The 70,819-nt window shown below is 45.8% G+C and overlaps 3 protein-coding genes, 1 long non-coding RNA gene and 1 other non-coding gene across 8 annotated transcripts in view; 4 read left to right on the top strand and 1 right to left on the bottom strand.

Moving 5' to 3' along the window:
* Positions 1-13,038, top strand: part of LOC113594730 (uncharacterized) — a 21,479-nt gene extending 8,441 nt beyond the window's left edge. Inside the window, exons 4-7 of one of the 4 annotated variants that reach the window (XR_008292619.1) lie at positions 62-100; positions 3,995-4,179; positions 4,455-4,565; positions 7,489-13,038. This is a non-coding gene — a long non-coding RNA (uncharacterized LOC113594730). Of the gene's footprint in view, positions 1-61; positions 101-3,994; positions 4,180-4,454; positions 4,566-6,092; positions 7,086-7,488 lie in introns of those variants that run through there. The other 3 variants (XR_008292618.1, XR_008292617.1, XR_003415151.2) reach the window with 3 other exon arrangements.
* Positions 13,039-40,633: 27,595 nt separating this feature from the next.
* LOC113594731 (translation initiation factor IF-2-like) lies at positions 40,634-60,494 on the bottom strand. Its single transcript, XM_027042872.2, has 4 exons — positions 60,377-60,494; positions 58,671-58,778; positions 57,112-58,597; positions 40,634-48,008 (listed from the first exon to the last, which is right to left on the bottom strand). The coding sequence occupies exons 1-3, from the start codon at positions 60,492-60,494 to the stop codon at positions 57,591-57,593; spliced, it is 1,233 nt and encodes a 410-aa protein (XP_026898673.2). The 3' UTR covers positions 40,634-48,008; positions 57,112-57,590.
* On the top strand, positions 43,856-43,940 carry TRNAR-UCG (transfer RNA arginine (anticodon UCG)). The gene has a single exon. It is a non-coding gene; the product is annotated as a tRNA-Arg (tRNA).
* Positions 60,495-61,643: 1,149 nt separating the features above from the next.
* On the top strand, positions 61,644-64,078 carry SOX17 (SRY-box transcription factor 17). Its single transcript, XM_027042871.2, has 2 exons — positions 61,644-62,156; positions 62,765-64,078. Exons 1-2 carry the CDS (start codon positions 61,850-61,852, stop codon positions 63,676-63,678), a joined length of 1,221 nt encoding a protein of 406 aa, XP_026898672.1. The 5' UTR covers positions 61,644-61,849; the 3' UTR covers positions 63,679-64,078.
* A 5,379-nt stretch (positions 64,079-69,457) lies between these two features.
* The window catches only part of LOC128312818 (collagen alpha-1(I) chain-like), a 5,070-nt gene continuing 3,708 nt past the window's right edge, over positions 69,458-70,819 (top strand). Inside the window, exon 1 of the mRNA XM_053208221.1 lies at positions 69,458-69,499. Coding sequence (XP_053064196.1) covers positions 69,458-69,499 — 42 coding nt within the window. The remainder of the gene's footprint in view (positions 69,500-70,819) is intronic.

Raw genomic sequence — 70,819 nt, 5'->3', positions numbered from 1 at the left:
GTGTGACCTATATTTGAACGCCATTCTCTGAGTTGTGGGGATTTACTATACATTCTTTTAGTCTAGGTTGCAAGAAAATCTTGAAACATGGAAGCCAACAGTAGGTGAAGTCCAGTTTCCCTTTGTTAATTCCCCAAATGTCTGCAAGTAAGTTACTCTCTGATGGTGTCCTTACATCCAAAAAGTGAGCATCTTTCCTCTTGTTGGTTTGTTTGTTTATTTATTTAATATAAAAAAATTTTTTTAAGTTTATTTATTTTGAGAGAGAGATAGAAAGTGAGTGGGATAGGGGCGGGGGGGTGGGGGGGGGGGGAGAATCCCGAGCAGGCTCTGCATTGTCAGTGAGAATCCCGAGTGCGGCTGGAACCCAAGAACCATGAGATCCTACCCTGAGCTGAGATCAAGAGTCAGATGCTCAACCAACTGAGCCACCCAGGTGCCCCCTTCCTCTTGTCATATAAGAAGCTATCCACAAAACCAAGGGAAGTCCCCCAAATCTACCTTTCCTTTAACTTTGGATCGTGAGTCAACAGAAAAGATATCAAGTCAGATGAACAGGCTAAAATATTGAACAGACTCCTCATAACTATTCTCACAAACACAATGAAACTTTGAAAAGCCACAATTTGAATATTATTAGAAAACTCATTGTGGCCTGATCACAAAACATTTAAAAAAATTAATTAGAATTATGGATGATTTTTGATTTTTGTTCCCTCCTTTCTATTTGTCAGATTTTTTAAAATGCTAAATTCAGATTCTTTTTATCACCACCTTATGCTATTTGAGAGTATGCTGTAAACAAATGAACTCACTTCATTTCGTTCCTGTGCAGGAAGCTAAAGTCAAGCCGGTGGAAACAGCAGTGAGCTGCGTGTACACGGTTTTATCGGCACCTACTCTACTGTTCACTTTGTAGCTGCCTTGGGGTGGGTAGGCGTAGCTCTTGTTTTCTCAGATACGAGAGCAATGAAATGACCCAGACTTACCCAGCTTCCAGGAAATGGGCAAGTGCTCTGGTGAGAGGCAGGTACGGGAGGTGAGAACAAAAATAGGAACCGAGCAGGTTGGGCATCAGATCCAATTTTCACCATAGTCGAATGGAGGAGAATGACAACCCAGGCCATTATCTGCAGTGTGATCGTAGTTATGACCTAGGTAAGCCCAGAGTGATGGGTTCCAGAAAGGCACCTCACCCAGGCTTGAGTTTGGGAAGTGGGGGTTACAGAAACTCTGCTGGAAGACGACATGCCCAACTGGAGTGGAGAAACATGTTCTGGGCCAAGGGAACAGCAGGCGAGAGTCTCCGAGGGAAGAGGGAGCAGAGCAAGTTGAGGGAATGCAGATTGTCCAGGAGGATGGGAGGTGAGGACAGGATGTGGCTAAGTGGAAACACCTAAGGCCAGGAGAAGGATGATCATGGAAATTATCTACTGGAGCCAGCAGCTGGACTTCGTCTAAGGCTATCCGAGGTCCTTGAAATGCATTAAGCAGACAGAACGTGATCAAGAGGACTCTTAGGAAGAGTATCCTGCAGTGACGAGGAGGGAAGATCGGGAGGTGCATGCAGCAGAAAGGAAGTGTGTCGAAAATCGGGTAGTCCTCAGGCGATCAATCCTGATGGCCTGTTGGGCAAAGCTGAACGCTTGGCCCTTGCGGGGCAGCCGCAGGGGCAATGCACGGCCCCTGGCCCCAGCTGCCCTTCCGAGGGGTGGGTGAGGTGCTATCCCCCAACCTGGGAAGAAGCAGGTCTGGCAGGGGGGATGTAAGCTCTGGTTTGGATGTGTCGGGTTTGCTGTGTCTGTAGTGTGTCTGGCTCTAGGACAGATGGTCAAGAGCCACTAGGAGGGCTCTGAGAGAGCAAACAAAACCGGTGATGCATGAGCTATGCGCAGGAAGGGAAACTCTGGTGGGGAATGAGATCGCTCAGAGAAAGGCCACCGCGTGGGGAACTGGCCCAGGACCGCACTCTCAGGAACAAGGAACGTTTGAGGAGTGAGCAGAGGTGAGGTCAGTGAAGAAGGCTGACACTGAACACTCGCGTCCAAGAGGCAGGAGAATGAGGACCCAGCGTGGTCAAGGTGAGCCGTGGGCAAGGAGCTTCCTGCCCTTCCCATCCCTCTTGGGCAGCTAGGGTTTGCACAAGCCCGAGCAAAGCCAGGGACTGTTGGGGAAAGGGCTGTGGTCCGGAGGCAGGCTGGGTGCTGGGTCCCACCTGGCTGGCTGCAGCACCCCTGCGTCTGGAGCCCGGTGTTGCCAACCCAGCGGGGGAGCAGTTCAGTGCTTGGTGCCCACCGGAAGCTGGCTGGGAGGTTGCCAGGCGTTGGCCCTGGGAGCGCTTAGACCGGGGCCTGGCTGGCTCGCCTGTTCAGGAAGCCTCCGCTGGTAATGTGAGTGGCACACGTGGATCTGTTTTAGGAGAATATTCTCTAACATTGGGCCTGTCCTGTAAACTCCTAATTCTGTTTGGCTCTAAAAGTAATTACCATACTTCATAGCCGTTTATGAAACTATATTAAGCAGGGAACTCACAATCTATTTCTTTTTCAAACACTAGAGTTTGGTTTTTAGAAGTAAGAAATATGTCCATTTCTTAAAGTACCGTAGACTTTCTTCACTCTCCTGTTCAGAAGTCCGAATCTAATCACCCCTTATCTGATGAACTGAAAGGGGAAAAATATCATAATAAGGCTTTATTAAAATCCAGGGATTCTGCACTGAATAACTAGAGTTTCTTCTTGCAGTGATTACGTAAATCTTCTTTTACAAGCAACATAACTACTGAACTTTATTTTTTTATTTTTATTTAAAAAAAAAATTTTTTTTAACGTTTATTTATTTTTGAGACAGAGAGCACAAACGGGGGAGGGTCAGAGAGAGGGAGACACAGAATCGGAAGCAGGCTCCAGGCTCTGAGCCGTCAGCACAGAGCCTGACCCGGGGCTCGAACTCACGGACCGCGAGATCGTGACCGGAGCCAAAGTCGGCCGCTTAACCGACTGCGCCACCCAGGCACCCCACTACTGAACTTTAAAATAAAGCACAGATACATTCCTATCTCTAAATAACACAGCATAAAATAAAAGAACTACATTTTATTTTATTTAAAAACATTTGTTTGTTAAAAAATTCTTTTCATGTTTGTTTATTTTTGAGAGAGAGAGACAGAGTGTAAGGGGGCAGGGAGGGCAGCAAGGTAGGGAGACACAGAATCCGAAGCAGGCTCCAGGCTCCAAGGTGTCAGCACAGAGCCCGGCATGGGGCTCAAACCGATGAAGCAGGAGATCATGACCTGAGCCGAAGTGTGAAGCTTAACCGACTGAGCCGCCCAGGTGCCCCAAAAGAACTACGTTTTAAAGAAATGGGCCATAGGTCACCAGAAGGGAGGTGGGTGAAGGGATGGGCAACACAGGTAAAGGGAATTAAGAGATACAGACTTCCAGTAATTAAATAAGTCACGGACATGAAAAGTACAGCCCGGGGAATATAGTTGTCATAATGATGTCTGGTGACTGATGGTCGCTACTTTATCACGATGAACACGGAGCAATAATGTATAGAATTGTCAACTCACTATATTGTACACCTGAAGCTACTACAACACGTCAATAGTAAATACTTAATGAATAATATTATTTATTTCAATAATAAATAAAAGGGGAAACGAGCCATAGAATGACTTGAGAAAGAGCTTTCTGACCGAAATGGAAATGTCTTAACGTGTTGCCACTGACACAGCATTGCTTGTGAGGCTCAGGCCTCCAGAGATGTGTGCGCCATTTTAACAGGCTTTAAAAAAAGAAATGAAAAGGCTCAGAGCCACTGCAAGACCGTCTGTGACATATTTAATCCTGGGCAACCTTTCCAGCAAGGTTCTGGCAGAGCTTGAGAAATTTGGCCCCCTCAAATCACGGGACTTTCCACATCACTCTGGTGATAAAAGGAGGTAGTTTTTTGTTTTTTGTTTTTTTTGTTTTTTTTCCTGAACGCATAGGCAGAGCTAGATTCCTACACCTATAGAGGGAAGGAGAAACACTCGGGTGTCTACACAAGCCAGAGCACCGGATACGGATACAGCACCAGCCCAGATGGATGGGGCATTCCATTTCTCCACAAAAGCTGAGCTAAGAAAAATGTCAGGTCGATAATGAAGAAAGACTGGGAGGAAACGTAATACAGGTGAGTCGGGTCTCCTTGAGGAGATTTCACAGCAGCGAGGCTGGTGGGCAGGGCAGCGGAAGATCGACATTTTTTATTGACCAGCTACCATATCCTGCGTGTGGTGCTCAGTGCTTTATGCCTATTATGACATCCTTACAAGAGAATGAGTAGAGCTTTCCCCCTGGGAAGAGTGCCACAGTCCTATGGCTGGTTAACAGACATCAACATTCAACAAAACTTGGCAGTGAAATTATTTGCAGAAGCTATCATAAGAGTGCTTTTCTTTGTCTCAGATTGTTTTGTAGGACCTTGGAGTTTAATAACAGAGACCCAGATACCTAATCCGTCCAGCTCGGTCTTGTGCCTGACTCACTGGATGGCCTTCGTGAAATCATTCTCCATCGGTGAGTGCATTTCCTTGCTGCTAAGACAAAACTAAAAATACGTATTGTCTTCAGGGGTTATGGTAAGCACTGGCTGAGTAATTTTTGCTAAGAAATTGCAACTTTTTCAAGTATAGAGGAGAGAAAAAGATGTATTTCATCATACAGGAAATCTTTTTGGGAGTTGCCCTATCCTAAAGTGATACAATATAACAGAAAAAACTTTCTACAACCTCTAAGCTTCATTAGACCACGGGACACAAAGTGCCGTAATTCTCGTGCTTTCTGATGCTGGCCAAGACACGGCCAAGACAGTTGCAAGAAGCAGTTCAGTCGTTCAAGACACGGTCAGTCGTTCAAGACACGGTGTGCGGGGGAGAGAGCAGTCTTTTTCTGTCCTGCTCTTCACACACGGGGCGGGTCCCCCATGGACCTCGTCCAGCAGGGCCAGACATCTCTCATGTGTCTGTGCTCCCAAAGTGTACTCTTTCCCAAGTGCTAAGCCCACCGGCAACTTTTCTTTGGAATTTATATGACTCCGTGTTTTGGCTGCTACAAATCTAGTTTTATAAAGTGCTGGGTTTTCTAATTTTTTAAAACAAATTTTTTTTTTTAAATTTTTTTTTCAACGTTTATTTATTTTTGGGACAGAGAGAGACAGAGCATGAACGGGGGAGGGGCAGAGAGAGAGGGAGACACAGAATCGGAAACAGGCTCCAGGCTCTGAGCCATCAGCCCAGAGCCCGTCGCGGGGCTCGAACTCCCGGACCGCGAGATCGTGACCTGGCTGAAGTCGGACACTTAACCGACTGCGCCACCCAGGCGCCCCTAAAACAAATTTTTAATGTTTATTTAGTTTTGAGAGACAGAGACAGAACACGAGCAGGGGAGGGGCACAGAGAGGAGACACAGAAGCTCAAGCAGGTTCCAGGCTCTGAGCCATCAGCACAGAGCCCAACGCGGGGCTTAAACCCACGAGCCGTGAGATCATGACCTGAGCCGAAGTCGGAGGCTTAACCGACTGAGCCACCCAGGCGCCCTTGAGTTTTCTAATTTTAAGCAGGAAAATTCTGCCCCACTCGCTTTGTATTTTTTATGATTTTATTCATCTCCCTTTAATTTGAGTGACCGAGTCTAGCGGCTAAGAAGGTTTTGAGAGACAACTCAGGATAGTAGAAAAAGCCTAAAATGTGGAAGCCAGGAGAGGAATTCCGACATTGCTACCGACTCTCTTATGGCCTTGGATGCATTCCTCAGATCTTTGAAATTCAGGGTTTTTTGACCATCCGATGGGGAGAATGATATTGACCTTGTAGAGTTGTTGTAAGGGTTAGAGGTCTTTGATATATTTGCTTTATGAAACAAGCATATATTGAGTACCAAGTTCCTTACGTGGAAATATGGCTGCAAACAAGACAAATAACCAGCTCTTATACAGCCAGAGTTTCACTTACGTGAGTTACTGGGTCTAGAACTCGGGCAAACAGTCCATAGACACGGTGGGCACCTCCATATTGGATGCCAGTGAGTTCTTCCTTTATCCTCCAGACACAGGACAAAGGGACATTTTGAGGGGTCATCTCGTCCTCCTGTTGCTTCCATTTTCACAACTTATTCGGACAGCAGTTACTGAGCAGCTGGATCCCACGTGCACAGGCTTCCTCCAGCACTAGGAACACGGAAGTGATCGGGCTGGGGCCTTGGTCTCAGGGCTGACAGTCGGGGAGACAGACAGGCAGTTACCCTTCAGTGTGCTGGGGACTGTGGGGTCCTTTGGAGGGGGAGTGCTTCCCAGAGGGGTCTGGGAACTAAGTCTTGAAAGATGAAGGGGATTTGGCACAACGAGGCGTGGTCGGGAAGGTGGAGAAGGTGCTCAAGATAGAGAGGACCGAGGCCAAGGCTTGGAGGGCACAGGGTCCTTGCTGTCTTGGGGGCAGTAGAAAATAATTCAGTATGAAGTACAGGGTGTAGGGAGGGGGTGGGGAGAGATAAGGGGTGCCGGATACGCGAAGAGAGCTCAGCCTCACACGTGTGCTGAGGAAGTTAAAACCTCTTACACGAGCCTGAGATTTTTGGAGAAGAGGTCAAACTGGAGACTCAGTGACACTGGCCAGAGGTTGAACCAGGGCACTGGTCATCAGGAGAGTCAGGCAGCAATGTTTGAGGAGGTGGACAGCCCAGTGGAGAGCGGCTGGGGTGAGGAGCAGTGGGAGGGTGGACCTGGGTCCCCCCAAGGAGGACGCCCAAGCCATGGACCTGGGGAGGGAGGGAGCGCAGTCTTTGATGACAAAGGCCGCCTCGAGCTCTTGCTAGCCCCGTGGCCCCGGGAAAGTTACTGAACTCTCTGTGCCTCAGACCCTTCCTCTAAAAGCGAGCATGATGAGGGGCACCTCGGTGGCTCAGTCGGTTAAGCGTCCGACTTCGCTCAGGTCATGATCTCACGGTCCGTCGGTTCGAGCCCCGCGTCGGGTTCTGGGCTGACGGCTCGGAGCCTGGAGCCTGCTTCGGATTCTGCGTCTCCCTCTTTCTCTGACCCTCCCCTATTCATGCTCTCTCTCTCTCTGTCTCAAAAATAAATAAATGTTAAAAAAAATTAAAAAAAATAAAAGCGAGCATGAGGATAGTAGAACCTCATAGGGTGTTGCGTTGTTATGTGGCTTAAAGAAAATAAGGCATGTAAGGCGCTCAGAAGGGTGTCTGCAGTGTCCCAAGTCCTCAGGAGGTGCCAGCTTTTCTTAGGGGACACAGCAAGATGGAGATTCTTGGAGGAAAAAGAGGGCTCAGGAGGACCAGGGGGTCTCATTCTGTTTCCCGTGACAAGAGGTTGCTTCAAGACTTCGAGAACACCATTTCGGTCCCCTTGTCAAAGGAGGTAAACTCCACAACGGAGGCTGCCTCGCCAGCTGCCAGCTGCACAAAACCCGGGGCAACTCTCTCTGAACAGATTTGTGGAGTCCGGGACACCTAGGACAGCGGACCCCACATCCGCTTCAGGGCTCGAGCAAGAGAAACGTAAGTGAAAACGTTCAGGCCGTAGATCCCTGTGGGGGGTTCGGTCTTCATACGAGGTCGGGGACCAAGCGGGGTCCTGGTGAGATGGTGAAGCACGTGCAGTTTGTTTTTACCCAAACTGCTACCAACTTCTCTGATGTCTTTCTAAAGACACCTTTTTTATTTTTTTAAATGTTTATTCATGTTTTAGAGAGAGAGACAGACAGAGTGGGAGCAGGGGAGGAGCAGAGACAGACAGGGACACAGAATCTGAAGCAGGCTCCGGGCTCCGAGGTGTCAGCACAGAGCCCAATACGGGGCTCAAACTCATGAACCGCGAGGTTGTGACCTGAGCCAAAGTCGGACGCTTCACCGACTGAGCCACCCAGGCGCCCCTCGAGATCTATTTCAAGTTTTTTCACGGCACCAATGAATACTAAATTCTTAGTGGCTCATTTAAAAAGTAAACATACCCTAGGAGCACTTGGGCGGCTCAGTCAGTTAAGCATCCGACTCTCGATTTCAGCTCAGGTCCTGATCTCAGGGTCGTGAGATCGAGCCCCGTGTTGGGCTCCGTGCCGGGTGTGGATCCTGCTTAAGATAATCTCTCTCTCAAGGGGAGGCTGTCTCCCCTTCTGCTGCACTCTCTCTCAAAGAAGTCGACAAGTTATTAATTAATTAAAATAAAAGTATACACACCCTAAACGGGCAATTGATGACCAAGGCATTTTGAAATCAGCCTGCCCCTCCTCTCACTCACCAAACAACTGGGTTTTCCACGCTAGCAAGTCAGAGAGCTCTGCTTGCCTCAGACGTGCACCGCTGTTCATGAAACACTTGAATCTGGTTCTTGCTCTCCATACTTATGTCCGCCTTCCTTCTGGACGCATCCAACCCTCTGACCTCCTTGACCCAATGACCTTATTCTCTGCTGGGCCACGGCTTCCCGTTCTCACGGTGCAGAATGTGGAGTCTGAACCTCGTTATCTTTTGAAACTGTTCCACCTCGAAAATCATGAATCAGACATCCTCCTTGCTGGTCACAAACTTGTCACTGCAGCTTCTTGCACAAAGGTCCCCGGCGCAAGTGTCCCTCTGGCTGTGGGTGGCGTGCACACCTCCCACTTTCTCTCCGTTAGCGGGCCTCTCTGCTCTATTAATGTTCCCGAGATCCAAGTTGGATTCTGGCCCCCATGACACAACCACGTTTCTGGTAAGCTCTCTTGCCCTCCCTTTGCTACATATGCCCGGCAAATTCAATTCCTTGTTTGTTTTTCGTTTTTCTAGTTTACTTATTTACTTTGAGAGAGAGAAAGAGAGAGCAAGCAGAGGAGGGGCAGAGAGAGAGAGAGAGAGAGAGAGGGAATCCCAAGCAGGCTCCACCCTCCCAGCGAGGAGCTGGATACAGGGCTCGAACCCATGAACCCGTGACATTATGACGTGAGCTGAAATCAAGAGCTGGACAGCTAATCAACTGAGCCACTCAGGCACCCCTAGCGGATTCAATTCTTTTTTTTCTTTTAACGTATTTTTAATGTTTTATTTATTTTTGAGAGAGAGAGACAGAGACAGAGTGCAAGCAGGGAAGAGGCAGAGAGAGAGGGAGACACAGCATCCGAAGCAGGCTCCAGGCTCCGAGCTGTCAGCACAGAGCCCGATGCGGGGCTCAGATCCACAAACCGTGAGATCATGACCTGAGCCAAAGTCTGACGCTTAACCGACTGAGCCACCCAGGCGCCCCATGGTGAATTCAGCTCTGAATGAACTCAACCATAGCCATTCTCCGGCCTTGACCAGGCTGCTGAGTGTCACCATTGGGAAGCTCCCCAGCTAGGCAGATGGTGAGCGCTATATGCCTTTGATCACCAACCACAGGGGTGCTCCCTTTTCCTGGCAATCTCTCTATGCTTCTCTCAAAACACATTTCACAAATGTTCCATCTCCTTCAATCTCAAATATGCCCCACCTCTCCCTAACTGACTTTGCTTCATATTTCACAAAGAAATAGAAATACCACACAAGACCTTTCTCGACTTCGTGCCACCAAATCGACACCACCACCTGCATTGGCCCTGGTTTTCCCCTCCTCTCGATAGAACTGAGTGGCCATTTCCCCTTTAACAGAGACTTATTTTCCATCCTGCCCTGGACCGAAGGTACTGAGAAGTGATTTATGGTTGCAGAGACGTGGTGCTTACTGGCGACCCCAATGGAAGCCATATTGAAGTGGAAAAAGAAGGAGCCAGAAGGTGGAGAAAGCAACAGAGCAGCTGTAAGCCAGTTCAGTCGAGAAATCTGATTATGAAGAGAGGCAGTCACTTAAGTGCTCTCTTCTGAACCTTAGGCTATCAGCTATTGCCCTCATCTTCCCCCTGGTCCCCTCTACCCATTCCTTTCTGCCCTCAGATATGCAACGTCCTCTGAACTTCAACACTAGTACAACAGCTAGACAAACCGGAAACAGAAACCACCCTTGTACCTTGTATACCTCAGCTATTGGCCTATTATTTGCTTCCCTTCGTAATCAAATTTCTACAACAGCTGTCCATAGCAGTCTTGTTACTTTTTCCACCTTCCGGTTCCTTCAAATCTCGCTTCCATATGGCTTTTGTTAGGGTCACCAGTGATGTCCAGATTAGTGAAACCGAAAATCACTTCTCTGTCTCCTGAGGTGTTTCCCTGAGGCAAGTCCTCAGGGAAAATCTTGTAGATTTGGGAAAGTAACGTCCAAAGGTGATGGAATCGGCTTAACAAATTAACTCCCCATTTACTGACTGCATAGTCTGTGTGAGGCACTGGCTTGAGTAATGGGACTTCACAGAGACACGCAGGATGTGGCCTCTTATCATGGGCCTACTGGCCGGCACCATAAAGAAATGGTGGTGATACACCGAGCTCCAAGCAGTAAGTAAGTGAAGCAGATGGGGCCCAGGGAGCACCAGGGAAGAAGGAGTCAACCTTCTCTACAGTGGGCAGGAAGGGCAGTGCCTGAACTGCGGACCTGAATGACGAGGGAGCACACTCCAGGCCGTGGAAGCTTGTGCAGTGCAGGGGGACTTGTTGCTGTGGTGACAGTCGGGGAACTTCCTGTCACGTGGGACACAAAAGTCTGCGGCGGAAGTGACGACGGAGGGAAGGACAGACATGACCAGTCGGACGGTGATCTCTGACCAGGACCGCACAGGTGCTCACAGCAAGGACACTGGCCGCCAGCCCTCTCTCCATCCCAGTGACGTCGGAACCCCTGTATTTGACCTAGGTATGGTCCTGGGTGTCAGCAGGTGCTGAATAAAGGACTGAATATTTTAGCTCATGAAACTTGCCACATTACTGGTGTTGTTTTCATTAAAAGTGTTACTGCATCTGACCTGCTTAGAACACTATTAGGCACAGCGTTTAAGAGACAGCAGGACATAGGGGCACCTGGGTGGCTCAGTCGGATAAGCATCTGACTTCGGCTCAGGTCACGATCTCACGGTCTGGGTTCGAGCCCTGCGTCGGGCTCTGTGCCGACAGCTCAGAGCCTGGTGCCTGCTTTGGATTCTGTGTCTCCCTCTCTCTCTGCCCCTACCCCACTCATACTTTCTCTCTCTCTCTCTCTCTCAAAATAAATAAATGAATATTAAAAAAAATTTAAAAAACAAACAAACAAGACAGCGGGGCGTAATGGTTGGACCCCAACCTACTAGACTAGACGCCCAGAGTTTATGCCCTGGCTTCGCTGTCTACCATGACTTTGGCCAAGTTACTTAGCCTCTTTGTACCTTCTGTGCCTTGGGAACTCTGACAGTACCTAACTCACAAGGTTACCACGAAGGTGAAATGAGTTTATATGTGTAAAACACTTAGTGCTTTGTAACAATTCACAATAATTGTCCACATTATCACTAATAGTAGGCATGACTAACAATTATTTTTAATAATTTATATTGTGACTAAATAATTATTGACCATTATGATGAAATTTTCCAAGCGCTCCGACTCCTAGAGCCCCAGCCCCGCCCTCACCGCTGCACTTTTTTCCTAGCATATCCATATCTCTTGCTGACTTGAGATACATGTCGGTCATCAAGCGTGTCCGTCAGCTGATGGAAGAGGCAGGGGAAACTGTAGCAACCATCCACAGGCCCAACCATCATGCTATTCCCAAGTCGGAATAGCTCTTCTTCCTCATTGAAAGTATGATTGAATACCTCATGGATAAACCAGCATGGAATTGGGTTCTGGAAGGCTAAAGAAAGAAATCACCACTCCAGGTGTGCTCTCTGGAAGCTTCACATGACACCCTCCCCATTTTGTTTATTGTCACGTCAGCTTTGGGATTTACTGTCCAACTAGTCCGAAGAGCATGTGTTTTTATATTTTGCAAGACTGTCTCAACCAGCAGTGTAAAACAACAGAAAACAGTTGCAAAGCTTTCACTTTTAAAGGGTTTCCAAGCACCCTGCCCTTTTCCTAAAGGACTCTTTTCCCTTTTATGGATGAGCACCAGGCTCCAAGACAGTGTAAATAGAGCTTCCTGTTCTAGGGAAGTGTTGGCTCCTGCAGGAGCCCAGGGGTCCTTTGGGAAAAGTTGATAGGAACTATGAGCTGTATGTGACCTGCGGCCCAGGAGTCAGCTGAGCCAGCAGGGAGGGAAACACATTTAACAGCCCCTTTGTGCAGACTGAGGTCCCAGAAGCACTTCTGGGAAAGTAAGTCTGGTGCCATACACACAGTCCTTGTAAAGAATGGCAGGGAAGCCGGCCGAGCTGAAGAAGGACATGCCCAGATTAGACGTCCAAATCTTGGACCTGGCTGCTTTGAAGAACCGAGAGATATCTGAAACTCCCTGTGTTCCATATGAGTGAAGGTTTAAAAATCAGGAAAAAACCCAGATTGATGTCGCACGACTTTAGTCCAACGGCAACTATTTTTTCAGGGTGCTTGGTGGTCGCACACTGCTGGCATGCGAGTTAAAATCCATTACCCGATGCTTTTAGTTGGTAATAAAAGCATTACTTGTATGTGGTTGAGTCGATGGGCCATCCATCTGAGAAGGGTGCTCTTTGACTTTTGTGTGCTTCCCAGTCTCATCGATGGTGGAAAGAAAGTAAACCGAGAAAGTATACTAGTCCTTTTAGATTCACTCATAATGATACCATGACAATTATGAGTATTATTTTGAGGATAGCTGACATTTACTGAGTACTCGCTATGTGCTAATCAATGAATTCAGCCAATAGTCTCCATCAATGAAAAAAAAAAATTGAGCATGAACTGACAAACCGGGTTTGCTAATCTAACGTAAAGTCCGCAAAGGGACACCCGGAAATCAAGAAACAGAAATGCAGGTGAAAGTAGTGACATGGAAATTCTTGTCTTTTTGTTCTGCACGACATTCTTTCGTAGTTTGTCTACTAAAGGGGTGTGGGCACCCAGTTTGGGGACAGCTCTGCAAACACTGAGCTGTTACTGTTTCCCTTTGAAGGGTGAGAGATCGGAAGACGAAGATCTGAAGAGGTGAAACATAACCAGTGCTCATGGATCGGAAGACTTTCTGTTGCTAAAATAGCAAATACTCCCCAAATTCCTCTACAGATTCCACTCAATTCTTATCAAGCATGAGCTGGCTTATCAGAAGAAGTTTACAAGCTCATCCTAAATTTAGTGGAAATTCAAGAGATCAAAAATAGCCCAAACAATCTCAGATAGGAAAAACAAAGTTGGAGGATTCACACTTCCCAATTGCAAAACTTACCATAAGACGGATGCCTGGGTGACTCGGCCAATTAAGCCTCGGACTTTGACTCAGGTCATGACCTTGCAGTTCGTGGGTTTGAGCCCCGAGTCAGACTGTGTACTGACAGCTGGATCCTGGAGCCTGCTTCAGATTCTGTGTCTCTCTCTCTCTCTGCCTCTCCCCTGCTCATGCTCTGTCTCTCTCTCCCTCTCAAAAATACATAAATGCTTAAAAAAAATATCTTACTATAGGACAATAGCAATCAAGACGGTGTAGTACTGACATAAGGATAGATGTATATCAATGGAATTGAATTGAGACTCCAGAAATAAACCCTCACGTTTATAGTCAATTGATTTTTGACAAGCGCACCGGGACAATTCAGTGGGGAAAGGAAAGTATTTTCAATAAATGGTCCTGGGACAACTGGATATCCACATGCCCAGAGTGAAATTGGACCCTTGCCTCATACCCTATAAAAAAATTAATGCAAGTTCGATCAAAGACTTAACATAAGAGCTAAAACTATAAACACCTAGAAAAAAACAGGTGTACATCCTTATGACCTTGGATTATGCAGTAGTTCTTATATGGCACAAGAAGCGCAAGCAAAGATTAAAAAAAAAAAAAGATAAAGTGGACTTCATCAAAATTTAAAACTTCTGTACCTTGAAGGATCAAGAGTGTAAAAAGGCAATCCAAAGAATGGAAGAAAATTTTTGCAAATCACATATCTGATAAGGGACTTGACTCTAGAATACTTAAAGAGTTCTCACACTTCATTAATAAAAAGGCAATTTCACAACAAAAACCTCAAACAGCCCAATTTTTAAAATGGGCAAAGGGTTTGAACAGATATTTCTGCAAAGAAGATACACAAATGGTCAATGAGCACCTGAAAAGATGCTCAACATCACTAATCATCAGGGAAACAAAAGTCAAAACTACAAGATACCAATTCATTCTCATCAGGTTGGGTATTATAGCAAACAGACAAAACAAAACAACAAGTGTTGGGTAAGGACGTGGAGAATTTGGAACCCTTGTGTTCTGTTGGTGGGAATATAAAATGGTGCAGCTGCTGTAGAAAATGGCACAGTGGCTCTTCAAAAACTTAAAGAATTGCAGTATGATCCAACAACTCCACTTCTGGGTGTATTCCCAGAAGAATTGAAAGTAGGGACTCAAACATGTATTTGCACAATGATGTCCACACCAGCCTTGTTTCTAATAGCCAAAAGGTGGAAGCTATCCAAGTGTTCATTGACTGATGAGTAGATGAATAAAATGTGGTATATTCATACAGTGGAATATTATTCAGCCTTAAAAAGAAAATTCTGACAGATGTTCCCACATGGATGAACCTTGAAGATATCATACGAAGTGAAATAAGCCTGCCACACTGTATTACTGTATTATACGCTTATACAGAGTGCCTACAGTACTTACACAAAGTACCCATGGGGGCGCCTGGGTGGCTCAGTCAGTTAAGCGTCTGACTTCAGCTGAGGTCACGGTCTCACAGTCCGTAAGTTTGAGCCCCGCGTCGGGCTCTGTGCTGACAGCTCAGAGCCTGGAGCCCACTTCAGATTCTGTGTCTCCCTCTCTCTACCCTTCCCCTACTCATGCTCTCTCTCTCTCTCTCTCTCAAAAATACGTAAACATTAAAAACGTTTTTTTAAAAAAGCAAAGTACCCCTGGTCCTCAAATTCTTAAAGACATGAAGTAGAATCGTGGTTTCCAGGAGCAGGAAGAAAGGGAGGATAGGAAGTTATTTTTTAATGGATACAGAGTTTCAGTTGGGGAAGATGAAAAAGTCCTGGAAATGGATAGTGGTAATAGTCCTACAACACTTTCAATGTACTTAATGCCATAGAACTGTACATTTAAAAATGGTTACAATGGTAAAATTTACATTCTGTGTATTATACCACAGTAAGAATATAAAGTAAGAAAAATAAAAAGACAACCCAGTTAAAATATGGGCAAAGAATCTGAATAGAAACTCCTTTAAAGAAGGTATACAAATGACCAACAAGTACATAAAAAAGATGCTCAGTATCATTAGTCACTAGGGAAGCACAAATCAAAACCACAAGGAGATACTGCTTCATAGCCAGTAGGGCGCCTCTAATCAAGAAGACAGATAATAAATGTTGACAAAACTGTGGAGAGACTGAAACCCTCATACACCAATGGCGGAAATGTAAGATGGCCCAGCTATTTTAGAAACAGTTTGGCAGTAGCTCAAATAGTTAGACATAGAGTTATCGTTGATCCAGCAATTCCACTCCTAGGTATATACCCACGAAACAAATGAACACATATATCCACACAAACCTGCACATGAATGTTCATAGTAGCGTTGTAGTAGCTAAGAAGTGTAAACAACCCAAATGGCCATCAACTGATGAGCGAATAAATAAAATGTGGTACACAAACGGAATATTATTCTATGATAAAAAGAAATAAAATACTAATGAATGTTAAAACATGGACGAACCTTTGAAAACATTAAGGTAAGGGAAAGAAGCCACTCATGAAGGACTACATATCGTAAGATCCCATTTACATGAAATATCTAGAACAAGCAAATCTATAGTGACGGATAAGCAATTAGTGGTTGCTTAGGGCTAGGGGGATGGGAGTAAGAGTGGATCGGTATGGGGGGGGGCACCTGGGTGGCTCAGTTGGTTGAACGTCTGACTCTTGATTTCGGCTCAGGTCATGATCCCAGGGTCATGGGACCAAGTCCCAATTGGGGCATGGAGCCTACTTAAAACTCGCTCTCTCCTTCTGCCCGCCCCCCCCCCCCCCGCCCACTCATGCTCATGTACACGCACACGCTCTCAAAAAAACCACCGAAAACCAAAAAACAATAGTTCACCCATTTAGGGTGTACAATTCAATGGTTGTGGATATATTTACAGAGTTGTGTTTGTCACCACAATCCATTTTAGAACATTTTCATTACCCCCAAAGAAGCACCCATGTTTGGGAAAATATATTTTGCCATGTTATTTATGTTACCTATAATAGATTTGTTAGTTTCCAGTGGATTCATTAACTATTTTGAAAAGTTCTCAGTTTTAAATTTTTTTTTTCAACGTTTATTTATTTTTGGGACAGAGAGAGACAGAGCATGAACGGGGGAGGGGCAGAGAGAGAGGGAGACACAGAATCGGAAACAGGCTCCAGGCTCTGAGCCATCAGCCCAGAGCTTGACACGGGGCTCGAACTCCCGGACCGCGAGATCGTGACCTGGCTGAAGTCGGACGCTTAACCGACTGTGCCACCCAGGCGCCCCAAAAGTTCTCAGTTTTAATTTTTACTATGGTCACTATCGGTAGCTACAAGCCACATAAAGAAAAACTTTTGGTGCTTCTCAATAACTACAGAGTGTAAAGAGTTCTGAAGTCCAAAGAGCTTGACAAATGCTGGTTTACATACCCATCATCTCGACTTCTTCAAATCACACACATCTCTCCGCTTCCCAACAATGTTTTCTTCTGCTACTGCTTTTCTGAAGCTCTTCTTGGTAAAATTACCCACAAATTCTGCCTTCCAAAATCCAATTCAGTGTTCGTTTCCTATCTTATTTGACCACACGTAAGCCTCTGACGTTGTTGGCTTGACGGTCTTGTTTCCGAAAGAGTGTGAATGTGCCACGAGCATCTCAGAGTGAACATATCCAGCTGAAACTCAAGGACTTCCTTTTCCCGAACTCAGTCTTTCGTTTGGGCTAGTAATATTATTTTCCACTTCTTTGAAACAAATTTAAAAATCTTCAAAACAATGATTAAAAACTTGTAAAGTTATCTCTGAGTCCTTCTCTTCCTCCATTGCCCCCCAACCCTGCGCAATCCACACATCCACAAATCCAATTCTAGCTCCAAAATGGCTCTCCTATTGATTCTTTGCTTTTCCTCCCCTTATTCGTGTCTGTCCCGTCCCTTTCCTGAACTACTGCCACTGTCCTGTTGACCTGCTGGCTTCACCTTTCAGAGTTATCTTTCCGACGGGCACGTGTCCATGATCACTTCCGGTTTTTAAAACATCTTCCGCACTTCCTCTTCACCTGCGGGATAATTTGATGCTTCTTAACCGGGCTACGGCACATGAAGTCCTTCTGTATTTGGCTCTCCTCAGATTTCTAGCCGTGTCCCCTGCTACTCCCAACTTCTTCCCTCTTTTCAGCCATGCTTCGTGGTGCCACTGCACCTTTACGCGGCCAGTTCGCTCTGTCTAGAGTGTCCATACCCGCTCCGTTGGCAGAACTCATCCTGTGTATCTTCTTCATTGTTTTTTCCAGGTCTCTTCTTAAAGGTCACGTCCTCTCTGGGTTCTTCCCTCTCGGTCAGCCCAGAGCACATTTGCGGACGTTATCTTGCACACTCAGAAATCCATTTGAATCAGCCCTTATCGCATCTTGCTGTGTTGTGGACATTTGTTTACATGTCTGTTTCCCCGCTAGACTGTGAGTGTGGGGCTGAGCAGCTGTCCAGGCTCACCCCCCAGGGGTGCAGCTGGTTTGGTTGGGTGGGAGGACGTCAGAACAGTGTTCCCTGGTTTCCTTACTGACCCAACAGCAGAGAAACTCATTCCTGTTCGTACTTCAGTCAAGACGGGAATATGGAAATGGCTCGGCATGGAGAAAGGGAAGCTCCAAGTGCCTAAAGCTGGTGAAGCAGGTGAAATGGAGTTTCCTTCTCAGTGAGGGATCTAGGATTCTTCCTGCGCCTTCATTGGCTTCCTCTCCTAGATTAGCAATGTGGACAAGGATTCTGAGAGAAAAAGGCACTGGGATGACAGAACTCACGGGGCAAGAAAAGGGAAACCAGTTGGCTAAGCGGCTCAGGCCATGATCTCGCGGTTCATGAGTTCGAGCCCCCACACCGGGCTCCTTTCGGACAGCACAGAACCCACTTCAGATCCTCTCTCTGCCCCTCCCCTGCTCATTCTCGCTCTCTGGCTCTCTCTTTCAAAATAAATAAATAAACTTAAAAAAAAAAACACACAGGGAAGGTACTTGGAGGAAACAGTACTGAGAGGGGCATGAGGGAGATAGAAAAATAAAAAGGGAAAAGCATTGTGGGAAAGAATGTACAGAAACGGCACCAGAGAATAGTCAACTCGCTGCCAATACGGAGCTGCGGGGAAAAAGAAATACAGGAATGAGAGGAAGCCCTGACAGGATGCGGCTTCGTGATTCTTTTTCAAGCCCACACTCATGCCGCCTCCTTTACATTGTCTCTCAAGTGTGTGTCCACCCCGACTCCAGACCCACGCAGCTTTTCTCTGAAAGGCACTTCTGGGTCAAAAGGCCAGAGCCCCCACATTACAATAGGAAACTGCCTTTCTGGATATAGGTGCCTTCACAGGAACAAAATCAGCTGACACCTCAATCATTTGATGACATACGTCCAATAGTTCCGAGTTTGACTTAAGATATTGATGAGGGTCTTTCTAAGACCCCAGTTGTTATATTCAGTTTCTCCCATCTGATGATGCATTTATACAGGATTTGATCAAATCCTATGCCATAGGTTCCCACTTTGATGTTGAAAATCGGGAAAAAAAAAACCCTTGTTAAAAAAACAAAAAAGAGATCAAGGCTACTGTTGGTAACCGCTTTGGTTAAAGAGCGAAGGAGCTTTAATTTCATCATAATTTTACAACTGTAGCAGAACATGAGGGCTGAGCTTACAAGTCCGCCATTTTTTTTTTAACGAAGGCTTTCTCCGGAATTGGAGGTGGTAGTTGTTTCGTAATACGCTACCTCCTGAATGAAATAGATCCCAAAGGTAAGAAAAATGGTATGTGATGTTTTAAGAGTAAGACAGACCTTCCTAGTGACCCCACTGGCAATACGTTCTTGGTCTTGAGAGACAACACCACATCAAATCATTGTAAAGTGAGCAGAAAATAGGGGCGCCTGGTGGCTCAGTCAGTCAAGCGACCAACTCTTGGTTTCGGTTCAGATCACGATCTCACGGTTCATGGGTTCGAGGCCCGAGTCTGTGTCTGCACTGACAAGTGCAGAGCCTGCTTGGGGTTCTCTCTCTCTCTCCCCCCTCCTTCTCCCCCCCCCCCCACCCCGGCTCTGTCTCTACCCCTCCCCAGCTCATACTCTCTCTCTCAAAATAAATAAATAAACTTTGTCAGCAGAAATTACAAGAAACGAAACGTTTTGCCAGCACATACTCATTTGCAAAGTACTCTCCCACCAATCATGCAGGTCTGGAGAGGAATCCGCATGTATATACCCTCCAGTCAGAACTATTAGTCTCCTATTTCAATACCAAACTATGAACTAAGCGTTTAGGAACAAATAATTTCATGGGTTCTTTCACTCCAATGAGGTTTTTTTTTTTTTAAGTTTATTTATTTTGAGAAACTGAGCAGGAGGGGCAGAGAGAGAGAGAGAGAGAGAGAGAAAATCCCAAGCAGGCCCTGCACTGTCACCATAGAGCCTGATGCGGGGCTCAAACTCACGAATGGTGCGATCACGACCTGAGCAGAAATCAAGAGTCAGATGCTTAACCGGCTGAGCCACCCATGTGCCCCTCTATGGTGCCAATAAGGTTTGATCAGTTCCCGCCAACGACTGTCCATTAGAGGGAGATGAATTTGTGGGCAAGAAATAGGACGCTTCTGTCAAATTTAGGGTTTAGGTTAATAGTCTACCTTAACTGCTACCTGCCTTCTTCCTGCCTTGACAAATCCCTCAACCCTTGTACCATGGGATTATAGAGTGTTTGAGCCTGAAGGGATTGGAGGATTCTGGGCCGGCTCTTCACTTGAGGCACCAGGAAATCGGAGGCCAGAAGGGGCAGCAGCTCACCGGCAATCACTCAGCTGGTCTGGAGAGGAGGCAAGGTCTGGTCTAGATAGAGCACAGGCTCCTAACTGAAGCACACGCTCTGTCACCTGCTTCTCTGCCCATCGGAAAGATCGTACCTTTGGTACTTCCCAAAGTCCTGGACGTTTTTTTCCAGATCCATGAGCCAATCCTGTTTAAGAGAACTTAGGTTGGCTCCCCGTGTTAGGACAGGCTATATTTTGTGTACGTTGACAAGTGGTGGGAGAAGGAAGCAGGTCGGTGCACAGAGAAGAGACACTACAACACGGGAGCAATTTAGCTTAGCAGTCAAGGGCAAAGACTGGCCTCACACTGCCCGTGTTCCTCCCCCAGCCATCCCAGACGCGAACAGCTGCATGGCCCACGGCCAGTTTCTCAGTTTCTGGGGGGACTGGAGGAACTAACGTCCTCACAACCACCTGGCCCACAGTGAGTGCTGCATGTGCTAGCACTTCTGGAAAGTGCTGGACGGAACCCCTTTTAATTAGAGGAGCCCCAAACAATTTGGTGACACCCGAAGGTGTCTCATCTGCAAAGACATGTGGGCTTTGACTAAGCTGTGCACAATTAAGATCCCAGCGAGGTCACTCACGGCTGCTAAGTTGCGTTTTTCATTGCGACCCTGACCAATCCACATTGGCAATAAAACCGGTGATATTTTTAGGGCTGTACATCAGCCAGCTCATCTAACCCACAGTCTCTCTCACATGTAAGACACCCACGGTTCTCTGAAAAGCTAGAGGTAATAATGACCTCATCCCAACCTGCATTCCACACACTCATTAGTTGAACTCGAGAAGGAGATTCCAATCTTCAAATCAGTTGGAGACAGAGGACCCCAAGGTCAAGAAGAAAAAGGATCCCAAATCACCCAAAGGTCTTCCCTTTCTCTCCATCCCCACAACAACATTTCAGGTTTATTAGACTGTCCGTTGACGTTATTCCTGTGAAACCCAACCCTGGGTGTGTGCCTTTTAGAGAACCATGAAGATCAACAAAGCTATACATAGAACAGAGTAATGCGCTTAACGGCCAAGAGCTCCCCACAGACAGCACTTACACAGATCTCACAGAAGAAAGGAAGTGTGGTGCTTCCTTATTTTCCTAGCACCCTTGGCCAGCAAATCAATACACATCCTCCATCCAGTTGGCCATCCAAATAAATATTGACAAACCATACCGATTATTACAAGAACTTTGACTTGTAGTATCACAATGTTAGGCCTGCTGGAGCTCTTTTCTTTGAAGTATCAGTATCAGGGGTGTTTATTATTTTAGTCTTAAATTTAGAGGTAAATTAGAAATGGCATATTTAAGGGGCACCTGGCGGGGACTCTTACTCTTGAGGTTGTGAGTTCGAGCCCCACGATGGGTGGAGAGATTGCTTAAAAATAGGTCTTAAAAAAAAAAAAAAGAGGAAGAAATGGCCCAGTTAAGAGTAGTGCCTATTTAAATTCATAGTGCATGAGCAAAAGTAAAATATCACTATGCATACCCCGAAAATTATGCATGCAACCGTGGCATGGTCCGTTTGAACTTAAAAACAGACGGATTAGTAGGCATTCATACGACACTAATGGCTTTCTCATATTTCCTTGGGAAATCACCTCTGGGACTACAGAGAGCCACTTCCCATCTGCCCGGACAGTTTTCAGTCCTGAGTTAAAAGTTGTTTTTTATTTCTCCTTAGGTCATGTTAAGGAGCGCCTCATAAATCTCCGCCTGGCACCTTTTTGGAGAACTGAGACCAGAGGTTACCTGGAGTGCTAGGGTCACGTCAAGGGCTTAGTCCGCTTTGGCTTTTTATGACGTCCCCCCGCCCCCCAAGACGCTCCTTCCGGTGTGCTTCCCACAGCGGCCTGGCCCAGACTTGTCCCCTCTCTTCTCTACTGCCAAACAGGGGCCAGACTTTGGATTTACTCTGATATCTTTTCCCTACTCTTTATGTGAACCCCGAAAGGAGAAAGTAGGGTTGACTTTGCGCAAGCTTCAATGGTGGCTCCCTTTTGGTCATAGGAGCCCCCTCATCCAGGGATGCTCAGAGGCCTGTTCCTTGAGGGGAGACTGCAGAGCCCTGGTGGGCTCCTCACGCAGAATTGATAAGATCGTGGCCTTCACGAAGCCAGCACTTTCAGAGATCACTGCCACAACCACACTCCTCGCCAAGGTCGCTCCATGGGCTGCTGAACACAGTCCTCCATGGCTGTCCTGGTTCCCAGCCCCCCGTGAGAGAGGCCAGCTACCGGGTTGACTTGGCTTCTCAAATAGGCATATTGAATAGGGAAAACACAGATTTCCAGACAATACTGTGACTTAACCAGAAGTTAACTTATTCTCAGTCTCCTCATCTCCTGAAGTCTTTTGCCTCTGGCTGAGTTTCAAGGTTTCATCTTGAGGAAAGACTTCTCTGTTCTTGGGGTAACTCCAGGGCGAGGAAAGGGTAGCCTGTGAGTACCCCTCCTCTAGCTCCGTCGCTCCTTACCACTTGTGGACACAGCCTTCGTTCCTTGTGACTCGCAAGGTCCTTGAGGGTCGGAAGTAGGTCTTCTTGACCATTCTGTCTGCCTAGCAAGGCTCATCCTGAATGAATGTGCGACAGCCGCACAAACCTGGGTCCCTCCCCGGAAAACCATAAGAGACTCTTAAATACAGAGAACAAACTGAGGGTTGCTGGGGAGGAGGTGGGTGGGGGGTGGGCTAGATGGGTGAGGGCACTTGTTGGGATGAGCACTGGCTGTTTTATGTAAGTGAGAAATCACTGACTTCTACTCCTGAGACCAATACTACACTGTAGGTTAACTAACTTGAACGGGTCCCTCCAGACTAGGGACTCTAGGGGTCTCCGTATCCACTGCACTTGAATGTCGTGTGGGCACAGTGACATCACTGAATTCACTCTCCCCTCCCCCAGGGCTGCTTCTGCTCCTGGGCCCCTAGTCTGTGGTCGCTATTTGTTTAGTTGCCCAAGCCTTGCCACTGGGGTCACAGTCAGCTCCCCACGAGAGTCCCGCCCCACAGCTGCCACCTTGAACCACTTACCTAAATTCTGCCACCTGAGCGTTCCCATTTATCAAGTGTTCTTTAATCGTGGAGACAGGATCCTAATTTCAGCAACCTGAATCAATACGGCTGTTTCCAAGTCACTGTCCTTGCCCTCAGTGCCGCTGCCTTCCATCACTGTCTCCATTCGGGATCATCTGTCACAAACAGTTCGGTGGCCCCGCTGCCGCTGGAAGGAGCCGAGCGGCGTTGCACGGTTTCAGAGGCCACTGGTCTTTCACCCAGTCACCCATTCCTCCTAGCTGTGCTCCCTGTGCCTGACTTGAATTGGAACCCTCCACCCCCAACATTCTCCCGCCCTTTGCTTTGATCGCTCGCCACCTGCTCTCATTAAGCCAGGGCCGAGAAACAGGGGAATGTGGTCCCTCTGGCACGGTGACTGGTTCAGGCTTGGCTGTTTGTCTCCATCGCCCCGGTGAAATAGCAATCTTTGGAACTACTGGTTAAGAAGAACTCCTTCTGCTGGGTTCGTACCGCGTGGAATCTGAGCCTGGAGCTGCTCACACTTCGAAGCGCTTGGGTTCACACTTGCTCAAACCACTCGCCCCCAGTCTTTGCAGTTACACAGCCCCCTTTTTTGTTTACATCCATCTGAGTTGATATGTTTCTTTTTAGCCAGAGACTTGACTACCACAGACGGCCATATGAGACCCTGGGTGATGGGCTTCTCTGTGTCTTTTGAGGATTCCATAAGCTCCAGGCTTTTTCTTACTTCCAGACTTGCATAATAAGGTCCCTCCTTTTCTGGAATTTCCTTTCCTTTTCTTTCTTTGCTTGGATAATTCCCATTCATTCTCCAAGAATCAGCTAAGACTTCACTATCCTGAGAGGCCCTGCTGACTCCCCCAGGCTCCCTGATCGTAACCTGCGTGCAGCACTTACCACGGGACATCCCAATCGTCTGTGTTACGTTTTGGAGACTCCCTCTAGACACCCAGCTCCCTAAGCTGCGATCGTGCCTTTTCATTGTTGCTTCTCTAGAATCCTATACGTTCACTCACATGGATGAAAAACCAAAGCCTCAAAGGGAGATAAAGGAGAAATTATTAACTTGATTTAGTTTAAAATGTGATCACATATATTAGAAAGATCATTCCCTTTGGTTAAATCATAGGGAATGTTCTGGGCAAGGGAAAGATTGGAAGCACGGAGACCAGTTGCAGTCATTGGGTGAGAGGCGATGGCATGATTATTCACGATAGTATGAGTGGAAATGGAGAAGAAGTGTTAGATACAAGATACTGAAAGATACAAAGATTGAGCGAAGGTGGGGTATAGAGAACGAACTCGACTTGACTCAAGGTTTCTTGAGTTATGAAGACATACAAGGAGCAAAAGTTTTGGAATTAGGGAAGTTAGTTTTCCTTCTTTTTTGAACTTTTTAAAACTGAGATGGAACTTATATACCATAACATTCATCCTTTACAAATAATACAGTTCGGTGGCTTTTAAGCGTATTCACAAGGTTTTCCAAACATCACCATTATCGAATTCCAAAACATTTCATTATTTCTCAAAAACCAAAACCAAAACAAAACCAAAACAAAACAAAAACCCAATCCCATGAGCAATCACTTTCTGTTGCCCCATTGCCCCAGCCTCTGGCAATGACTAACCTACTTTTATAGATTTGCCTACTTTTGATATTTCACGTAAATAGGTTCATATAATATATGGTCTTTGTGTCTGACTTCTTTCATTCAGCATGTTTGCAAGGTTCACCCGCATCGTGGCATCTTTTCGTACTTCATGCCTCTTTATGGCTGAATAATATTCCGCAGCGTGGCTATATCGGTTTGTTTAATCATTCATTAACTGATGGACACTGGATTGTTTCCATTTTTAGTTAGTGTGAATAGTGTTACTATGAACATTGGTCTACAATTTTTTATGTAGACATATATATTCAATTTTCTTGGGTAGATATCTATAAGCAGAATTGCTGGGTTATATACAGTGACTCTGTGTAATATTTTTTTTTTAAGAAAAAGCTTTTAAAAGTTTATTTATGGGGCGCCTGGGTGGCACAGTCGGTTAAGCGTCCGACTTCAGCCAGGTCACGGTCTCGTGGTCCGGGAGTTCGAGCCCCGCGTCGGGCTCTGGGCTGATGGCTCAGAGCCTGGAGCCTGTTTCCGATTCTGCGTCTCCCTCTCTCTCTGCCCCTCCCCCGTTCATGCTCTGTCTCTCTCTGTCCCAAAAATAAATAAACGTTGAAAAAAAAATAAAAAAAAAAAAGTTTATTTATTTATTTTGAGAGAGAGGGAGAGTGGGAGAGAGAATGAGCAGGGGAGGGACAGAGAGAGAGGGAGAGAGAGAGAACCCCAAGCAGGCTCTGCACTGCCAGCACAGAGCCCAACGTGGGGCTCGAACTCTCAAACTGTGAGATCATGACCTGAACTGGAATCAAGAGTCCGACGCTTCACTGACCGAGCCACCCAGACACCCCATCTTTTTAAGGAACTGCCAGGCTGTTTTCAAAGTGGCTGTTGTAAAATGAAGGCTCCAATGTCTCCACATCCTCATCCACACTTATTATCATCTTTCATTTTGATAATAGCCATCCCAGTAGTTGTGAACTGGCATCTGAATGTGGTTTTGATTTGTATCATCCTAATGACAAATGATATTGAGCTTATTTTCATGTGCTTTTTTTTTTTTTTTTGGCATTTGAATATCCTCTTTGGAGAAATGTGTATTCAGCTCATATGCCTATTTTATTATTTTTTTTTGTAGATGAAGGACAAAATTTTATTCTAAGAATAGATTTCAGTAACAACAGAATACCAAGAGCTGGTAATTTATAATAAAAGAGAGGAAAAGGTAACAGAAATTTTCTTTCACAAAATGTATATAATTTGCAAACAATTCCCCCATTCTGTAGGTTGCCTTTTAACTTTCTTTATAGTGTCCTTTTAAGCACGGAAGTTTTATTTTACTTTAATTTTTTTTTTAACCTTTATTTGTTTTTTTGACACAGAGAACAGACGGGAGAGGGTCAGAGAGGGTCAGAGAGAGCGGCAGACACAGAATCCGAAACAGGCTCCGAGCAATGGGCACGGAGCCCGACGTGGGGCTCGAACTCAGGGACCGCGAGATCTCGACCTGAGCCGGAGTCAGACGCTCAACCGACTGAGCCACCCAGGCGCCCCTAAGCACGGAAGTTTTAAATTTTGATATAGATCAATTTATCTATTTTTCTTTTGTTGCCTGAACTGTTGCTGCCACATCTGAACAAACATCATCTAATCCAAGATCGTGGAGATTTAAGCCTATGTTTTGTCTAAGAGTTTTATAGGTTTAGGTCTTACCTTTAGATTTTTGATCCATGTTGAGTTAATTTTTATATATGGTGTGAAGAAGAGGTTCAGCTGCGTTCTTTGGCAGGTAGACATTCACTATCATTTGTTGAAAAAATGATTTTTTCCCCCTTTGAATTGTCTTGGCACCTTGTCCAAAATCAATCAACCATAAATATATGGGTTCATTTCTGGCCTCTCAAGTTTATTCCATTTATCCATACGTGTATTCTCATATCAGTACACAATCTTATCTACTGTAGCTTTTTAGAAAGTTTTGAAATTGGGAAGTGTGGAGCCCTCTATCTTTATCTTTTTTTTAAATAAATGTTTATTTTGAGAGAGAGAGAGAGAGGACAAGCTGGGGAGTGGCAGAGAGAGAGAGGGAGACACAGAATCCAAAGCAGGCTCCAGGTTCTGAGCTGTCAGCACAGAGCCCAGTGTGGGACTCGAACTCACTAACCATGAGATCACGACCTGAGCTGAAGTCAGATGCTTAACCAACTGAGCCACCCAAGGCGCCCCACTTTGTTAATCTTTTTTAAGATGGCTTTGGCTGTCTGGATCCTTCAAATACCCATTAGAATTTTAAGATCAGCTTGTAAATTTGTGCAAATAAATCAGTTGGGATTTTGAAATAAATTGTGTTGAGTTTGTAAATCAATTTGGAGAGTATTGCTATCTTAGTAACATGAAGCCTTTCAGCCATGAACACAGGATGCCTATTTATCTCATTAATTTCTTTCAATAATATTTTGTAGTTTTCAGTGTACTTGCGCTTCTTTTGTTAAGTTTATTCCTAAGTCTCTTCTTCCCATTGATGATACTGAAAGTGGAATAGTTTTCTTAATTTCCCGTCAGGATTATTCATCACCATTGCATAAAAATACAAGGGAAGTTTTAAAAATTCACCTTGGATCTCGGAGTCTTGCTGAACTCATTTATTAGCTCTAGTACTTTTGTGTGTGTGCCTTGGTTCTGTTGTTTGGAAAATTAACTTGTAGGTGTCTAGCATACCGTCGAACGTAGTGGTCCAAGGCTCAGGATAGAATCTGGGTGGGTTGGGAATTCTCAGCTCCATGGGAATAGATGAGACAGAGCAGGGAGGCTGTGTTTAGAGGAAGAGAAGAAGACTAAGAGATCTAAAATAATATTTTTTTCAAATAATATGTAAAACTATTGCTAAACATTTTGAAAACTATTTCCTCATAATATTATTCATTATTGGTGGTTACCATGACGATTTTAGGCCAAACTTGGAGATTGAGGTCATGTAACTATTGATCTTTTAAACTATCTTTTTTTTTTTTTTTAGTTTTATTTTTTCTTTTTTAAAATTTGCATCCAAATTAGTTAGCATATAGTGAAACAATGATTTTAGGAGTAGATTCCTTAATGCCCCTTACCCAGTTAGCCCATCCCCCCTCCCATACCTCCTCCAGTAACCCTCTGTTTGTTCTCCATATTTATGAGTCTTTTCTGTTTTGTCCCCCCCTCCTGTTTTTATATTATTTTTGTTTCCCTTCCCTTATGTTCATCTGTTTTGTCTAAGTCCTCCTATGAGTGAAGTCATATGATTTTTGTCTTTCTCTGACTAATTTCATTTAGCATAATACTCTCCAGTTCCATCCACTTAGTTGCAAATGGCAAGATTTCATTCTTTTTGATTGCTGAGTCATACTCCATTGTATAGATATACCACATCTTCTTTCTCCATTCATCCATCGATGGACATCTGGGCTCTTTCCATCCTTTGGCTGGATAGTGCTGCTATCAACATGGGGTTGCATGTGTCCCTTCGAAACAGCACACCTGCATCCCGTGGATAAATGCCTAGTAGTGCAATTGCTGGGTCCTAGGGTAGTTCTATTTTTAGCTTTTTGAGGAACCTCCATACTGTTTTCTACAGTGGCTGCACCAGCTTGCATTCCCAGATCTTTTAAAATATCTTTAACCAGATTTTTGTTTAGGGAAATGGAAAGCTGAAAATGCCACCCTAGAGTTGTTTTTGAGGCCAAATTAAAACAACACAAAAATTAACTTAATTAATGGCAGAAGTAGAAGAATTTGGAATTTTCTACTCTTTTTTTTTTTTTTTCTTTTTAAGTAGGCTCCACGCCCAGTGCAGGGCTCGAACTCATGACCCGGAGATCAAGAGTCACAGGCTCTACCGATCGAACCAGCCAGACGCCCCTGAATTTGGAATCTTCTATCTCCATTTCCCCTGGATTTTTTTTTTTTTCATACTTGACATTCCTTTTACCCCCACAAAGCAGGCTCACATCTGCTGTGTGTTTTGCTGTTGTTGATATGGATGCTCCAAAGTCAACAGATGTTTTCTGATGTCAGCAGCCTTTCGTGTTTCCTTTGGGTGCACGCCAATGCTGGAATGAAGATATGTGTGGCTGAAATGGCTTATCTGTTTCATAGGACCAACTGGCTAGAGACACCCGAGGTCTTGTTGCCAGGGAACTCTCTAGCAGTTTGTCCATGCAAGTCATCAAACTTCCGGGTCTGAGTTCCAGAGAGTGTGTGTGGTATGCTGTACAATGTGGCAGTTATCTACATGGAAACACTCTGATTCAAAGCTTTGGTCTCTAGCAAGCTCTAGGAACTGTTTTCGAAAGGAGATAGACATAGCACATGGTAGGCTTTCTTTGATTTCTTACTCAAGTTTTGGTCAGGAGTTCCGTGAAGAATTTAAAGTTTGATTATATATTGCTATGCTTGAGCACATAGCTCAAAGTATGTAGAAAGCTCACATTAGAAAGCTGTGTTGGAGGTCAGTCAGTTTATGTATTTCTACCATGATCCAGTCATATTGAAAGAAAGTCCTAGATACATCAGAAAAATAAGTAAATAATTAAAATACGCATTTATATTAAGACCTGCAGGTTCACCGAAATTGTCATGTGCTTCATTACTTATGTATTTAAAAACATGTTTGGATTTTCACTAGATGAAGCTTGATTGCTCTAAATTCCGAATTTAAGTTGTGGCTGATGTTATTTTCCTCTTCGAAGTCATTAAAGATCTTTCCAAAGCGGGAAAAGAGTTTGGGTGTGTTGTTAAAAGTAAAATATGGTCGGGGTGCCTGGGTGGCTCAGTCGGTTAAGCGTCCGACTTCGGCTCAGGTCATGATCTCACGATCCGTGAGTTCGAGCCCCTCGTCGGGCTCTGTGCTGACAGCTCAGAGCCAGGAGCCTGTTTCAGATTCTGTGTCTCCCTCTCTCTCTGCCCCTCCCCTATTCATGCTCTGTCTCTCTCTGTCTCAAAAATAAATAAACGTTAAAAAAAATTTTTTTTTTTAAAGTAAAATAGGGTTTATACACACAAAACTGCTTTGAGGGATTTAAGTATCTTTCTCATGGTCTAAGTGGCCGTCCTTTCTGCAAACTCAGGACCCTAAACTCCCCCTTTTCACATCAGGAATTATTTTACTGAATTGCACAATAATAATCATACTGGTTTTCCTTTCATAAATAGAATTAAAGTCTGACACTATTATAATAGATATCAAAGTTAAAATGTATCTGAAGGTCTAATTTCATCAACTCTGGCCAGGAGTTCTACTGAGGGAACAAGAAAAACTCAGGCCTTTCTGCCAGGGTGTATATATGTTTTAAGTTTATTTATTTATTTTCAGAGGGGGAGAGACAGAGAGAGAGAGAACCAGTGGGGAAGGGGCAGAGAGAGAGGAGGGGACAGAGGGTCCGATGTGGGCTCTGTGCTAACAGCAGACGGCTCCATGCCGTCTTAAACTCATGAACTGTAGGACCGTGATTTGAGCCTAAGTCAGAAGCTTACCCGACTCTGCGACTCCGGCACCCCTCTCGCAGGATATCTGAGGCAACCTCGGGTGAGTCCACACACATGTGAATTATGGAGAACGAAACTAGGCCAGATGGGTACTTAACACATTCATAGTGTGTAAAAATTAAATCAAAGGACATTTATTCGGGCTAAGAGGGGATGCAATCTGTGGAATAATTTGGGAAAAAAAAAAAAAAGGAACGTTCTTGAGTTTTTTACGTTAGCCTTTATGAGAAAGTTGTAGCAGTTTGGACATGTTTCAGCAAGAAATAGGCCGCATTTCCAGATGTCTGATTCATTTCTGGCTGTGATCAGTATCTTTGTTTGTTTTTTTTTTTTAATTAAAAAAAATTTTTTTTTTCAACGTTTTTTATTTATTTTTGGGACAGAGAGAGACAGAGCATGAACGGGGGAGGGGCAGAGAGAGGGAGACACAGAATCGGAAACAGGCTCCAGGCTCCGAGCCATCAGCCCAGAGCCTGACGCGGGGCTCAAACTCACGGACCGCGAGATCGTGACCTGGCTGAAGTCGGACACCCAACCGACTGCGCCACCCAGGCGCCCCATGTGATCAGTATCTTTGTATAGGACCGTCCCTGTCTGGGCTGCCCTGAGAACAAATCAACAGAGATATATAACAGCCCTTGTGCTCAGTGCTCTTGGTGACTAGCCTCCTTCTCAACTGAGCCAGCTCTACATGTCCACCCCATGGCTCTGTTGATGTCCCTGTTCCCAGCTTGGCTGCCCTCACCGGCGCCCAACGTTTTCATCTCTCTACAGTGAGACAGTCCAGCCCCTCTCAAGGGGGGCTGTTCCCCAAGGGACATCAGTACAGTGGCCTCCATCCATTGTCCCTCCTTCCCCCTTCCCCAGGGGGCACCTTCCACAAGGGTGGCCTCAAATGGGAGTCCTGAGCCCTGTCATCCTTAGACTTAGTGGCCTCTCTTAGTCCCTTGAGTGACCTGCCCTGTCACCGCCCATGCCAAAGCCTGGCAGTCTATACCTCTTGAATCTTTAAACATTCCTCAGATTTACTTTGTTCACAAGAGGCCCGTTTTGGCTAATCTCTTATCATCCGGCAGGCTGAATAGCGCAATTTGGCTGGGTTAGGTTGGGGATTATCCGGTTGCTTATTTTAGAGAAAGTAGATCACCCAGTGGTAGAGAAACCTCTCCTCGTGGGGTGGGAGTTGAGAGGCTCAGACTCTATAGCCACCCCTCATTAAGGGCTTCTTGGATGAAACCCGAAGCCTTCACCACCGAAAATAGTAAATACCATGATGAGGCTGCCAGTGGTCCTGGAGTGTCATACCAGTCCCTCCCAGGGATACTTTTCTAGCAACATTTGCACCTTGGGTCTCCATTGCATGCTTTTAATTCACAGGCAAGGCCCAGCAGGCGCATCCACCGTGATTCCTCTCCCCCCCTCCCTTGCCCCACTTTGCCCTGTGCACTGAGAACAGGAGGTACTCTTAACTTCCACAACTTCAAAGTCAGGCAAGGAGGAAAAGCACTTGGGATTTTCTGTCCATCCTCCGACGCCTGGCAGGCAGTAGGGACACTTGGACTCAGAGGGAGTTGCTGTTCTTTGAGAATTCAGCATTTTGTGACTGCATTTTCTTCCTTTCTTCTTCGAAGCAAACTCATCTAAACAAAACTTCTTCTATCCAGCAAACTCATCAGATTTGGTGTTCTGCAACCCCTTACTTGTATTGCCTTTTGAGAAAAAGGCAAGACTGCAGAGTCTACTAAGAAACGGCTGGACTGAATCTCCCTATCGGTGATTGTTACCCGTTCAAATATGCCACCGCTCTCCTGATATATTTGCATGTTTTCAGAACGTGTGTTTTCTTTCTCGTCTTGTGGTGTAGGTTTTTCTCCCCCAATATAGAGGAGCACATATTTAAATAAATAAATATATACATATATATATACATATATCTATCTATCTATCTATATCTATCTATCTATCTATCTATCTATATATATATATATACCTTTTACCAGGTTATTTTATTTTAGTGAAATAACTGATAATATTCAAAGGAAGGGAATCAATTAGCACTGTCTTGAATCACATCTGAAATATAAACTTCTAAGCTCCAAGTGTTCCCAGCATTGGTGAGCCCAAGCAAGCCTTTGGAAGTGGAATGTACAGAAAGAAGGAAGGAAGGAAGGGAGGAAAAAAGGAAGAAAGGAAGGAAGAAATGAAAGAAACCGTGCCCTCAGAGAGCCTCTTAGTGATATTTTAACCAGCCCCTGTAGCAGACCACTTTTCCCAGAGCGGCTTTGATGTGGACCTATTCATTCGCCTGTTTGCTGTGTTTACCTTGGGAACAGCTTTCCCTCCAAAGGGTAGCTAAGGATACGACAGAATGACTTGAAGGTTTACCCTGTGTGTTAGATGTTTAGTTTGAAATCTGCCACGGTTAACATTAGGGTCAGCGTCAGTGCACAGAAGGACCAACACTGGTGGGCATTACAGAGGCCTCTGTTCCAAGTGCTTTGCGCCCACCATCACAGTGAAGGTCACCCCAGCCCTATTAAGCGAGCACCATTATTACTTGTTTCAAAGACGAGAGGCTCAGACACACACAATATATAAACAGCAGGCCAAGATTAGAAATGAAACATTAGATTCTGTGAATGATACTCATTCCTCTTTCATTGGCTCCTTTCCCCCTGAGTTCATAATGCATTATCGATTAAGACTGGAAATACAAGAAGTGGGTTGCTTCTTACAGGACAGAAAGAATGACTGACGGAGGGATAGAAATCACCCCATCTCCACCTACCGGCCAGGTGCTGGCACCCTGCTGGGGTGGGTGGCCGAAATCTGATTTCAGGCCCTCCCTCCTCTTAACCCTCCACCCAGACTCTCCATCTTGACTAGAATAACAAGACCCAGTTCTCCCCCATTAACCCTGTTTCCTCTGCTTCTCCAGTGTCTATCCCTCCCGATGGTTCAGCCTGTCCTTCAGGATTTTTTAGTCACCCACATTCCTCTGATCCATTCCTTTTTTGCTTAACTTAGCCAGATTTGATTGTTGTAGCTAGCACTCAAAAAACCTTCCTCTCTGGAAGTTTTAGGCAATTCACCGCATTGTGAATGACATCAGGTGGCTGAATCCGCATGATATGTCACTCCCCAATTTATTAATTGCTATCCTGAGATACCACGAAGTAATTCTTTCCAAGGATGTAACTAATATTAAAGTAGTGGAACTTATAGAAGTCCACCATTTTTTTATCCACAATCCTAAAATCCATGCAGCTCTAAAAACTACTGACACTGAATTGAAGTGTGGTTGTTTACGGTCTTTCTATTACTTAATGTAAAATTCAAGTTGATGTGACAAAGAAAATACATGCTCCTTCCCGCTTTAATGGACTTTTGGCTTCACTCTTCTGTGATGAGCCTGTTGACCTACAGCCATACGGTCCTCCACCAACTGATGGGCCCTTCTGCCGAACGTGAACAGCTTCCAGTGATTTCGTAGGTAGTCAGGGGCTATGTAGTCTCTCTCACGCAAACTTGCAAATCTTGGGCCAAATTCTGCCGAATGCGTGAACATTTAGCACCTAAATTTAAAACAATCATACCTTCTGATCTTTTATGCCCAGGGAAAGCTTCCCTCTCTGTCCTCAGAACACCTCGGTCCAAAGAACGCCAGCGTGATAGCCCGAGTGCCCTGCGGCGGGTGCAATTGTATGCTGATGGCAGGATCACCACGGTGGGATGACTCCTTCTGCTGGCCCACGGTCTCTCATCTGAGATTCTAAAATGAAAGCACGCGAACAAACACACCACTGAAAATCAAGATTATTCTGTGCTGATGTGCTAATGTTTGCTGAGAGATCCCGGTCCCAGACCTCCCTGAGTTATTCACTGATGTATGGCACGCACACAGTATTCTCTTTCTACTCAGCCCCAAGGCTCCAAAAAGGGATCCAAATCCGATCACTAACGCACAGAGCAGAAGGCCCAGGTAATCCTTCCAATCCCTGCTTATCTTAAAAATACCACGACTTTCACCAACAGAACATTATGTAGCACATTTCATTCTAGCTGACGAATACATTTTTGGTACCCATTTTAGGAACATGCTCCCTGTAGCCCTTTCCACGGTGAAGTTTCCGATTCAGGTACTAGAAATGCTAGGTTGACCGCACCTGTTCTGTAGGAGAAATAAAATTTGCATAGAAACGGTCATCCTCAAGACGCTGACATTTTAAGAAATGTCAACTCTTTGAAATGGAATTCTTTTTAACAATTTATGGTATCCCAGCCGCATTTTAAATTGGGAAAGTTTACACGATGTTTAGAAAATACTAAGCATCATGTAAATCGTATTTGAAAACCTAAAGGAGTGTGATTCCAAGCAGCAACAAAGCATTACTAACAGGGCTCCGCGCCCCACGGCCCCACCCAGTTTCTTTTTTTTCCTAGTGTTTAAAGTAGTATTGCTTAATCCAGTCTGAATGCAGTCTGAGCACGGAAACTGAAACTGTCAATGATTGGTTATGAGGTGGTTATCTTCACCATATATATAATATACATATGTATATATACACACACACATATGTATATATTTTAAGCGATTGAAAACAAAAACTATTAAATTGCTTAGAAAATCCATAGATCTCCAAGAATGTCTTGAGGTTTCCTAAGGCCCAGGAACCCTACTTTGAAAAACACTAACAATCATGTGAATTTAGCCAGCATACCAAAAGCTCTCCTTCAAGTAGTTCCCTGGGGTGTGATAAAAATGTAAGTATATTTGGCATCCAATGGAGTCCTGCCAAGAAGGACAATAGTGTCTTTTATTTATTTTTTATTTTTTTTTTAACATTTATTCATTTTTTGAGAGGGAGAGAGACAGAGCCTGAGGGGGGGAGGGGTTGAGAGAGGGAGACACAGAATCCGAAGCAGGCTCTGAGTTGTCAGCACAGAGCCTGGGGCGGGGCTTGAACTCACGGACTGCAAGATCATGACCTGAGCTGAAGTCAGACGTTTAACCCACTGAGCCACCCAGGGCCCCAACAATAGTTCCTTATAAATGCTAAATAAATCAACATACCTAAATTGCAAAGTTTAGTACATTAAAAATGTAAAGTAAATTAAAGTGAATTAATGTGAAGTAAAATTAAAAAGTAAATGTGAAAGTCATGTGAAGTAAATTTAAAATGAACCAATGCAATTTTAAACGAACCAATAAAATCGCAGTGTGTTTGACGGGAATTTAATTCATTTGAAATTTTAAATGTTTAGCTTTTATCACTGGAAGGGAAAAAATGTAAAGAAATTTCGTGTATTGCATTATCTGGAACTGTTAAAAAACATTTTGCTCATTCTATCCATATATTTTCCGTGTAGTGGAACAAGCATAGTGGATACGTTCTACTGTAGGAGGCTATGCCTGAAAATATTCCAAATGGGGGCAGGGGGGACATCTACCACGGTAGTAAGTTGTACTTCAGGAAAGACGAAATAAAGAATGCAAGAGTTTTACCCTCACTAAGGATGCTGTTATGTAAAGAAAGTTTGCTCTTTTTCACAGAAGCCAGGAAAAGGTTTAAAAAAAAAAAAAAAAGCCTGGCAAAGCTGGACTGATCTAGGACTAAGGTGAGGTTCTAGAACGAAAGGTTCAGGACTCTGGGACAATTCTCATATTCTCGCACGTTTATCCAAAGCCAAGAAATTTACAAAAAGAGGTGAACATACTCTAAGGATGGGTTGTAGAGTACAGGGTTATCTGTTTTGTGGCTTTATCTTCCATATTATACTTTTTTTGTAGGTCAGATTGAATGATAGCATGGGGCTTGCTTGATTGAAATAAGGTACAAACCGTCAATGGTATAAAGCATCACAAATAAAAATGAAGTTGCTCAATATATAATATTGCCGTAATGTGTAGGTTTTTAATGTAGAAACTCAGTTTTTAAATTGTTTGTTTTCAATGTTAATGTAACAACAATCAATAGGTTATGTGTGTTTATACAGATACACACACACACACACACACACACACACACACATATATATATACACATATATATATGTATACGTAATATTTAATCTACCGGTGGTCAAATTAACAACTGTTATAAAAATATAGGCAATACATACAAGTGCCTGAATTCTGTCCTGTTCTCAATCATTTGGTTCTGTAACTATCTAACCTGGAGTCAGATGTAGATCTCTCGCTGCTGTCGTTACATTTGCTTTCTTTTAAGTCTTACAGAAATAAAGAAAAACCCCTCCAAAGTGTCCCTAGCTCGAAGTTTTCCTGGCTCTTTCTCGGTGGATTCCAGAGGGTTTGATTACATCCTAGACCTGAAGGGCCCCCTGAATAGCAGGAAGAAGCAGAAGAAGGTATCAGTTTAATTGAAAAGAGTCCATTTGCTCCCAAAGATTTTATTTAGGTCCCCGCCAGAGACCGTGTCTCTTTCCCAGTGGGACACTTTCTCGGGACGCACGTAAAAAGGAATGAAATTCTGACTAAATGTCTAGCGCCACCTATTGGTAGTTAAGTATATATGGATTCTTGGCGACTGACGTTCCCACCAAAGTGGAAATAGAAGTGATTTTCATGATTGTTTCCAATTTATATGACCACACGCGTGCTTTACGATAACTGTTGTATTTAAATGATGATGATGATACAAATTGAGTTATTTTAAGTTATGGTTTGTGTTATTCAGTTTCACAATTCCCTTAAAGCAGCACATGCAGGGACAGTTTACTTTTCAATAGTAAACGGAAAACTGTAGAAAGATCTAGCGTATGAGGAACAATGACATGGCATCTTCATATTTTGTTTTTTATACCTCGTCTTGAAATGCTGTTGTCACCCACAACACAACGTGCCCTGCCTGTACACTGTATCTTTTAACACAGTCTTTGGATTGTTTCTCCCCTGACATCCAAGACTTTGAAATACTAAAGTTATTTAAATACAATTACTTCTCTGTGCTAGGACAAAATGGGCCACCAATGGTGCTGAGACAGCTGGATTTCTGCATGGAACGAATAGAGTTGGACCCTACCTCACACCATAGACCGCCATAATTAACTAAAAAAATGGCTAAACACCTAAACAAAATGTGGCGTATACATACGATACAGTATTTATTCAGCCTTAAAAAGGCAGGAAGTTCTGACACATGCTACAACATGGGTGAACTTTGAGAGCGTTATGCTAAGTGAAATAAGCTTCATTTAGGAGGCAGTCAAGTTCATAGAACAGAAAGCAGGATGCTGGCGGCCAGGGGCTGAGAGGGAGACGGGCGTATGTCATGGTTAGGGAATTTTAGTTTGGCAGATTGAAAAGAGTTGCACAGCAACGTGGATGTACTCAACACCACTGAACTGTATGCTTGCTGAACTTAATGGTTAAGTTCACCACTGAACTTAATGGTTAAAATGGTCCGTTTTGTTATGTGTATTTTACCACAATGAAAAATAGATAAAATCCTAAAAAAAAAATGGATCAAACAGAAATGTAAGAGCTGAAACTATAAAATTCATGAAAGGAAACATAGGCATAAGTGCTCATGATCTTGGTTTAGGGAAAGTTTTCTGATTTTTGACACCAAAAGCACAAGCAACCAATGGAAAAAATACACAAAACAGACATCAAAAGGAACAACTTCCACGCTTCCAGGGAAAACCATTTGCAAGTCATATATCTGACAAGGGACTTGTATCTAGAATATAAAAAGAATTCTGGCAACTCAATAATCAAAAGACAACCCAATTTCAAGCGGGGCTTAAGAGTTTGAATAGACATTTCTCCAAGGAAGACATACAAACTGCCAATAAGCACAGGAAAAGATCCTCAACATCATTACTCATCAGGGAAATGCAAATCAAAACCATAATGAGATGATGGTGTATACCCACTACGATGGCACTAATCAAAAAGACCCCTAATAAGGGGCGCCTGGGTGGCTGAGTTGGTTAAGCGTCCTACTTAGGCTCAGGTCATGATTTCGTGGCTTGTGAGTTCCAGCCGGGAACTGGGCTCTCTGCTGTCAGCACAGAGCCTGCTTGAGCTCTTCTGTCCCCCTCTCTCTCTGCCCTCCCCTGCTCACGCACTCTCTATCTCTCTCGAAAAGAAATAAACATTAAAAAAAAAAAGACTGCTAATAACAAGCATTGGCGAGGATGTAAGCAATTGCAACCCTCGGACGTTGCTGGTGAGATTTTCAAATGGTGCAACCACTTGGGGAAACACTTCAGCAGGTTCCTCAAATGGTTAAATATAGTTACCATATGGTCTAGCAATTCCAGCCCAAGAAAAATGAAAATATGAGTCTGCATAAAAACTTGCATACAAATGTGCATAGCAGCATTATTCACAATAGCCCCCAAACAGAAACAACCCACGTATCTATTAGCTGATGAGTGGATAAGTAAAATGTAGCGCACCCCTACAAGGTAATTAATCAACCGGAGAAATAAATGAAGTCACCGATCCAGGCTACAACATGGATGAGCCTTGCTAAGCAAGGGAAACCAGCCACAAAAGACCACAGAGTGTATGATTCCATCTGTATGAAATGTCCCAAACGGGCAAAGCTAGAGAGACAGAAGTAGTTGGTGATTTCCTGGGATTATGGAGGTCTGGGGGGAAATGAGAGGAGACCGCCAAAAGCTTCTTTTTGGGGTGATGAAAACATTTTAAAATTGACTGTGGTTAATTAGTAATTCTAATTAGTAATTTAGTAATTCACAGATACCTGTGAGTAGACTAAAAGCCACCGAATTACACATTTTTGAAAGGGTGAATTGTAGGATCTGTGAAACATATTTCAAAAAAAAACACAACTGTTGTTAAAAAAAAAAAAAGAGAGTGGATGGGTCAATACTAGATTCGCCGTCATTAAGCTGTGAGACTGATGAAAATAAAGTGAATAAAGCTCAAAAGAGAAATGCCAAACACCCTTCATGGTACTAAGGCATACAAAATAATTCGTTTATATTTAGTGACTGTGAGGTTATTACAGCGCTTTATAGCTTGAACATTTATTTTGCTACAGTAATTTCCACTAAAATTGAAAACAGAGACATTGTTCTTACAATCCTCTATCTCCACTCATTCTTTGCAACAGGCAACATGAACTAGTAGCTGAAATCTTGAAATTGTCCCCCAGCTATGACTACTATCCCTCTTCCTGGGATTGTCTTTTATATATGTTAATTTCCTAAATGCACAAGCTGTTATTTTCATTCAGAATGTTAAAGTGACCCGGAGGTAAAAATCAGTTAAAAAGTCTTGATTTTCACAGCCTTTTCTGCATTAGAAGCTTAAAGAATCCCCAAGGCAAGGCTTCTCCAAGCCAGGTCTTAAGAACCATCCAGGTGAGAATTTCCTCGGCTGCTTGGTAAAAATGCAGATTAATGCAAGTTACCTCAAACCTACCATACCCCCAGGTGCTTTTTATGCAGACTAGCAGGTGTAGGTTTAGAAATATTTTACTTCCCTACTTCATCAGAGAGGTAGGAGTTTTGAAATCTCATTGCCATATGGAGAATTACAGAATCCTAGAATGTGTAAGCTGAGAGGCACTCAAGAGTAATCTTGGGCAACCCTCTCATTTTATGGAAGAAGAAATGAGATGATTAGCCCAGAGCCATACAGCTATTAGGGGCACAGCCCGACGAGATGGAGCCCAGGCCCAAAGCAGTGTCCTGACTCAGTTGGGACAAAGCTAGGTTGATCGGGGGCCCCTGGAGCACACAATACATCCATCCATAGTTAGCTAGAATCTTGAAGCTTAGTTCTGTATATACATAGGGTCCAGAGAAGAGAGGAATGAAATAGCATGAAAGAGGTCCCCGTCAAGATGATATTTTAAAGTTTTCTTTGCTAGAGCTCTTCTATATTCACCAACATAAATTTAAAGTTGAATATGTAGTCTCTGAATAGGATTTCATGCCATCTCTTACAATATTATGTAAGCGTATGTAAATAAGAAAGCTCAGTTCCGTATTTGTAGAGTCAATTACTTCTCCTCGTTGGACACTTGGGACTCCCCATTAAGAGCTTTCTAAATGTTGAGATGCTTCAACAAAGCAATTTCATAAGTTAGTTTTCTCTCCTTCCTTCTCCCTCTCCCTCTCCTTCTCTCTTTCTCTTTCCTTCTTCTGGTCCTGGAAACTGGCCAGCAAGATTATTTATGGCTCTTAGTTCACTCACACCTTAATAATAAACAGAAACAGTTTTCCTTTGTTTTTGCATTTCAACAGCATGGTAGTTACAAGTTGGCTCCCATCCGAAAGCCCTCTCCGGGTCTAACGTGCTGTGCTGAGTATACACATGATTAACCAGTACAATACGTGCAGCAAAGAAACCAGGTGAGAGATTTATTGATTCTGGCTGAAACAAATTGAAAAGCAACCTTGAACACTTTGTGAAGTCCATAATGAGTTCCACAAATCAACTCTGGAGCCAGTTTAGCACGTCCATTTAGTTGAGGCAAAGAGCCTGTGTTTGATCTAACTTAATAAAAGTGATTCCAGTGTAAAAAAGTAGGTCAACAAAATGACGAGATTCTAAAATTCCAAGGGGTGTTGTGTGTGTGTGTGTGTGTGTGTGTGTGTTTACTAAGAGAAATGCATTTATTTCAAATAGAATTAATGCTTTTGGTAACAGATGACATTTTGTTAGATATTTGGGGGATTCCTTCTACTAACGAATACTTTGTGATTGATTTGTGGAATGAACACGTGGCCCCACGTAAAGCCGATTGCAAGTAAAATTCAATGACTTGGCCTTTCTAGAAAATTTCTCTGCCTCTCGGGAGTCAGAATTCAAACTGGGACTGTAAACTAGAACAAAAAGTTATTGAGTGTAGTTGATATCACAGAACAGAATTTTGCTGTAGTGATATTTACCTCATCCGAGTTAAATATATTAACTGACAACATGAAGAGGCCGTGTCTTCTGAAATTCACTAGAAGGTTAAAATATCGGAGTAATCAGAGCAGCGTAGAGAATAACAATTATTTAACTCTCTTGCACCGATTGACTACGTAAAATGAGAAATGGAGAGAATGTGTGTATCTGAGCACATATGAACGATCAGGATGGTACAGACACAATTTCAGCCTCCAATTTTTCATCGTGGATGTTTTCTGCCGGTTTGTTTGTTCTGTTTGGGAACCATAAAAGGAATATATCAAATATATCTTCCTTTGGATCTTAAATTTTGTTCGCAACATTTTTCGGTTTAGGTTAGGGATTATCTGGTTCTCTAGCTGTAGAGAATTCCCTTTGTGTGGGAAGATCATAACTAGGTTAAAGTGGGCACAGGTAAATCATCCAGTCAGCTATCAGGAAGTTTGATTCTTTTACAAGGCTGCAACCTCCTTTTTTCCTGGCCCCAAATAAAAATGACTAAGTTCCCCGAAGGGTGGGGTGATAAGAGAATCAAAAACGAGTAACCGTGCTGCATTCTGACTGCAATCGGACTCCTTGTTTTGGTAGAAAAACCCACAGATTTAAGAACTGAATAGTAAGCCCTCCGTCTATTGCTTACAACTAGAAGAACTCTGTCTTCTCTAGGCAAATGTTTCCAGACAGAAAACCTACCACAATCAATTTTAGAAAAATATTCCTCTTTGAGGCAGGAAGGACAAATAAGATGTTTAAACGGCAGCTGGTAAAATCATTTGCTAACCCTCAGTGTGGTAGCTGAGGCCGCCCTGACCCACAGCCGTGATGCCTTGCTTCGCAGAGAACTGGCAGTGGGGTCTTGCACTGACCGAGAACTCCAGCGATTGCCACATCAAGCAAGCCATGTTGCCACTCATGCTTAAATCTGAAAGCCGTCTGGTTAGGGTACAGCTCAATGTGTAGACAAAGAAGGCTTTTCTTTGTCATTTTGAGTCCTCGGAAAACTAGAGAATGCATTTTTGCGCAGAACATGGTCATGTCCCTTTTAAATCCCTTTGTGAAAATTATGTAAGAGGATAACGTATTGACTACGGATGAGAATTTTCTCCTACACAAATATTTTTCAAGTTCATGCAATCCCCAACCTTATTTAATACCACTGAGCGTGATGCTGAATTTTTCTGGAATATGTTATCAAGTTCCCAAATGAACAAGCAAGAGCATACCCAGTAAACATATACAACCAACACGTATTAGGAAAACGGAAAAGGGTTGTGTGTTGAAACTTTCTTCCCATCTTACCGTTACTCTAGTGTCGTTTTGAACTTGATCAACATAAGGTAAACTTATCTTTTTTTTTCTCCTTTTTTCAAAGTTCATCAGTATTCCAGCCATAAACTTTAATTGCCATTTAATTTTAATGAGAGTGAGAAAGAGAGGGTGAAAACTCACTTTACCCATTCCAGGCAGGAAGGTGGAAAGAGAGGAAACACCTCATTTAGGATTCTGAGGTAGATTTGTACAATGCTTTAAGCAAGATTCTTTCAAAAGTAACTATAAAGTCAAGTTGGAAATAAGACGTAAAATAATAAATCAGGTTTAAAATCAAACTTGTCAGATGTTAAAATTGTCCTATGACTAATCATAAATCCATTAGTTTATGTGCTAGAACATTTTTCTATTAACTACTATGGAAGAGAAGCTAATGCATTTACTGCTAATGTGGAAATGAGCCTGTGGGGGGACGGGGGTGGGGGGGTAGTGCAGGGGAATAGGGAAGGAATAATATCCTGATTGGTGCAACCCTAGTGTCTGTTATCCTCCGACCAGGTTTCAATTTCAAACAAAACTTTTAATATCTGTGTCTTTTCCAGATTGTCTCTGATTTCTAATTTTTAAAATTTTTTTAATGTTTATTTTTGAGAGAGTGAGACAGAGAGACAGACAGAGCACGAGCAGGGGAAGGGGCAGAGGGAGAGGAGGACACAGAATCCAAAGCGGGCTCCAGGCTCTGAGCTGTCAGCACAGAGTGGGATATGGGGCTCGAACCCACGAACCACGAGACCGTGACCGGAGCTGAAGTTGGATGCTTAACAGACTGAACCACCCAGGCGCCCCTGATTTCTAATTTTTTAAAATAGCAGTTTTACTGTTATGATTGACATACTATACGATTCACCCATTTCAAATGTACCATTGAGTGGTTATTAGCAAACTCAGAACTGTGCGGTCATCCCCTCAATCAAGTTTACAGCACTCCATCACCCTACAAAGAAGCCCTAACCCTTTTAGCCATCACCCCGGTTTCTCCGTACCCCCAGCCCAAGCAACTGGTCATCTATTTTCTGTCTATGAATTTGCCCACTCTGTACCCCTCATATAAATGGAATCATGCAGTATGTGGTCCTTTGAGGAAAACCTTTTTTCATCTGTGACTAATTTTGAAAACTTACAGAGGGTTACTAAAAACTTACACAAAAATCCATTTTTCCTTTATCCAAATTCATCTCTTTTAACTAAATGTTAGTGGGTTTCAATGTCTTCATTCCTGCAGCAATACAACAGTAAAAAAAATTCTATTTATGTATGAATGGTCTGTGATTGCTTATAAATAATTTGGATTGTCATGTTGAACATTCTTAAAATTACTTGAAATTTTGGGGTGCCTGGCTGGCTCAGTTGGTTGAGCATCTGACTTCGGCTCAGGTAGTGATTTTGCGGTTCGTGGGTTCAAGCCCCACATCGGGCTCTGTGCTGACAGCTCAGAGCCTGGAGTCTGTTTCAGATTCTCTGTCTCCCTCTCTCTCTCTGCCCCTTCCCCGCTCATGCTCTGTCTCTCTGTCTCCAAAATAAATAAACATTAAAAAAATGTCTTGAAATTTCAGGGATAGATATGTATTTGATACAGGCCAAATGATTCTTTTTGCATGAGCCCAGAAATACACGAAAGCGTAAGACTCTAGCAAGTGAAATGAACTGAACACAATACACAAGAAATAGGATTTGAGAAAGCCAAAAAGATGCCAACCCCTTTTCCACCATTCTTATCAAATTGTGATGATAATTAACTAGTATTTATTAAGCACTTTACTTTGTGTCCCAAAGTGGTATAAGGAGGTATAAAGTGGTATAAAGAGGCATCTGAACAGTGGTCAATTTTAACAAAAATAACCAACTGCAATATACTGGGGTCTGTACTCTGTTAGCAAAATTTTGAAAAGTAGCAGGGCGCCTGGCTGGCTCCGTTAGAAGGGCATGCGACTGGTGATCTCAGGGCCATGAGTTCCAGCCCCACGTTGGGTGTAGAGATTACTCAAACAAATGAATAAAGTTTTTAAAAGTTTTCGAAAGATCGCCACGGAAGACATAAATAGTCAACTCTTTCTGGGAGGAAGCCACTACAGGAATCACAGAAAGGGATGTAGCTGAAGAAAAACCTGAGTCCTAATTTTTTCCCTTTGGCAAAAAGACATTAAAGGTGGCCCAGGCAACGTCTGTTTTATGGGAAAAGTGGTAAGATGAAGTTAAGAAGATGGTTTGTTCTGGAGTTTTATTATCTTAGGCCTAAGAGCCTAAGGTACATGTTTTGCTTGTTGGTTTTTTAGGAATAATAGTATTCAGGGTACCTACCATACATTTAAACTAGCACACATTACGTTTTTCCTCTATGTTGGCACAATTCTATCATATCATTAACACCTTACTACTTTTACTATGTTAGCAGTGTTCTTCCTCAGGAAGAGGACCACGGGAAGGCTTGTAATACAGATTCCCCAGGCCCTCGGGAGGAGTCTGGGAGACACGGCTGGGAGCATGCTACCCTTGGAGTCCATAATGGGAAGCTAAGTTTAGGACACTGCGTTACCACATTAGTCTATGGATAGAAAGTATCACTACAAAAATACTGAATGAAAAGCATGTTGACCTAAGTGTTCAAGCCAGGCTGGAGTGCTCACAGTAATCGAAGGCAACCGGAGTCCTTCAAGCCCTGGGAGAATGACACACAGGCCAACAGGAAAATGGTGGAATTGGCCTTTCTACACGTGAGAAACCGTGTTAACAGCATGGAACAGTAGAAAAAGCATAAACTGTGAAATGGAAGGATCCAATCCTTTCCAGATTTGTGACTCTGGGGGATCGTTTCATCTGTCTGAACTTCATTTTCTTCTTGTGGGGGGGGGGGGGGAAGGAAGCAGTATGAATATCTAAGCAGTAGGGTTATTTTGAAGATGAATTTGAAGTATGTGTATAAAAATACTTTGCAGAGTGCGAAGTATAAATATGAATTCTTATATTTTGCAAAACGACAAAGGGCTTTTCCTCATTCATGTGCTTAAAAATGCAGTATCCCCTTTAAAAAAAAATGAACTTACATACCAGAAGGGAGGTGGGTGGGGGCTGGCTGAAATAGGCATGGCACTTGCCTATTGGAGGGCACTTGCCATGATGAGCACTGGGTGATGTATGGAAGTGGTGATTCACCATATTGTACATCTGAAACTAATAGGACACTGTATCTTAACTAACCGGAATTTAAATAAAAACTTTATTTATTTTTAAATGTTTATTTATTTTTGAGAAAGAGGGAGAGGGAGAGAGAGGGAGGGCAGAAAGTGAGGGAGACAGGGAGTGCCAAGCCGTCCCTGTGCGGTCAGTGCAGAGCCCCATGTGGGGCTTGAACCATGAGCACTGAGATCATGACTTGAACTGAACTCAAGAGTCAGATGTTTGAGTGAGCCACCCGGGGGCCCCTTAAATAAAAACTTTTAAGAAATTAAAACATGGGGGCCCCTGGGTGGCTCAGTCGGTTGAGCATCCAACTTCGGCTCAGGTCATGATCTCACACAGTCTATGGGTTTGAGCCCCAAGTAGGGCTTTGAGCTGACAGCGCGGAGCCTGCTTCAGATTCTCTCTCTGTCTCCCTCTCTCTCTGCCCCTCCTCTGCTTGCGCTCGGTCTCTCAAAACTAAACGTTAAAAAAAAAAAAAAGAAATGTAAAACTGAGGGAATGTGACTCCACCATTTAAGCAGCTTTAAGCCTACTGCTAAATGCAACTTAGGATGGAAAGCATTTTGGATGAACGGTTCAGAGTCTGCCTGGAATATGCAATTTCTCCCGAATGAACAATTGCAAACCCTCATCCGAACGAAAGCCTTAGTACGGCAGCAATGTGTTAAGAGGTACAAACAATGAATCAATGTTATTATATGTAAACATCTCCCATACACAGAAACTTGTGACCACAGCTCTTTGTTGATGGTGATGGGAACAAAAGGAAGATGGGACCCGACGGGCCTTGTGACAGCCAGGACTCCGGGTTGTAGTTAGAAGTTAGATGAGCGGGGGATGGTGTGGAGAGTTTGCCCCCAAAGTCTGATCTCATTAGAGAGACAAAGGCACCTCACGAGTCGTGGGGTGAGCCTAGGCCATTCCTTGCATGTGATCTACAGGATGGCATGTGTGTTGTCACAGCTCCAAATGCCTTAGGGAAAGGACTACATCCTTTGATTCCCCAGATTGGTTATTAGAACGTTGCGTCAGTTTCTTCATTGGTAAAACAGAAGAAATTAAATATATATATATATGTAATTTACATAGATGATATGTAGGAGTATCTATCAGTTAATCATATAGGCTTCAATTTGGCAGAAGGAGAAAGAATTCACATCTGTGACTTAGAAGCAGGCCATCAGAAGGTCAGGTTAACCTAATTCTCCCTTTCGTCCTTGCTAGAGTTTGCCGTCCAGGCCTTTTAGTCCTTCTACGTCCACACTAAATCCGGGCAGGGAGGCTGAATGCTTTCCTGTCTCTACCCACCACAACACGCAGCCTCCTCGTGCCACAGTAAATAATGTCAACAAGGGGGGTGGTGGATTTGGCGCTTAGTAGCGATAGAGGTTTTCATCTAATATCACGTTTATAGTCAATTTGTTACCTCCTTTGAAAAGAATAAAGAAAGGGGAGCCTGGGTGACTCTGACACTTCAGTGTCCAACTCCTGATTAGGGCTCAGGTCGCGATCCCAGGGTCGTGGGATCGAGCTCCGCTTCGGGCTCTGTGCTGTGTGTGGGGCCTGCTTGGGATTCTCTCTCTCCCTCTCTCGCTCTCTCTCTCTTTCTCAAATTAATTAATTAATGAAAACAATAAAGAAGGACTAGGAACCTAAAAGTGCAAAATGAGAAAAAGGCTGCTGTTTTAAGGTCCCGGGTTTTCTGAGAGAGGCTCTCAGAGGTCTCTGTGCCGTGCGGTGGCACAGGGCGCCGTCCCGCCCAGCCTGCGGGGCAGAGACAGAGATCTCGCAAGGGAGCAGGTCGGAACTCCGGTAGCAATGCAAGAGTTCGATGGACATCAGATGAACCTTTTAACCAGAAACGGGGGCTTGTATTTTGCATGACTTTGCCATTTCACGTTTCTAGCGATTCATTTTTACCGTCTTCTGAAAGTGTCCACGTGCGACAGGTTGGCAATAAAGAAAAAACCCGATCCTTCTCCACAGACGGTTGGAGAAACTATGCTTTTAAGAACGCGTCATCGCGATCAGCCTTTCGACTACGGGGTCATTTTCTCCCCAGAAATAGTGCCGTGGGCGTAGAGAGAGGGGGTGGGGAGGGGTTCCTGGCCTCAGATCTCGCTGTTGTTTGCTGTGGGCGTAGGGGTCTTTCTTAGTCAACCTGCAGGTGGCTTGGTAGAGATTCCTTCTTCCCAGCTCCTGGCTCCAGGTGATAGCTGTGGTCTCATCCCCTCAACAAACACCTTCAAAGAGCTAGCTGTAGATATGAAGAGGGCAGGAAGATCGGCTTTCTCCAAAGACAGAGAGACTGGCGGGGGAGGGGGGAGGTGAAAATCATATTCTTAATCACAAACAAACACAATTAACCGGCAAGTGGATTAAGATACCTAATCAGTCAAAATTATTTAGAGGCTCTTATAACCATCACCCTTCTTTTGAAAGTTCTTAGTTACTCTGTGAGATAATACTCTGTTAATGAACTACATGTCCATAGGGAGCATTCCTCCCTCTTAAAGCGACCACATGAGGCTTCAATGAAAGCAATGCAAGCTCTCAGGGGGAAGAGTGTGTCAAAGAAATGACAAGACATGGAAATGACTAGTGAGCCACTAACCAGCAGTCAAAAGTGTCCCCAGTTTTGGTCCAACTGAGGGCACGGGGAAGTCCTCTACTGACTGCGCTCAGTCTCCGGCAATCATTCATTCGCTCAACAAATCTTGCTGAGTCCCCCTGATGTGCCAGTCACCATCTGTCCTGGGCACAGTGGATCCAGGAAAATGCACAACACAGATAACGTCTCAGGGAGCTGGCATTTTAATGGGGAGAGGAATGGATGGCAAACAGAGAAATATGAAATATGATGACTGCCGATAATAAAATTATAAAGCAGGTGAGAGAACAGAGTGTGATAGGTTTGTCGGGGAGGTGGCGGACATTGGCTACTTTAGGTAGGATGGTCTCAGACTAGGTGTCATCATTCAATGAGGGAGCCCGCCATAAAAAAATATTGGGGGCTTTGGTTCCATTGCAGAGGGAGGAGAACGTAGGCTTCGAGGAGGAAGCAGCTTGGGCTATTTTAAGAACAGGGAGAGGCCGGTTGGTTAGAATATTGTGATGTGGGCACAGAGCAGTGAGAGGTGGGACTAGAGAGAGAGGTAAGAGCTAGTTTATGCGGTAAGAGCTAGCATAGGCTACCGCAATGGATAGGATGTCTCCAGAGGGTTGAACTGGGATTGGTGATTATACGCGAGGCTCAAGCATCGGAAGTGTTCACTATTAAAAGGTACCCGGCGCCTGGGTGGCTCAGTCGGTTGAGCGTCCGACTTCGGCTCAGGTCATGATCTCGCGGTGTGTGAGTTCGAGCCCCGCGTTGGGCTCTGTGCTGACAGCTGGGCGCCTGGAGCCTGCTTCCGATTCTGTGTCTCCCTCTCTCTCTGCCCCTCCCCAGCTCATGCTCTGTCTGTGTCTCGAAAATAAATAAAAACATTAAAAAATTAAAAAAAAAAAGGTACCCAAATCAATTGCTAGCCAAAAGCGTTGAAAAGTATTTACATTACTTACCTTTTTTTTTTTTTTAAATTTATAATGTTTTTATTTATTTTTGAGAGACAGAGTGTGAGCAAGGGAGGGACAGAGGGAGACAGAATCCAAAGCAGGCCCCAGGCTCCGACCTGTCAGCACAGAGCCCCACATGGGGCCTGAACTCACAAACAGTGAGGTTATGACCTGAGCTGAAGTCGGGTGCTCAACTGACTGAGCCGCCCAGGCGCCCCAACATTACTCATCTTTAGACATATGCTACTGTAATTCATCTGTTAAATAGGATAAACTAAGTAATGGCAAAATCAGACTAGTATAAGCCCTTCAACTACTTAAACTGTGCAAGAATTAAAGGTTCAGTGTGAACAACTCTTCCACGACTCAATTGGTCTATTACATATGTTTTATAAGTCTCACTCTGTACAGTGATCAAACCAGTTGATTCATCGTCATTAAATCATTCATGCCTACAGTCTTCGCTTAACTAGAGGCTGCCCCTTCTGGCTCTGGGATGTTTGATCATCACGTTTCTGAAGAAACAACCCAGTAAGACTTTCCTCCTTTGGATCTGAAAAGGAAGAAAAGATTTGCCCAGCAGAGACGAGCCTGGGGTGAGCCCTGGGCTGTCCACTGCAACTGAACTTGTAACAGCTCACTGTGTGGGTTGTGGGGGTGGCAGGGGGGAGGTTGAGGGGGGCAGGGGAGATTAGCAGGGCAGCTCCAAGCTATGCCGAGAGAAAGCAGCCGTGGAAGATGCAGTTTGGGGGGGGGGCACTGAGCCCAGTTTGGAGGCTCAGAGGCTGGTCTTCGTTTTAATACTGTTCCACCAAACTTTCTCTCTCAACGAATCATGGGAATTCAGTCATGCATAGAAGCAGGGTAAATGAGATTGGTGAACCTCTGCACTTTGGGCAAGTCGTGAAATCTGCCTTGTTATGCATTATTTTCTTCATGTAAGATCATGAAGAGTAATGTCTGTGTGGGTGTGGCTGACAGAAGGGAGAGGCAATATATTTATGTAGTATTTCCTCAAAGCGGCCACACATTCCATGAACGCTTCTGGAAAATGTTATTTAACGCTTATCCCTCTTGCTTCCTTAGAGTTTTTCGTAAAAGAAATCCTCCTAGGTCGAGCCCGTCTCTAGTTTTCCTTTAGCTCTGACGGAAAGCCCAAGGGATATATTTTTTTCATATTTTATTTTTAAGTAATCTCTGAGCTCAACATGGAGCTCGACCTTACAACCCCAAGGTCTAGAGTCACGTGCTGTATGGAGTGAGCCAGCCAGGTGCCCCTAGTTTTTTTGGTTTTAAAGGTACAATCTTGTAGTTCCAAAAGTATGGGTGACCTCATTCGAAACAAACAAAAGTAATGTCTTGTAATTTTTTAAATATTTATTTATTTTTGAGAGAGAGAGAGAGAGCACAAGCAGGGGAGGGGCAGACAGAGAGGGAGACACAGAATCCGCAGCAGGTTCCAGGCTCTGAGCTGTTAGCACAGAGCCTGATGCAGGGCTCGAACTCACGAACCAGGAGATCATGACCTGAGCTGAAGTCAGAGGCTTAACTGACTGAGCCACCCAGGCTCCCCTGTAATTTTGTTTTTAAGTTATTCCTGAGGAATATGCTGGGGAGTAAAGAGAGTGAAGAAGACTTTGATATTATGCTTTATGGTCACCTTTTATACTTAGAATAATTTTCACATAAATTGAAACGCGTAATGCTTTCTTTCCCTTGCTTCTAAACATGGCAAGTGGAGTTCATACAGAGGTATTTATGGGCCTGGGAGCCAAGAGCAGGCAGGTGGAGCGGTAAGAAGACTGATTGCATCAAGCAACTACGCAGATATCTCGAGGGTAATGGGAACCAGCTGTCTTACTCTTGGAAAGGGATTTACAAATATGGAAAGGCAGTGGGCTAGCAAGAACTCTGAGACATTGGATTGGCATTGGAGATAGCCTCAATTAACTCATGGTTTTAATAGATTTTAGAGGTTGGGGCACCTGGGTGGCTCAGTCGGTTAAGCGTCCGACTTCAGCTCAGGTCACGATCTCGCGGTCCGTGGGTTCGAGCCCCGCGTCGGGCTCTGGGCTGATGGCTCGGAGCCTGGAGCCTGCTTCGGGTTCTGTGTCTCCCTCTCTCTCTGCCCCTCCCCCGTTCATGCTCTGTCTCTGTCTCAAAAATAAATAAACGTTAAAAAAAAATTTAATAGATTGTAGAGGTAGATAAGGACATACGGTAGATACATGTGTATATGCACTTGCACACGCGGATGCATGTTTCCCAGCTCTGTCTGCTCAGTGTGTGCAGAAGCGGTGGTGCCCCGGTATCTATGACAACCAAGATCCTGGTTTCCAAATGCCATCCTCCACCGAAAGATGCCCTTGACTCCGTGGAGAAATGACTGAATCAGGGCTAAGGCAGGGGATGTTCAAGATGAGCCTGGGCTATCTTGTTATGCTCAAAAGTAAGGAAGTGGCCAAAGACTGATAAGGACATAGCCAAAGGACATAGGAGCCAGCTCGAAAGGTGCCCAAATCTGCGTTGACCAAAATGTCGACACCTTGAACAGCCAAACAAATAACACCAGTTCAGGATGACTATCCATTGAATAAAGAAGGAATCCATGAATCCATCCTGATATAAATAAATAAATAAACAAACAAATAAATAAGTGGATAAACTTCTGTATAATAGAAGGAATAAATAAATGTAGAAGAAATGATAGGAATAGAAAACCACCATTTGTCACCCATCTAAGTGGATGCTAAGGCAGGTGGGTGGAGTTTTGAGGAGGAGTACGATAGGAGTATAATGGCAGAATTCCCCCTACAAAAAACACTTCTCAGTTGCACAGGGGAAAAGGATGATGTGAAGGCGGAGAAACTGGGCAGATATCAATGTCATCAGGTGACCAAGGCTAATTCGCCAGTGACGATATGGGCTGACATCTAGCCTCCCTGAGAAGAGCACATTCCCATTTGGGCAGATTTCCTACCAAGGCTATGTGAGCCCATAGCAGACAGACTTCATCGCGGAACATCTTTTGGGAATGAAAACCCCGCATTCTTCAAAACTATGAAGGCTATAAGAGACAAGAAAGACCATGAACCGAGGAACTGTTTCCAATGGAAGTCTGAAGAGACACAATAACTAAATACAATGTGTGATCCTGGACTGAACATTGGACCAGAAAAAAAGAAAGAGAGTTTGTTAGAGCAGTTTGCAAAATTTGAGTTGGGCATGGGGCTTAGATGGATGGTAGTGATGTTTATTTCCTGATTTGTGTGGTTGTTTGGTGGTCATATGGGAGTGTGTTCCATAGAATGAGGGAGACATTGCATCACAGCTTTGCTCTTAACCGGTTCAGAAAAAGGCTAATGACATACGTGTCTATGTTTTATTATATAAGATAGAACATAATACACTGATGTATCACATAGTTATGTAGTATCCAGAATGTATTGGTATATGTTAGTGATAACGAATATATGTGTTGTATATTTATATTGTTCTATACATTACATATTTTTAGAAAGGGAGAGTGAGCTAAAGTAAATGCGGGGAAAAGTCCTTGTTTATTTAGACAGAAATGGAGCAAAAGTGATAAAATGCTGCCAAATTGTCTTAGTGACGGTGATGCAGTTTTTTATACTATTCTTGCAACTTCTAAGTTTGAAGTTATTTCAAAATAAATGATTTTAAAAGAGCACCTGCGTGTTTATATACGTGCATAAGTAACAAGTGCTTTCCTATATTAGCGTAATATGTGAAATTACCTGGGCAAGACATTTCCATGTTCCCAAATTCTCTCCAGGGTAATTATAAAGAACTCGGAAAAAAGCAGGGTGTGGGTTATGCAGTCCCTTTCTGCCCTAAGATTCTGTCAATGTCAGGTGAGTTGCAGGGAAATGTTACATAAAAAGAAAGTGTAAGAAAGAAAGAGTTGCCTATTTGACTCCAAATTCCAGTTTTAAATTAGCCACTGAAATAACCTATTAGCTTTACTAAAATAATGGTTATCCAGTAAGGCCATGGTCTTAATTCATAAAAATAGCATCTGCTTTGCCCTGGATCAAAGCTGAGACCTTCTGCATAGTAATGAGTTAAAAAAATAAAAAGCTTTTGCTCTAAAAACAGCAGCATTCCATTATTGCCCAAAGTAGTGCAGTCTCTCTACAATTCCTACTTCCATTACACTCAATTTTTTTTTTTTTTTTTTGGACAAAGAACCTTTGGTAAATACACATATACCCAAACATTCATGGACACACGCACACACACACACACACACCCACACACACTCGCAGTTTCACTCAATGCTTTTACTTGGTAAAAATCTTTGTGACTTTTGTTCTTTTCTTTATCTGGAAAAGTTGGGACGACATGAGGTAGTATCCTTTTCTCTTTTTGAGGACATTGAGGAGGCAGTGTCACTGACTCACTGTTTACCTAGTGGCGAGTTACTGAACAACCACATCTAGACTGGAGAATCTTTTCATTATGCTACACTGAAAGATCCAGGCAAGGTTTGTACGTTTGGGGTCATTCTTCCTTTAAATGTATGTGTACAGGCATAGTTACCAAAACTGAACTCTGTCTCTATGACTTTAGAACAATCTAGTCCTACCCAGATAAGTACTGGTTGCAAGGTGTCTCTTTGCATTTCAAAGATTTCCTTTTTTTTTTTTTTCCAAAGTTTATTTATGTATTGAGAAAGAGAGAAAGAGAGAGAGTGCACAAGTCGGAAGGCAGGGGTGGACAGAGAGAGAGGGAGAGAGAGAAACCCAAACAGGCTCCAAGCTGTCAGCACAGAGCCCGACGTGGGGCTCGATCTTACAAACCGTGAGATCGTGACCTAGGCTGAAACCAAGAGCAAGTTGGATGCTTAACCCACTGAGCTACCCACGTGCCCCTGCATTTCAAAGATCTTCTAATAGAATATTGAATGTCTTATGAATCTATGTATTTTTTCCTTGCCAGTCTTCACACAGTTCCAGAAGGTTGACATGCATAAAACAAACACATTTTTTTTACCACCAAAGTTAAAATGTCATATTCACATGTAATTGTAAAATGCACAATAGGTTATAGAACTCTCAAAACATTTGCCAATAGACAATTTTGATGAAAGCATGACAATGTTGTTTATTACTAGTTGTAAGAGATGCTACAATAGTATGAAATTCCATTTATGTTTTTCTTGAAAACATTTCTTTAGTTGTTAATAATGCATTTACCTTCAGTACTATGGTAGCTTTTTAAAATTTATTCTCAACAAACTGAGGGTTGATGGGGGGTGGGAGGGAGGGGAGGGTGGGTGATGGGTATTGAAGAGGGCATCTTTTGGGATGAGCACTGGGTGTTGTATGGAAACCAATTTGACAATAAATTTCATATATTAAAAAAAATAAATAAATATAATGAGTATCTATTTGGGGATTTAAAAAAATAATAAAATAAAATTTATTCTCCTAGGGCACCTGGGTGGCTCAGTCAGTAAAGCATCTGACTCTTGATTTTGGCTCAGGTTATGATCTCATGGTTTGTGGGACTGAGCTCCCCGTCCAGCTCTGTGCTGACAGCTTGGAACCTGTGTGGATTCACTCACTCCCTCCCTCTCTCTCTCTGCCACTCCCCTGCACGTGCGCACTCTCTCTCTCTCTTAAAATAAATAGGTAAATATTTAAAATAAAATGTATTCTCCCACCATGCCTTCATATGCTAGCATGCATTAATTTAAATTTTATTATTAAATACCTGTGTTAACGCTTATCATGTCCCAGGCCCTATGCTAAGCAGTTTATGGACAATTAACTCATTTCATCTTCATAAGACTCCCTGACGTTATTACCATAACTATATTCCATTTGACAGAGGAGGCTTATAGGATAAGTACTATGTCCAGATAAACCGGTGATAAACTGTAGAATGTGAATTCAATCCCAAACAGTTCAACTCCCAAATCTGTGCCCATAATCAGTCAATGTACCAGTATACATTGACAATTATTTGTTGATGAAAAGAATAAATTATTCGCTTGTCTTTTAGACTGGTTTGGAAGCAGGAAGCAAATTAGCCAATTGCTCTGTGCCTTAATTTTCCACTTTGTCATTAGGATTAATATTTGCCATCCATCACTCTCCCACACAGCAGTAAGAATGGAGAGAGTTTATTTTACCTAGCTGTTCCAGAATACATTGTTATGCCTTAAAGGCATGGTCAGCAGTAGGTCTAGAGACTAATAGTATAAACCTTAATATGTGACAAGACCCCCCAAGAATTTCATATAATTAACTAAGTCTCGTTCAGTCTGAACGAATGGAAGTAGACAGGTAGAGCTTTGAAGACCTCAACTACCTTATATTTGAACTTGATCCCCACATAACTTTGAATTGTCTTCATTTTTCCAGCCAAAGTAGAATTTGTTCACAACACACAAATATAATACTCGAATACTATGTGTTCAATGACACTCAAAATAAATGAGATGTCATCTAGGGCTCAGATTACGTGATAGAATAAAAACTCCTAATTGTATTTCTTGCGAATGCAAATGCTTTCTTGTTACAGCCCTGCATCTCTGATATCTAAAAAATGATCACGACTTGGTTAGGGGCCCTACCGGAAGCTTGTGTGCAAGAAGCCTCATCCATCTCTACCTGTCTGCTATCATTATTTCGTCCCTACAAATACCATCAGGCCCTTCACCGGCTGGAGAGATGACCCGGAAAGAAATTCAAAACAAGACCCACCACTGGTAACAAGGGTGGTCCAAGCATCCTGTCATGTGACCTGGAGCAAGTTTCCTATGCTTCTTCAGTCTCTTTCTCCTTGTCTGAAAAATGGGGATAATAACGAAGGCTGCCTCCCTCCAGGGCTGCGGTGAGAATCAGATGAGTTCATGTGTGTGAAACTGCTTTGTAACCTGTCCTCTACGATTATGAAGACATTTTAATACTAAAGGTTTTGGTTGTGAAAAAGGCATCAAGGTAGAAATTTGCTTATGCATCATATCCACATACGAACATGTACATTCCTGGGCTGGACACCCCCCACCCCCAACCTTCTGGTTCCGCACCCTGGGCTGGACACCCGCCCCCCCCCCCCCCCCCCGGCCCCGCTTCTGGTTCTGGGCCCCTCTGCTGGTTCAGAAAAGCAATAGGACTGGAGTGAATCCTCAGAAGTGGTGAGATTTCAGGTGCTCCATGACTGGAGACCCAGATGATGAAGAAGAGGTTGAGAGAGAACAGTGCAGACTTTAAAAAGTACTGACGAAGTTTTTGGCAAGGTCAAAGAAGTGGAAGAAAAAAATTCAGACCACAGAGGTCAATGGGAGGCTGACTGCAAAGGAAGCCAGCAAAGATTCCCAATACTTTCCCTTCTGCCTAGAAACCGGAGCCTGGGTGGCTCAGCTGCTTAAGCATCCAACTTTGGCTCAGGTCATGATCTCATGGTTGGTGGGTTCCAGCCCCGCGTCAGGCTCTGTGCTGACAGACAGCTCAGAGCCTGGAGCCTGCTTCAGATTCTGTGTTTCCCTCTCTCTCTGCCCCTCCCTCGCTCATGCTCTGTCTCTCTCTCTCTCTAAAAGTTAATAAATGTTAAAAAAAATTTTTTTAATGAAAAAAAAAAGAAACTTTGGAAGTCAACTCAGGCGCCTTTCAAAATCTGATACGCTTAAGACTCAAGCTGCACAGAAGAGCTGGTGGTAATGAGTGCCGTCAGGAGTGGCCTGTCCTATGACCTATTAACTTTGATCACTTTCATGATCACAGAACGCCGCACCCCTCGCCCTAACCAACCACCTGCCCAAATCCAGCCCTGCTGACTAGGGAAACTTGGCAGCGTTTTCTGGATGCAAAGGCAACTCTTACCTCTCCTAGACTTGGCCTACTGATGTCGGCATCACCTTCACATGCCGGGCACAAACGATTACAGTAGAACAGGCCCAGAACATCCAGCTGGAAGCGAATAAATCAGAGAGGAAGACGAATGTCCTGCATTGTGCGTTCCTCGGAGGCAGGAGCCATGACCGCCCTCCCTCGGGTGGGAGGGTGAGTGCCCCTCTCACAGTGGGCATGGTGCCGGGAAGACTGGTGGGTTGAAGCTCTGGCTTGTTCTAAGGTGTGAGGAGGGTGGGGGTGGGCCAGCAGAAGCGGATGCACAGAAGCCACGCCACTACTGAAATTCCCGTTAACGTCGCAAGGCAGATACGGAGGGGCCAGAAGGACGGTGTGCGCCTGGAAGACGAGGGGGGGGGGCAACTCTGCCTTCACCCCAACCGCCGCCCCCCCTCCAATCCCGGGGGTCTGAGGTTCTCCATGCCAGAGAATAAAGGGAAGGAGCCCACACTTCACCCAGGACTACGGAGGAGGCTGGGGGCGGGAGGGGGTGCGGATCTAAGAAACACCCCCGCGGACGAGTTTCTGAGCAGGGAAGTGCACCGGGAACAGCGCATTTCCTGCTTCGCCGGTGCAAACCCCAGGCGGAGCCAAGCGGGAACTGGGTTACGACCGAGGAGTCGCCAGCTGCCAGGGCGGGGCTCGGCGGCGGCCTCGAGGGGTCCGCGCGCGGTGGAGGGAGTCGGGCGGAGGCACGGCGAGAGGGCGTGAGAGCAAAACGCACGCCTCCCGTCCTCGAGCGGCGCCGGCGGCGCCGAGGCCCTCCCGCCGCCGTCCTTTTTCGGCCCCCGCGGCGAAGGCGCGCAGAGCCCAGGGGCAGGGCCGAGAGCCAGGTGCCAGCCGGGTCCGTGGGGCCCTGACCCCGGGAAGGGGCGACGAGGGGCGGCCGAGCGGGTGGCCGCTGCCCCCCGGGACGCTGCCACCTCCCCACCCCTTCCATCTCGCCCGCGGCCTTCGGCCTCGCATCGCGGACCCACGGGGGACTGGCCCGGGGGACGGGGAGGAGACGCGCCGGGCACCCAGACGCGCGGCGGCGCCGCCGGGTGGGCGCCGGGGCGCGCCGTGCGAACGCGAGGCGTCGGGCAGCGCGGCCCTACCTGGGGGGGGGGGGGTGGTGCGGAGCCTCGGCCGCGCTCCGCCGCCGCACGCCGCCTCCCGCCGCCTCCCGCCGGGCTCCCGGAGGCAGCCGCGGGCGCGCGATTTATAAACGCAAGGGCCTTATTGTTGTGCTTTGTTCCGGGGATACCATTGTCTACGGAGCGGCGGGCCTCCCCGGCGCCCTCCCTGGGCTGGCGGCGCGCGCTCCCCTCCCCGCCCCCCGAGGACTCGCTCCCGGGAGCTAACCCGGATCTGCCCGCTTGCCCGCGGCCTTCCCTAACGACACGAAAGCCCTTCGTCCGGCTCCCGCTTCCCGAGCTTCGAAAACGTAAAAGCCCGCAGGAAATCACCCCGTCTTCGCCTGCTCACTCCGGGCCCCGGGGAAACAGCGCGGCTCCGACTCCCCCGGGTCTGAGCCACAGCTCGTCACCTACCCGGGTTAATCTCTGCGCCCGCTGGCCAAAGGCCCCAAGTGGCCACGGGCACAGCTTCTTGCTGGGCTAGTCGCTTCCTCGCCCAGCCTTTCGAGCCTCGAGTCTGGCCTGGGGACGTGAGTGCAATTAGCAGCCAGGAACCCAGAGGTCCTGGACCGGGCACCGCAAACGCACCCGGCCGGCTACACCAGCGGGTGTTACGAGGCTCTTACTCGCGAAACTTGTTTGTCATTCCCCCCAATCACACCCTCCCCCCCGAACCCCCTGCGTAAATCTCTCCGTGTTGAGAAAAGCAAGGCTTCCAGGAAACCACTCCGGATGTTTGCTGCTTTTCATGTGGCATTTGTGGCTGGCTCTGATAACGTCCAGAGCTAGACTTCCAACACCGCGTTTAGCAAAGAGACCGACACAGAAGAGTCCACACGCACCACCGACGGGTCTGCGGCGCCGCAGCCCCCGACGCCCTCCCCCCAAAATACACGACGAGTGAATGATCAGAAGAAATTACATGTAGGCACTGGTAGGAGAAAGGGCCAGTCTTGAAAAGGCACCAGAATTCCTAGCTGGCAATTACTTTATAACGGCCAGGGAAGGCACCATAAGCAATAGGGAGGGGGGCACAAAATCCGAAGCTCCCGCTCGACCCTAGGGATGCTGTGCTCTCACTTGATTTCTCGGTAATCTGACCCAGCACGAATCAGTAGTCTGTCTCCAGGAGCAAGTGCAAATAATAAATGGAGACCTTCCAGACTGTCTCCCCCCCATGAGTTTCCCTCAGCACCTCTCCCTGGAATGGTGTGGGCCAGGAAGAATACAAAGTCGAAGAAAGTGTACAAGGGTAAATCCATGCATATACATTCTCTTCGGACTCACACCCGGATTCAATTTCCTGTACCCAAATTTATTATTATTACTATTATATTTTTACAGAACTAATCAAATAGATTAATCTAGACAGATAAAATAGCTTCTGGAATGGACATTGTCTTTGCGTAGTTTTCGGTCTCTAGTCTAAGGAAATTCCTACTAGTTCATAAAAACTTTTGCACTCATAGAAAATCTGTTTTGAGATCTTTGCAAAGATATTTATCATTACCCAGAAAAATTAGAGATCGCCAAGAAAACAAGAAGCAAGGCCCTATAGGTTTTTTAGAATTTAGAAATTTATAGAATTTGTTCTTTCTGCTCCTATAGTATCCTTATGTATCTAACCATTTGCAATGCAATTATGCTTAATTTTCAAGCCCACGTTTATTTCAGAAAAAATAAAGCTTTAAAGGAAAGATGCACAGCCAGTTAAATTTGTTTAACACCAGCTGCTTCAAAACCACCCATTAAAAAAAACACTTCTTTATGATTTTCCTAAGCCGATTAAACATTTTTTTTTTCTGGGGTGAACCTCAGAGACCCAGGAACTAGAACCACTTTCTTAATTTATCCCGCGTGTGAAGACTGGCTGGTAACAGTGAGGGAGCGCAGCCAACATTTCACAGATCCTCACAGAGTCAAAGTAAAGAGGGCTTACAACAAGTGTGAAGGAGATTTGGGGGGCGGGGGGGGGGGGGACAGGTAGCGATGTCAGAGAAACTCAAGACCAGGGGTTTCCTAAGGCATCCCGTTCCTTTGTTTTTATGGATGCCACTAATAAGCAGACTTGACAGATGACTTTGTTACTCTAAATGTCACACAAAGAGCTGCAGATTTACCTCCCAGATCCCGGATGTAAGTCTCAGCTGTCTTCAAACCTTCACGGTAAACAAAGAACAACTGTTCTGGAGATTGATGTATTAATTTCTTTGCAAAGTTATGGAATTCGGTAGACATGGCTGTTAATTGCCTTTTAAAAACAACGCAAACATACAAACAAATACACAAACACGGACAGTTTGGTTTAGCGATCAAAGGGCTCAAGATCAGGGCAGACTCCTGGAGATGCATTCCTCTCCTCAACGGCTGTGATCTCAGGGAAGTTCCTTCACCTGTCTGTGTCTCCGGTTCCTATCTTGTAAAAGTGTCTACCTCCCAGAGTTACAAGAATAAACTAGTTTACTAAGTGTGGAGGGCTGTGCCACGAAAGCGTAAGGTAAGGGCTTGTTTAAAAATCCCACTGAAAAGATTTCACATTTAAACACGAGTTTAATCTTCATTCAGAGTTTCATTTCAGTCTAAAGAAACGCATAGGAATCCTCCAAGAGCTACAGTTACTTTGCTGTGCAACGGATTGCTCTTTGCTCCATAAGCCGGGCATTTAGATACATATTGCCTCTAGTGTTACCACAATTTGCCTCTTTTACCGAACACGTAGAAAACCTTTATGTTTCTCGTACTTTTCGTGTACAGATTTTCAAGGGTTGCTTCGTCGTTATGAATAAAGGTTTTGAATTCTTCGGGATGACGGAATATTGGCTACAGAATGTCACTCCGTATTTTATCTTGTTTTAGCAATTAGAATTCACCTCGGACATAGCATTTTGAGTGTAATAAACACAGCAAGCAGGTTGAGTCCTTGGGGAGGACCTTTTTATTTATTTATAAACTTTTTAACGTATGATCAGCAGTACCTACTGCATTCAATAAAAACATTTGAAGAAGACACCCGCGGGGTTCCCCTGGAAGATAGCGAGGTCACCCGGCACTGAAACCCCTAGCTCCCATAATAGCGTAAGCTCAGTTTGTTCATCCGAACTGCCGTGGCCACGTTCATCTACCCAGCGGTGCAGTGGACATTCCAGAAGGTGTTTCAGGAGTCCCTCTTCCCGAGTCGCAGGGAACGTGGCGCCAGAGCCCGGCTTCAGCCAGTTTTCCCCGCGGGCAGGTGTAGCCTTGGGCGCGGGGCCGGGGGAGGGGAAAGGGAGGGCGTGGGGTTGAGCGGAGACTTGGGACTCCGGCGGCCGGCTGGGCGTGGGCCTAAGGACGCTCACCCGGCCCGCCCCCGCCACTCCATTGGCCACACCAGTGCAGAAAAGGGCCCGGGGCGCCCGCAGTGTCACTTGGCCGGCGGGGACGCGGTCTGCGCGGTGGGCTGGGGGCCGCCCTGCAACGTCGCAGCGGGCTCGGGCCCGTGAGCCTGGAGCGGCCCGCAGGGCATCTGCGTCCCACGCTCCCACCCCCTCCCCCGCGTCGGGGGAGGCGGCGTGTCCGGCGGAGGGTGGTGGGGCGAGGGGCAGGGCTGGAGCGCCATGAGCAGCCCGGATGCGGGGTACGCCAGTGACGACCAGAGCCAGCCCCGCAGCGCGCTGCCCGCGGTGATGGCCGGGCTGGGCCCCTGTCCCTGGGCCGAGTCGTTGAGTCCCCTCGGGGACATGAAGGTGAAGGGCGAGGCGGCGGCGAGCAGCGGGGCGCCGGCCGGGGCGGCGGGCCGGGCCAAGGGCGAGTCTCGCATCCGGCGGCCGATGAACGCCTTCATGGTGTGGGCCAAGGACGAGCGCAAGCGCCTGGCGCAGCAGAACCCGGACCTGCACAACGCCGAGTTGAGCAAGATGCTGGGTGAGTCCGAGCGCGGGACCCAGGGTGGAGCGAGTCGCGGGGCCGCTTCCTTGAGCCCAGGAGGGCGCGTGCCCGGCGCTCCGGGCCAGTGGTGTGCGGCCGCCAGCGTCGGTTCCCCTCCCGCCTAGGCCCCTCTCCCTACCCTCCAAACGGTTTCTCTGTCGTCCGGGCCCGGGTCACCCGGGTGACCGGGGGCGCGGCCGCGACGACCCTGGGGAAGCGGCTTCCCCGCGCGTCCCGGCCGCGGCCAGGGTATCCCGGGAGCCAAGCCGGCTTGGTCCTGCCGGTTCCCGACCCCTTCCCCGGGGAGGGGACGTTTTCAGTTCCGTGAAAGCCCGGGGATGGGTGATCTAGGGCCCTGCTTCCAGGAGGCTACAAGAAGGCAGGGATGCCCTTTTAGAGGACGCGCGCTCTCCCGGCTTCCCCAAGGGTTCGCGCGCCGCTCGGCCTCCGGGGTCGCAGACGTTGACTCTTCCACGCGACCTCTTCCTCCCTCTAGCTGCACAAGTAGGGGTCGGAGGGGAGAGGTGGGGCCAGGCGAGGGCCCGGGAGCGGGAGCTCGGAGAGTAAGCCCCGCGCCCCTCTCCCTCCCTTCTGCGCCCACGCAGGCAAGTCGTGGAAAGCGCTGACGCTGGCGGAGAAGCGGCCCTTCGTGGAGGAGGCCGAGCGGCTGCGCGTGCAACACATGCAGGACCACCCCAACTACAAGTACCGGCCCCGCAGGCGCAAGCAGGTGAAGCGACTCAAGCGGGTGGAGGGCGGCTTCCTGCACGGCCTCGCCGACACGCAGGCCGCCTCGCTGGGCCCGGAGGGCGGCCGCGTGGCCATGGACGGCCTGGGCCTGCCCTTCCCCGAGCAGGGCTTCCCCGCGGGCCCGCCGCTGCTGCCGCCTCACCTGGGCGCCCACTACCGCGACTGCCAGGGACTGGGCGCGCCCCCGCTCGACGGCTACCCGCTGCCCACGCCGGACACGTCCCCGCTGGACGGCGTGGAGCCCGACCCGGCCTTCTTCGCCGCGCCGCTGCCCGGGGACTGCCCGGCGGCCGGCCCCTACAGCTACCCGCAGGCCTCGGACTACGCGGGGCCCCCCGAGCCGCCCGTCGGCCCCGTGCACTCCCGCCTCGGCCTGGAGCAGGCGGGCCCTGCCCTGCCGGGCCACGTGGCGCCCCCCAGCGCCCTGCAGCTGTACTACAACGCCCTTAGCTCGCCGGCGGCGGGCGGCGGGCGCGGCTTCCCCATGCAGCCCCCGCAGCCCCCGCCGGGCCCCGGGCAGCCGTCGCCCCCTCCCGAGGCGCTGCCCTGCCGCGACGGCGCGGACCCGAGCCAGCCCGCCGAGCTCCTCGGGGAGGTGGACCGCACGGAATTTGAACAGTATCTGCACTTTGTGTGCAAGCCCGAGATGGGGCTCCCCTACCAGGGGCCTGACTCCAGCGTGACCCTCCCAGACAGCCACGGGGCCATCTCCTCGGTGGTTTCCGATGCCAGCTCTGCGGTATATTACTGCAACTATCCCGACGTCTGACGGCCCCCGATCCGACCCAGCCTGCAGGCCAGAAGCGCAGTGTTACTTCCCGGAGGAGCTGAGGACACCCTCAGCCTCACGTTGTTCTGTTTTGTTTCTAAGTTGCCTAGGCACGTAATTTATGGTAATTTATTTTGTCTGCCACTTGAACGGTGGGGGTGGGGGTGGGGGGGGAGGAGAAAAATGGGAGGTTTGTTTTCAGATTTGTTCCGATTCTGGTTGCCCACGGTTGCCTGGTCAAAGCCCCGTTTCCCAGTTCGAGCGGACCAGTTTTGAGTATGTCCCCGAGGAACTTGCTCCGTTTGCCGAAAACTGATTGATCAAAACCACTTTTGCCTTGGGTGTGTTTTCTCAATCTTAAAAAAAAAAATAAATAAATAAAATCTGGAATCCCTTCTCACTCTGCTGGTGCCTCTGTCACAAAAGCCAATTTTTGAGATGAATGTTAAGTATGGGCAGCGTTGGGAACATGTTAATGACATTCAAGGTGTAGCGGGAGCTCCTGCGAATTTCTCCTCCTAGTTTTTGGTAGAACTGACTTCAAGGACGAAACTTAAAAGACGAACGTTTGGATAGCTAAGGTTTGGGTTTTGGCAAGGACAAAAACCCCCTGGCATGAGCCTATGTTCTGCATTTCCGTGATTTGAGCTTCTAAAAAGTAATGGTCAATCTTAACACCATAGGAATTTTAATTTCTAGTATATCGCTTTCACCAGAGGGGAACATCCAAGTAATTTTGCTGTTCTAGTTGACTCTTGAGACCTGCCTAAAGAGGTTTTTGAAGTTTTCTTTGTCTACGTGTCACCAAGAGTCTGCACACTCCCTCTCAACACTGAATTTGCCCGTCTTCACACATCTACACCTTGGGAAGTAGTGTTACTGCATTAAAAATAATCTGAAGGAGTCACAAGAACGAATTCAAAGAAAATGTGCATTGTGACTTTAATTTGTTTTAAGTTTATTTAAGAGTATGAGCGGGGGGAGGGGCAGAGAGAATCCCAAGCAGTCTCCCAGCTGGCGACCCACCAAGGTCTGCTCGGGTCATGCAGAGATTGTGACCTGAGCCAAGATCCAGTGGGACCCTTAACAGATTGGGCAACCAAAGTGCCCCCCCCCAGCCCCCAGCTTTTTAAAGTTGATTTAGCATTGTGACCTTAACTTTTTTTTTTAATGTTTATTTAATTTTGAGAGAGACTGGGGCGCCTGGGTGGCTCAGGTCATGATCTCACGGTTCCTGAGTTCGAGCCCCCGCATCGGGCGTCTGTGCTGACAACTCGGAGCCCGGAACCTGTTTCAGATTCTGTGTCTCCCTCTATCTCTCTGACCCTCCCCCCTGTTCATTCTCTGTCTCTCTGTGTCTCAAAAGTAAATAAACGTTAAAAAAAAAATTTAATTTTGAGAGACAGTGCAAGGGAGGGAGGGGCAGAGAGAGGGAGACAGAATCTGAAGCAGGCTCCAGGCTCCCAGCTGTCAGCACAGACCCCGATGCGGGGCTCCAACTCAGGAACCGTGAGATCATGACTTGAGCCGAAGTTGGAGCCAACCGACAACCACCCAGGCCCCCCCTGACACAGCAATGCTTAAACTTTGGAGAGATCCAGGGAGGACATGTAGGTAGTGTGCCATACGAGTACAACTAAAGCTACAGTCCTAGGGTGTCACTGTCCTGCCCTTGTAGGGAAGAAACTGAGTCACAGGGCGGCAAGGTAGGGGCTGACTGCAGTGGCCCTGCCCATCAGGTTTTGCAGATTGACACGTAGTGGAGACAGATGACTTTCTCCTTGGGCATTTCGTGTGCCAGGTGTTCCATCAATGACATTTCGTACCAAGCTTGAGTCTGGTCAAGCCCGAGAGCTGCAGTGCTGTTCCCCACACCCCCTCCCCATCCCCAATGCAGAAAGTAGGTGCTGGAGCCCCCGCCTGCCATGTATATGTTGAAAGCGCGGCCATACGAGTCCTTAAAGCGTATTTGTTCACTGTTTTCCTTTGCGAGTCCTTAAAGCGTATTTGTTCACTGTTTTCCTTTGCGCCAGGCTATATCTGCGGGCACTGGAAGAACTTGCACGTTGGTGGTAAGAAACTATATAATTCTCCATACTGATAAACACTACGGAGAAAAGGAAGGAGTAGGAGAATAACTTAAAGCATTTATCTTGAAGAGGGATATCTGAGCTGAGTGCTTGGCTGGATTCTTCGAGAAATGGCAAGGTGGATGTTTATCCCAAGGGGCCCCTGGATGCTAGGAATGTTCTGGACAGGAAGTTTCAGCAAGGAAAGGGGAGTCTATTTTGTTAAGCATAACAGAGGTTACATTAAAGATTTGAAATTCCAGGGGGGCCTGGGTGGCTTACTTGGTTAAGGGTCCAACTTTCTGCTCAGGTCATGATCTGACAGTTTGTGAGTTCAAGCCCCGTGTCGGGCTCTGTGCAGACCTCTCAGACCCTGCACCCTGCTTGGGATTCTCTGTCTCCCTCTTTCTCTGCCCCTCCCCTGCTTGTGTGCTCGATCAGGCACACAACTCTGTCTCTCTCAAACATAAATAAACATTTAAAAAAATGTGAAATTCTGCAGTTCACTCCTGGGTTATATCTACCATCTAATCCAATTTATTTGCTTCTAGTATTTTACCCTTTTCCACATTCTTTATTCCTCTGACCCTAGACAGGTCCTGCTTCCAGTCTGAGTTCCTTCCCCAGGATGTCCCCAGTTCCTACTAGATAAAGTGAGCAGAGGGGCCTCACTTAGGTTCGAGGCAGTGCCCCCAGTTGAAATCACACTAGGCATTTTAGCACACACTTGGCCCAAGGAGACTAAGTAGCACCCTCGGCTGTTACATCCTACAAAATTAAAAAAGACGAATAGGGGAAAGAAGAAAGGAGAAAAGCAGAGTGCTGAGGGGGGTGGAAGGGGATGGCGGAAGAATCAAAAGTCCCGTTAAGTTACATTCTCCACTGTTTACCAGGTACAGGTGGGGAAATGATAAGAGCTAAAATTCTTAGGCAATTCCAATGCCTTTAACCCCGACAAAGGAGAGTTCGTTCTCACAATAATTCTTGGGAGCAGAGGCATCCAGCCCATTTCTTTTCTTCCCTCAGGCAGACTTCAGTTGAAGTGGTCTCAGGGGCCAGACGGTGACTGCTTTTTGTTTCACTGTAGAAAGAAATACATGGGCACCTGGGTGACTCCGTTGAATGCCCGACTCCTGATCCCAGGGTGGTGGGACCAAGCCCCAGGTCAGGCTCTGCGCGGAGTGTGGACCCTGCTTCGGATTCTCTCTCTCCCTCCACCCCTCGCCCCTGCTTGTGCATGCACAGGCACGAGCGCGCACCCTCCCTGGGGGAGAAAAAAAAAAAAAAAAGAAAGGAAAGAAACATACATGAAAGGTTGAAGACACACTGCCCTTCCCCCACTGGGGAGGCGTGACAGCAGGTAAAAATGCAGGGCCATGCTCCCGGAGTTGTAAGCCTTCTTAGAGGTCTTGGCAATTTGAAATCGCTTTAGAGGATAGTCTGAGGAAAGCTAGGAAACTCCTCCCCAGGAGCGAGAGCGCGCGCGCGCACACACATTTTAGACACAATTGTAGGCAATGGGACCCCTGACAACCCATCCAGGGGTTGTGGGAATCTGAAACCCTCGGATTTAACAGCCATGATGGTGATGTTTTGTTGGGAAGCACGGCACCCAAGCATCGAAGCAAAAAACCCAAACCAAACAGGTTTGTCCTTTTATTTGAAAACACAAAGAGCCACGTCAAGAACTCTCTCACGTTACTGAGTTATTTGAGATAGGTGAATCAGGGAACGTGGGAGGGGTATGTCTCTTTCTCAAAGTATAAAAGGAAGAACCCATGATGCCCTGCCAACGTGAATGTATGATTTTTGCCTTTGTGCAGTTGTGATGGCGGGTGTGAATCCCCAGGGTTGGCCTCCATTGAACCGTACCTTGGGTGTCTATAACCTCGTATAAGCTGCTTGTACCATCTGGGTTGGACCTGCTGCTCTAACCCAACAGAATGGAGTAGACGTGATGCAGTGTCAGCCAGGGGACCAACCCCTAAGAGAGCCCCGCAGGCTGTTTCTTGTGCTCCTGGGAGCTCTGAGCTACCTAGGGGGTAAGCAGTGCAGTTACCAAGGTGGGGAGACCATTTGGAGAGACCCCACGGAGAGGAGCGACCCTGTGACTCCATGTCAAAGTTGGGGAGCTCGGTCTTACCGACAGCTGACTCCATCTGCCCTGCCAGCATCTGACTAACTTAAGGGAGGCCAGAGGAAGAAGATGCCCAGATGAGCTCAGGCAATCCACAGGTGGCAAAGACTTAGAAAAAACGGTTTCCATGCACTACTGAGCTTTGGGTGAGCTTTGTTATGTAGCAACCGATGATTGAAATAGATGTTACAGTTAAATCACCCTTTCTTATTTTTAACTACAGGAATGTGGGCCCCGGTGGGCAAACCAAGAAAGGAGCATGGGGCCTGCCAGAGACACAAGTATAGTTTTAACGTGAAGGACAGAATGTACAGCTAGGACAACTCCGTGATCTCGCCAAACGTATAGAATCTTCTTTCCCCAAGCGACTCAACGAAGTGGCCACAACGGGTTTGTAAAAAATGTTACGTTGGCCTCTGTTTTTGGCGATTTAATTTTGGAAGCAAATACGTAAAGGATACCTTGCTTGCCTCGAGCCCCCACGCCCCACCCCTGCCCGGCCCTTCGTTACTTCTAGGTACTTTAGAAGTGTGTCAGGAGGTGGGACTCCAGCCCTTTTATGGGCGGGGATATCCTGACTCATCCCAGCAAAGCCTACACACCTTTGAGAGACCCAGGTAAAACGTAAGAGGGTATGTTCTTTCTCACGGAGACACTGTGGTACCACATCTCTTTTAAGGCCACCAGGGTGGGTGTGATAAATTACAAATAAGCTGGCTACTTATTGAAGCAGCTAGTAGATGGTATCACAACGGAACTGTATCTCTCACTTATTCTTCTTCTTTCAGAAGATCATTGTACCTTTCATTTGAATCACACCGCAAAAGACATCATCAGCTTGTTCTTTATCGGCTTGCTGATGTCAGAGAAATCACCTACAAGCAAAAGGAATTCAAAACAAACAGAATGGGGGTACTATGAACCAAAATATATCATTTGTGTCTAACATTTTCAAAGGTCCCGCTTCATTTTGTTTTTAAAACTCAGAATGGTGCCTGTCACATAATAGATGTTCAACCTTCCCTTCCTCTCCCCTCTCCCCTTTGATTTCTTTGGACAAGGCTGGACATGGAGAGAGATTTTACATCCATGATTTGAGCATGGGTTTATTCTTCCTGGTTACAAGGTGCTTCCTTCTGAGTCCGTCTCTTCTTTAATTTTGATTGGAACACCGGTCCCTACCTTCCTTCTAATGAGCTTTGCTGTTTGCACTGTTCCCTTTGCACAAACACGGAAACCTCACCACTGGCTTTATTCAAGACTCTGGATATTAAAAATTCCTAATGCAGTACGAAACAATATTTAAATAATGTTTCTTGGTGCAGTATAAAACTTCCTGGTGTTAGTATACAGCAAGTGCTACATAAGTTGTGGCTTTGATAACAGTAAGGTTCTTTAATATGACGTTCTCCACAGCTCAGGTCTGAACAACAATTTGGCTTAATAAAAAAAAAAAAAACTTTAAAAAATTTTACTCTTGCTGAAGACATTTTAGACTTTAACCAAATCCTTAAACGTTTTGCCAAAGTCAAATTCATAACAAATGTTCCCCAAACTGCTGTTTCTCTACAAGATGATTTGTGAAGTTATACACCGTGTGGAGATTCAGATGAGCGTAAGTAGCAGGAGACCTGTCGTAGATCCAGCTTTTTCCAGGATCGTGGCCCAGGCTCACGCTGCTGGGAATCAGTGACCTCCCTTGTACCCGATCTATTGTTAAGCAAGGACAAGAAGAATTTTGGCCAGTTTGGGGTAGGTTGACCAGTTGTCTGGTCTCTCTGATTCTTCTGGCTACCAGGAGAGCTCCTGGGGCAGAGACGTCTGTTTTCATTTTGTATCACCTGACCAGGCACCTCGTAAGAGCTCAGAAAATTGCCTGCCTACATGTTTGTTAGTGAGTACCTCAGTTTTCCACCAGGGATTCATGAAGAACCTGCTTTGCTTTGCTTCTATTTGAAACAGTCACCAGCCTCTGTAACTCCTTTCTCCTGAAAACGGTGTCAGAACATCAAATTTAAGGACACGAGAATAAGATATCAGAGCCAGGAGCAGAGAACGGCTGGACAGTGCCGTGAGTGGTGGTGTTCTAAAAGAAGACTGCATTTTGAGTCAGAAGTTCGTCTGGTTTAGCAGCTTTGCTTTGTGAGTCTGGAGAAGTCACCAGTCTTTTTCTGCACTCCAGTCTGCTCATCTGAAAAAAATAGGGATAGCAATAAGAGCCCCGACTTCCTGCCTGGATGGGTGTAGGGACAAGTGAGGTTGTGCTAAAAGGATTGCTTCAGTGCCCCAGAAAATGCTCTCTCCTTTCTCTGCCCCTCTTTACCTTCTGATTTTGTGTATATCTATCCCAGCCGACTTGGGGGACTTAATTTCATGATTCCATTGGAAAAGAGAAGACAAGAGGAACTCACCTCCCCCTGGTGCTTTGATTAGCGGATTGAGAATTTTACAGCCTTGTAGCACTGTCCATATTAGCTGGAAACACAGATCATCTGTGTTTCACCCTGAACGTCAGGCAGCTCAGCCTGTTTGATTATAAAATGAGACTAGAAGTAATTGCCACTTGAAGAAGAACTTCATACAGAATGCCTCCGTTCCTAGGAACTCCCATTCCACATGAAAACTCAAGGTCTTTGTCAAGGGACAGGTAATTGGGATACACCGAATGCAATATCAAGGCTGCTAGCATTCATCATTCAGGCCAGCCTTCTCCCCACCAATCATAGTTTCTCAAATCCTGCATCGTATTTGCATGCCATTTTCTTTTTCAGGACTGAACAGAGTTGGAACTATTGAGGGTGAATAAGCAGACTGGAATGGGGAAGGACAGCAAATTGAGAAATAAACGCTCACTTCCGAGTCATACTGAAACTTGATACTCGGGTTTGCCAATCGCTCTGTGCTCAGAAGTTCTTTCCTCGGGGCTATGGTAGGT

The sequence above is a fragment of the Acinonyx jubatus genome, chromosome F2 (assembly GCF_027475565.1).
Source record: "Acinonyx jubatus isolate Ajub_Pintada_27869175 chromosome F2, VMU_Ajub_asm_v1.0, whole genome shotgun sequence".
In the NCBI taxonomy this organism is placed as follows: Eukaryota; Metazoa; Chordata; class Mammalia; order Carnivora; family Felidae; genus Acinonyx; species Acinonyx jubatus.
The sequence above is the reverse complement of the archived record's forward strand: the minus strand, read 5'-3'. Positions and strand labels throughout refer to the sequence as shown.

Bases quoted from the DNA above. Each gene is read 5' to 3' on its own strand.
- LOC113594731 (XM_027042872.2), bottom strand. From the start codon at position 60,494: ATGTCTACCGAATTCCATAACTTTGCAAAGAAATTAATACATCAATCT. The intron at 58,779-60,376 runs GTAAATCTGCAG...TCACGTCCCCAG, and splicing joins TTACATCCGGGATCTGGGAG to GCCAGACTCGAGGCTCGAAA. The intron at 58,598-58,670 runs GTAGGTGACGAG...CGGAGTGAGCAG, and splicing joins GGGCGCAGAGATTAACCCGG to GCGAAGACGGGGTGATTTCC.
- SOX17 (XM_027042871.2), top strand. From the start codon at position 61,850: ATGAGCAGCCCGGATGCGGGGTACGCCAGTGACGACCAGAGCCAGCCC. The intron at 62,157-62,764 runs GTGAGTCCGAGC...GCGCCCACGCAG, and splicing joins CGAGTTGAGCAAGATGCTGG to GCAAGTCGTGGAAAGCGCTG.